This window comes from Barbatula barbatula (assembly GCF_947034865.1).
Source record: "Barbatula barbatula genome assembly, chromosome: 9".
Classification (NCBI taxonomy): domain Eukaryota; kingdom Metazoa; phylum Chordata; class Actinopteri; order Cypriniformes; family Nemacheilidae; genus Barbatula; species Barbatula barbatula.
This window is the reverse complement of record NC_136772.1, coordinates 6042458-6114546: the sequence shown is the minus strand read 5'-3', so window position 1 is coordinate 6114546 and position 72089 is coordinate 6042458. Positions and strand designations below refer to the sequence as shown.

Sequence of the window (72089 nt, the reverse complement as noted above, 5' to 3'; positions counted from 1 at the left end):
TCAGCAGCTGATTATTGAGCCACTCTACGGGGTCACCTGTGATCTCACTCATTACCCCGTATTGCTCTCAAGTGCCCACTTCCACACTGATCTCATGTTAGGGCTTTCATTCGGTCTGAGAGGAAACTAGAATGTCTACAAAAAAGCAGGATATCCAGTTTTGCGATTGATTTATCAGTTTTCGTTGAATCAATGAAACGCTGAGCCTAACATTTACCACATGTTTTTCCAACACTCTATGCTTAATGTAAGTGGAATACAATATAAGAAATCCTAGCCCTGGCGATAGCAAATGGCAGTTCATTCATTTATCCTGGTTATGAGGTCTAATTCATGCCCACACCTCTGTGGCAGAACTTATTTTCCTGTGCTATTAAAGGCCAAATGGAGAGAGACCGGGCTGGGGTGGATGTGAAGGTAGACACACTTTATCATGCTGAAGTTTAAGGCCATTGGTGGGGCTATTCCTGTAGTCATATACCATTTCACATTAGAAATCAGGTCAGACAGTTTCATAAACCACTCATGCTTGCCATAGACATGACTATAAATAAAGATCATTTTTATTTCCATTTGAGAGTCACGCCTAATGTAATAATAACATATTGCGATATTACAGCCTGTATAAATAGAGCCTAATATCATGAATACAGATGCAGAGGTTCGAAACACTTTACACCTGTTTAACAAGATACAAAATCTTGGCAAAAGCACTGATGATCAAAGGCTATCACTCATTGAATACAACAGGAACTTATGTTGATGGCTGACATGCTACTACTGTATGTGTTTGTATTTGCTCAGCTGATACTCAACACTTCTGTGAACACATTAGACCCCTGTGGAAGATTTGAGCCATAAAAATGGTTAAATACAGATGAATTTTAATTCTAAAAAGTCTACTTTGTCTAAACTAGAAATTAACAAAGAAATTAAATGTGCATTCCCGTTTATTGCAACTTATCAAAACCAATAAAATGACCGCACTTTATTTAAGCGCATCTCTTTAAAATAGCTCGGGCACTTTCCACCTGAGGTCATTTTTTCAGCTTTTTATGATGCGAATCTAGACAGCAAGATCGTACAATCCAGTTAAATACGACCGGTTGGCTCTACTGTTAAGTTCTACTATCTTCTTAGAAGACTGTTTGGCCTTTGAAATTCTTTATTGGTTTTCCCAGGTACCTTTTAGATGCTGAGACTAACATCTGCTGTGTGTGCATATCGCTGCAATGTAGTCATAAAGTGCAACCTTAGCCCCGGCGCATAATAACCACTGAGCCACAAGTCTTGCCCCTGGTGAACCGTGCCTTCACGTTGCCAGACATATCAATGAAAAATCTGCGAGAAGCAAGCAGCCCCAGCGCACCCCAGGAGATGGACCTCAAACTGCGAGGCATTTCGTTCTTAATCATTTATTACACTCTCATTTAAAACCCTGAGCAGTGCAAACAGGCATTTTTCTACACTATGCGTTTCCTTGGTTTGCTTTCTGTGTCAATCATGTTACAATACAAAAAATGAGAAAAGTAACAGTTCGCCCAGCTCTGTCATGGTTTATTCATCCTCTTGTCATTCTAATCTCTATGACTGCCTTTCCTCTATCCAAGACTACCGAAGACTGAAATGTAACAACATTTCCGAAGCACTTTAACAAAGCCAAAACATCTTCATATTATCTGAGTGGCAAAGTATTTGACTATCGCCTTTTCCGTTGACAAGTTGTTTTGAAACAGATGGCACCGCGATCGGGGGGTAGCACTACAAACAAATCCCTTTCCGCCTGGAAATAAGTTGAAAACGGTGTAGGATTGCCAGGACATGGCACACCAGCTCAATAAAGCTTGCAGAGGGAGATCAGATTGTGTCTGACACATTGGCATAAGATCTCTCAGGTTTCCCATTTCAAACTGTAACAACTGTTCCTGTTATCAAACTAGCGAGCCATGAAGTTGAGAATTGTCCAGACGAGTCACACTCATCAAGATTTGTCATGCTGTAGGAGCAAACATGCCGTCCCTCCTCTGCAAATGCACGGAGGAAACAAATATGTTCCCCTTGCTAAGATAATACAAAACGCACTAAACCAAATCTCCTGGGTCACCTCACTACGCCAGCAGGGAGGAAAAACATATGTTGATTAATTTCTCCAGTAAATCTGAGCTTCATAAGATTTTGTGTGCTTGTTAGACAATTCTTAAAGCTCTTAATGTGCAGGGCCGAACTGTCAAATGATGAAAATCATCGTTTGACAGTAAATCACGTAATTTAGCAATGAAGGTGTTATATAGGTTTTTGCATTTTATGTTGTATGAATTAACATTAGTAAATTGGTGAATATACACAAAAAGTACAATAAACAATTCTGGATTTATAAATTAACAGTAAGATAGATTTAATGCAGATGATTCGTTGAAAAAAATCGTTTTTTTAAATCTTTATGCAACGTTACCAAAAGCTAAACACACCAAGGAGGAATTTACATGACACAGGTGCAAATATTTACACAAAAAATGTGTTTAGAAAACAATATTGTTACGTCCGTGTAAACCAGTACAATAAACCAACCACCAACGTAATCTCATGCCCACAATCCTTTTTTGCGAAAATCCGTGTGAACAACACAATCTTGCATCAATTCGTTTTCATGTCACAAGGTGGCGATTTTTATATTGAATCTCATTTGAATATGATTTTCTTTCTTACTTAATTACATATCACAACAATCGACTCAAAGTTTGTCTCACGACTCTCTCTTTCTGTACAGAGCTTAGAAACACTGATAATACCATGTACGCTCATGGATCTGATGTAATTCATTGTGGCTTACAGTATGCTACATGGCGGGCAAAGTTCTCACTCTGACGGTGAACCCCCACTCGCTGTGGGACAGCCTGGCGCACAACTGAGAGATGGGTTAATCCGCTCTCCTAATTCTGTGCTTACAGCATCAGATGAGGTCGAAATTGTTTGTCTTTGATCACTGAGGGGCTCCTCTCTCTCACTGGTAACCCGAGCATCTGTGCACACGGATCAGCGATCAAAGAGACGAAGTCGCTCAATGAAGATGACAGGTCCAGTCAACAAACAAATGGCTGAATCCTGCCGTGGTTACTGAAAATAACAAACGCATCCAACATAATTCCAGGCAATATGCTTTCATTGCTATCATCATTCTATTTCTAAGGCCATCTGTGCTTTCAGAGCTGCAGTAAAAATGTTCAGTAATAACATACACCGCATTTGGAATCCAAGGCGGAAGGCGAGGAGCGGTTTTCAAAAAATATAACAAAACACTCAGAATCTTTTGAATGCACGCCAGTGATTAAAAGCATCAGGATATCGGCATGATGTCACAGTTAAGTGCTGCATGCATATTTAAGACATCGTTGTCTAATTACACATGATTACTGTAATTAAGAAGTTCAGGACAAAGGGTCGAGCAGTTACTACATTTCCTAAATGGTAGCTGTCAGTTCGGCAGTAAAGCTCTCAAAAATTCTTCTTTCCTTTCCGCCTTCAACCGGCATATTGATTTTTTTAAGGCTGGCCAATTTTGCAATTGAGGTGCACAGTGAGGTTAATGAGGCAGATGGCACGGAAGGAGACTTGTAAAGAGTCTTGGTTTTGATTAATACTGTATCTATTGTGTCACAAACATCTGTATTGTTTTAAAAATGCTGTGCCCTCTGGAAGTCCATATGCATTTCCTAAATGTCTTAAACAGGGAATTGTTAGTCTTCTTGACCTTTCAAATGTTTAAAAAACGCAATTCTCAATTAGAAGCACGCGTCTACCAATTTGACTGGATCATTACAGAAAACTTAGAAATTAGGCTTAGAAATCTTTAAATAACAAAACATCTTTTCGAGTTTCCTGTTCTTGGAGTTATTCAATTGATATTTTATAGATCAATATTTTGTGTTGTTTTGTTTTAATCACATACACCGTTATACACAGATTAACAATAATAACAAAAATAGGTACAATAAAAAATATCAATAGGAATCAAAATAGAATACTGTAAATATACATATATAAAAAGGAAAAGAATTAAACAATTTAGCTAAAATTCCTTTCAGCTGATACTTCCCAAAGTGTTGTTATCTATAAAGGTGTTAACTTGTTGTTGGGTTGTTTGTGTCTACACCAACCATGACTGTGAGCTCAACTTTAGTCTCATCAGAACTTGTTCTTATTCCAGAAGGTTTCGGGTTTTGAAAATAGCTCCTGGCAAGCTCCAGACATGACTTAATGTTATTCTTTCCAAGCCACAATCCTAGTGAATGTGTGAAACACTGAAGAGATTGTTGGAAAGATTCCATTACATTGTTGTAGCTAACAGATCAGCCTCCATGTTTAGTTGTTCAGTTAGGCAGCACCTCTTCTTTGTAGTGTATAAGCTGTGCATTTTGTTGCAATGGACCTCACTTTGCATGCTGACGGGTTCAAAGATTTGACTGTCTTTGTGTAACATTGCCTTGTTTTCCCTTTTTTAAACATCTTCATCTCGACTGCTTAACAGACAGCTCCTTGGCATTCATGACAGCAGAATTGATCTGAGCTGCTATCTTAGATTAGAAACATCACAAAGTCTGTGATATTTGTTGGAGAATTTAAAATGAACACGAAGCTTTACCATAACGGAAAATTGTATACCCCACTAATAATTCGTTTACTTATAATGTAAATGAGATTTGTTACTATGAAAGCAAAAATATGGCTATAATCAGTCAGATTGTCAGAAGCTTAGTTTTTGCACAAACTTATGAGTAAGGAAGACTTGTACTATGAGATAATGCATTATATTCTGGTTTTGTTGCTTGTTTTGCAAACCTCAGCACTTGTCAGAAACTATATCCATCACTTACAGGCTCATAAACAGACCACAGTTAACACATGTTTGGGTCTAACTTCTGTTATGTTGCCAAGCTCCTACAGGTATTCACCACAAAAAGTCCAGGGAGTCAGAAAATAATTTTTGCTCCCCTTTTTTCATGTTAAACATTTAAAATCATTTACATACATTTATGAAATCCTAATAAATGTGTAAGTCTAGGACAGCGGTTCTCAGCCTTTTCATGGTCGCGCCCTCCTGTCAACCCATTTAAAGTCTAGGAACATGTCATTGTTGCTTACAAGATGTTTGTAGAAATTCCTATACTTTGTGGTAAACGTCTGTATTCTCCCGACAGTCTATTGTAATTTCCAAGTAAAGATATAAGAAGTTTGAACTGTCTGAAAGGATGTTGGTGATGCTAGTAATAAGTTGTTCACCTTTGATGTGCATGGAGGCTAATCTTTAAATCAATGTACAGTAGTGGCCAAAAGTGACGTCCAGTGACGTAGTTAGATAGCATGCTTTATTTGAGTATATTCAATTCAATTTTAGTTTATTTATATAGCCCATCAGCATATATACAGTATTTTGCAGCATTTCTTAATATCATCGCTGTCATACTGAAGCAGTGTATGTCCAAATTTGCTGTTTTTCAGGAATGCTGTTTAAATGATTAAATACTGTGTTGACAAGCACTTTCTAATACTTTTTATTGGTTAGATCCCAGTGATAAACATAAAGAGTGACTAATAATAATAATTTATAAAGAGAAAAAACATGAAATATAGAGATACAATGTTTCAGAACGACAGCAGCCATATGATAGTTTTGATGATTTCATCTAACCTGGGGGGCATTTAAAGCAAATATTGCACACATGACACAACTGTGAAAATGTAAATAGCAGGGTCTGAGCATAAGTCGTTTTTAAATTTTAGTTAGAGGAAAGTCCATTTTAATAAAAGTGTCTGCAAATTCTTAAATGCAACAAACCCTTACGAACGAGCCCAGAGGCAAGACTCTTTGCACAACGGCAAGTGACAGCCAGTGAACTATAATCGACAAACTCTCTTTGCTCCATTATATTCTGCCCTTCATTCACCTCCTCCGAGGTCACGAGACCACTTCCCTTTACCCAAGTGAGATTCAAACATGACCTTTTAGAACAAGAACAAACACGGTTCTGCCCTTAGCAGAGTAGTAAAGAGAGTTTCTCGAGAACATTTAACCATCGCAACAGCAACTTTCCTTTCATAAGAAATTATATATGTATGCTTCATATTTTAAATGGAAATTTAAGGAGATCCCTATGAATGATGTTACTGAAGCTTATAAACGTGCTTTCTTCCACCAAAGCCTGTCCTTGCTCCTTGAGACTGTATTGCTAAATCTCTATATACCGGCCAGTCGCCGTCACAAAAGAGACTCATTCCATAGAATGGTTGGCTGGCTCAAGCTTCATGCTTTGATAAGCCGTCATGACCTGGCAATGGTTTCAGTCTGACGGATCGTGTGCCGAGCCCACATCAGGACCCTCTTCAGCATGTATTGTCTGCTTTAGTGTCCATTCCGTAAATCTGGCTCCTCTTATCCCTGAACATAAATTCTAGAGAGGAAACCAAATCTCCCGAAATTCAATTTACAAGATAACAAGTCTCGATCTGCTCAAATATCTGCACTCATTTTAGGGGATAGGCAACAATTTATATTACTGTGTCTGTTGTCGCATTCTTTGACAAATGTAATATATTAGAAAAACAATACCTTAGTGAGAACTTAGAGGCTGTTTCAGAAAAGAAGTGCTTTTTATCACATTTACTCATGTAATTACACCATAAACGCTGCAACGTTATAATGTTAAAACGAATATGATCATTAATTCATTAGTAAGCAATTTCAAATGATTTATTATTAGTTAGAGGAGAAATTACTTTAAATTAGTTGTTTAATTTGAAATGACAAGATTTTTAACAAGTATTTTAACATGGGACATCATCCCTTTTATAACAATTTTAACAGATATGCCCGATTTGCTGTTTTCAGACATGTGAAAGGCCAATTAATTCATCATTGGTCTTACAATTCACTGGACTTCAAATCTCTGAATATTTCATAATACTGTCATTGACTTTATATTCAATGAACACTCACTTTCACATTTATTTATGCCATTACAGTGATTAAGGGGTTCTCAGAAGGGGCGATCCATAAACTGGAGGTTTACTGTTCTCTTTTGACGCCATTGTTCCCTTGAGTAAAGCCACTTAACCCTCAGGTTGTTCTTATGGGAATGTTTCTTTACTAAGCAAATGGAAAACCACTTTGCATGAAAAACATCCTCTAAAAAACGACCTTGCTAACATAATTACTTTTAATTTGAGCATAGGTCACCAACAGCCTTTATGAAAAGAAAAATGTGCTTTATGAAGATGATGCTGAAGTGGTTTTTAAACACCAGCCAGCAAGAACTGGAATCCAGCATTTCTAGATTTCTAGATCTAACCTCAGGAGTGACATATAGTCATCAAACAGCAATGTTAAAGATTGACAGCATGACTGTCATGATACTGCCTCATCTTGTCTTGCTTTTCTAGTCTTGTGGAAGGGTCATGAAAGCCCCACGTGTTTTGTGTGGAAGCGTGTGTTCATTGTTTGATTATGATGGCCATGCGTTCTCCTGTCTCGTCTCTTGACCCCGCCTTCTGGTTTCCTCGTTTAGCTTCCCACCAGTGATGAATTCCCCACACCTGCCTAGTGTCCCTTGTTAGTTTCCCTATTTAATGCCCTTGTGTTTACGGTCCTGTGCTGTTTTGTTTTGCTTCGTATTATCACGTGTTTTTTTTTACAAACCGACTGTTTACCTTGCTTTGTTCCTGTTTAGATTATCCTGTTTCGCTTTTTGCCCCCCCTCGAGGGAAGTTTTTTTGGTTGAATCTGTTTTTGTAGTTTGATTATTCTGTTTTGGTTTCCCCATCGTGGGTCTTTGTTGGCCTCCTGGCGCCATCCTGACGATGACTAAATGTGATGAACATAAAAAATATTTTCGAACGTTTCTTAAATACATGTAGAAATAATACTGTTTTATTGCTTAAAAATAAATACGAACTTATTTTCTTCGCAGATTTAAAGGTCTGAAAAGATACAGAGCATCTTTTCGCTCATTTTAACCTGTTTCTCTGGGGGGGGGGTTTCGGCAAATATGTAAATGCAAATAAATTTGGTAGAAATATTCTTAGTAGCTCTCAGAATGAAACCATTCCATTGTACTTAAACACCTATAAATAGTAAATCCAGAAAAACTGAAACAAATTTTGAAATGGTATCTTAATTTTGTCCATGGCATATACAGTTTCATCTGTATATTCAGTTCATCAATTTAAATATATAAAGTACAATAGGATATTTCCATCTGGTCATTGATTTTTGTTTTACTCGTTTTTATTGTTTCACAAGAGGGGCAGAGAGACATGGCAATAACACAGAAAATAGTCATTTTGAAACCCTTTCAATACCTTACAAAGTTTATATCTGTATTAAAAATACAGTGTTGTGAATGCAGTTGTCAAATGATTGTCATTCTGACATAGAGTCAAGATTAAGAGATCAAATGAGCATTATACTTTAAATAAACCTGCCTGAGCAATTGAAGTGTATTAGAACAGTGACTATAGAATCATATGAGTTCAGGGGAACATTTATTTCCTGTCAATCAACAGCCCAGTAAAACTCAATCAGATGAATCTTCTCTGGGATGAATCAATGACATTGATTCGGATGGATTCGGGTCTTTATGGGAAATGTCTCCGTACCAGGGTGAATCAGCATCACTTCAGTAATAGAAAGTTGGCAGCTAACACAAGCTGGTGTTTTATGGTGATAGGTTGCAGGTTTCCAACTAAATCTTGCAGTAGACTTTAATAGGAATACAGTAGCCCGCTGCAATAAACGATGTGCTGATGACTCAGTTTTAGTTATTTTATAGCATCTGGCATGAAGCCCGGATTTTCTTTTAATCAGAGAAGCATTGTTTCTTCATATTGTACTTGGCACAGTTGTACAGTATTTGCATACTATCAATCATGCGGATGACTTCAGCCATATTGATTATTAAGCAGATTACACACATTATCAGAGAGTCACAATGATGAAAAATTTCATGTTTGAAAACATGACATTCTCATTTCGTTTTAAAGTAATATGGTAGGAAATGCTTAGTAAAGCATTATAGATCCATATACTTCTATACAGTACATACGCAACAAAAGTAGTGGACTGACTATCATTGTGGTCCATGTCATTCAATTTGGTTAGACATGTCATTTAATTTTTGAGCGCGGTGGACCGCAAGAGAGTATCCATCAATCTGAAGGACACAGTCCAGCCCGCTGGTCCACAATGTGTAATGAAAGAGTTTGGTTGTGGCTAATGGCAAATAAAGAGGTCCTACTAGATACAGATACATTAATGTTTAAACTATTTTTTTCTGAATGAAGAATATGTCTCAATCAGATGCCTTATGATTAGGTCGCATGTTAGGCCGCATGTATGCAATCACAATGCACTTCCTCCTGGAACCACAGCGATTGCACAAAATTGAACAGTGAATAGACCTCAATTTGCCATAATTGTAATAGTGACAATGTTTTCGATGTTTTCACAGCTATTTAAAGCATTTAGCAGATACTCTTATATCGTATATGAATAACCTTATAGAAACCATTCCCTAAGTATCTCCCTATCGATCTTTTTCTATACTATTGTTGGGTCACATTATTCAGTTGTTTCTATAAGTGTAAAAGCTATCTTTTGTCCTTTTCTGGCACAGCTTTCCCCTCATGGAATCCAATTTAACTGACTAGCAAATAAAACAAGACTGATGTTGAGAACTGAAAACAAGGGACATTTAGCTAATGGACGATTAGCAGAATGACATTTATATTTTCCGTGCGCCTAAACCACAAAAACTACAGGGCAAGAATACTATTAGACAGAAAACTTCAGAGATATGAAATATGCTTATGTTTGTACCCATTAAATATATCATCATGCTTTGCAAATGGAATTAAGTAGGCTACTGTTCAGTGTTGGTCCACTGAGCCATAACTGTCCGAGGCTCTTTGATACATTTCCAGGTAATGTGGTGTATTTCTGTGTCTATACATGTGCCAGACAATGCGCAGATCTTTGCAGATGGGTCTGCGCTCTAGGCTATATCATTCTGGTTTGCACCAACACTTGGCTAGTGTACAATAAAAAGGAGGAACATGAATTTGCTAAGAAGCAGCCTGTGAAAAGCCCTGCGGTCCAATGTGGCACAAAGAACTGTCCAAGTCCATTAAAAAAGACATGCTTTCAAGCACATTTCTTAAAGTGCTTCCGCTATGGGGCCACTGAAGACGCCTTAAGAGTTTGGATACATGGCGAGCTGCATAAATCCTGCATAAAACATGGGAACGATTACAAATCGTGACAAATGTGCACTAAAAACATCCACCCGTGACCACAGCATATATTTCTCAAAGCCGATATATTTCTCAAAGTTTATTTGATTGCTCATAGAGATTTTCTCGAATGATGTCAGGTTGTAGAACAGGCCTTCCTTCCCAACAGACCGTAGCCTTCCTTTGGGACTTTCTAATGGGGTTATAAAATAGCAGGTTCAATTTATGAGTAAATAAGGTTTGTTGCTAGCATTGTTTTGGGAGACTTTTGGTCAGACCACTTACATGAATTTTGAAACCAATATCTAATTTTACATATTCGACAAATCTGATATGCACTTTAGTCTGTAGTAACTACATTTTTAAAGCACAAAACTATTTCAAACATAACATTTGAGGTATGAAACTCAAAATCCTTTCTGAAAAAACATTAGAAACCAAAAAGAACCCATTGCAGAAATAATAATGGTTTTCATTAAAATGTCAATATGAACCATTTTCTATTACAAAATTCGTTTTTGTAGTTTGTTTTGGACATTATTCCAATAGGAACCAATACAATATCATCAATCACCAGTAGACACCATTATAGTTTCTTTTAAAACCAGTACAATTCCCATTTTATTTTCTGTTGTGTTTTGAGCAATGTCTATAGTTTCTTGACAAACTTACACTTTTATGAAATCATATCCAACAGCTGAAACTATAAATCAGTTTTATAAGTATATCATAGTGAATTGAGGCAAGAAGACCGATTGTTAATGTACTTGCTCATTAAGCAATTTTTGTCTATTTTTAACCATGAAGTTACGAATCGTAGCTTTAACGCAGAAACTGTTATTTATAAGATCAGGAATCCTAAAAAAATTACTTTGTAAACTTGGCAACCTATGGACAAAAATGACCACAAACTCAAAATACCAAGACCACACTCGCCCAATTTAAATCTAGATTAAAAACGCATCTTTTCAGCCAAGCATTCACTTAATGCAAAATATGCTAAATAAACCACCAGGAGAAGCTGACATTAGATATTATTTACTAGAATAATTGGATTTATTATATAAAACACCATGTAGTGTGTTTTACCCTTTCTTGGGTTTTTCGTTTTTCCCCTGTAAAGCTGCTTTGGAACAATGCAAATTGTGAAAAGCGCTATATAAATAAAATTTTATTGAATTGAATTATAAGTGAGGAGAGCAAAATAAAGCAAACTGTGACATATTATAGCCAAAAACTCTTCATACAGTGTCTCGAAATTATTTTGACACTGACCATATTTGGCTGAAGTGTCTTTTTTCTTTAATTACTTATGCACTTTTACACCAGACTGGAGAAATAAAAGCATTGCTTGGTAATTGGTTAACCTAAATTGGTATCATCTATATAGATGACAGCTATTCAACCTTAATGTGCGAGACAGTACAACAGAAGGATGGCCAAAACCATTGAAATATCAACTGATTTGAGAGGAAATGTGCTTAACTTCCGTAAGGAAGGCACTTCAATCAGTATTCCATAGAGGGACAGTCTTTTGTCTGAATCATTTTTACATTTGACTGTATACACCTTTCATTTGTATGCGTTTTATTAATGTACACATACACGTTGAACCAAACAAAAAGACCTATGAAATGACAGCTTTCTTGCCGCTACTCGCAACAGAAGAGGTCTACACTGACCCTGAATGCTATAAATCATATATAAACATTTCACCTTTTCTACCATGACAGATATATTGTTTCATTGGATAAAAGGTCTCTGCTATACCACAACTAGTACATTCACTGACGACTGACATTGCTCATAACATTTTTCAAAATCAGTAAATATCACTTTATCACGTTTATGAGTTGTCTTATAGTTAAGAATCCCATTTAGTTCGAACGGTTGGGTTTATTAAACGGCAGCGACAGCTGTTCTTTACACTAAGTTTAGATAGCAGAGGAAGTAGTAGTTAACGAAGTTTAGTTATAAATAGTGTCAGATAACGTTTCTATTTGCACCTCAGTATTGTTGTGCATTAAACATTATGCAATAATAAATCATTATATTTCAAAAAATTATTAAAATGATGGCAACTTACCCCTAAACCTAAACTTTATGAATTAAGATGAAGTGTTAGTCTTAAATCAATTTGATTGAAACAAATGCCTTTATGATCTGTAAGGTAAAAGAACATTTTCAGCAAAAGCAGGTTTAGAAGCCCAATCTCCCATGGCAAGCTATACAGACTTTACACCACTGAAGTCACCGTCTGAAATGCTGTCGTTCTGACACTCTTTCTATTCCAATCACATATCGGTGTGCAAAGGTGGGCTATTTGTACTCAGTGTAAACAGACGCTCCGTTATTAAAAACATGAACAACATTTTAGTTACCGTTACTACACAACTAATTATGTTATACGTCATATGTTTATATTGCGTATTTATAGCGCAAAAAGGTTTTTCATTTAGTGAGTTTGGAGATATTTGCATAACAGCTATGCCGGATCATAACAAGAACATCACAACCAGGATAGGGAATATTGTTAAAGCCGTCTATGTAAATATCCAGGCTTATGAAACATCCCGGGGTTCAGCGTAATTGTTCACCAAGCACCCAGTTGACATCAATTTGTGTGACAAACTGTTTGCTCCCCTCTCACCAGAAACCTGCCGATTCTTTGATTCACTGATAAGTGGAGGCACCTACTGAATAGCTTCACATGCTATTCATGTTTCAGATTTAATTACACACGTTTGACTTAGAATGGATAACAAGTTAACAACACTTGTAAAGTCTATGTTTATTAATTTATTAAAGTTTCATGGTGTTTTTGGACATATACCATGGCGTTGCTAAAGTTTGTTTGGATGTGTACATGGTATACTTTTTCAAAACCCTGCTTAAAAGCTTTATGGGAAGACCATTAAATTAGTGTAGTGTAATTTTTTATTTAACCCTCCTATTATGTTACATTTTTAAGGAAACACTTTGTGTGTGGGGTCATTTTGACCCCAAACACTTCAATATATGCAAAATTGCTCAAAAAGAAAGTTTTATGTTTTGTTATTTATTTTCTCATAAATACTTTTACTGTATCTACAGTATACATTGTTTTATAAGATGAACATAAGTAACATAAGATGAAAATGTCTATGAATTATTTTAATGAAATGAGAAAAAGTCAGAAAGAATCAAGTTTAAAAAATATATTTAGCATATTTACTAAAAATGTCAAAGTAGCTTTGGGGTCGATTTGACCCTGAACATAACAGGAGGGATAAGTTTTATTTTAGGGGCTTTTGCTTTTATTGAGATAAAGCAGTGGAGAGCGAACAGAAAAGTGTTGGGCAAAGTGCCATAAAGACAGGAATCGAACTTGCGTCGCCAAAAGCGCATAAGTCCGCACGCTAACCACAGGGCTATCGGCACCAACCTTATGATATATAAAAAAAAGAGTTCACCTGATAACAAAAACACTTAAAAAACGCATTCCAAACCTGAATGACATAACACAGAACAGAACACAAAAGAAGATATTTTGAAAAACGCTGTTAACCAAACATCATTGGCCCCATTGATTTTCATAATAATGACACAAAACCACAGAGACATTTCTTAAAATATCTTCTTTGGGGTTCCGTAGAAGAACAGGTCGTATACAGGTTTTAAATGACAACAGGGTGAAAAAAATATGACATTTTTTGTCCCTATGGCATTAACATGTACCAGCGGTGGCGCTTCTTGACTCTCTTCACTGAAGCACAAGACCCAGTAAATTCTGCCCAAGAAAAATTTCACTGATAAATCTGACGAGGGAGATAATCACATACCAACCTGAGAAACAGTCCATTCCATTAATTGGATTTGATAATCTCCCTCATTTAAATAATTGAATGCCCTCGAAACCCCATCAAAAAGCGAGCACATTTTTTACTTAATGTCTCTGATGATGAAAAGCTAGAAATGCCCTTGGATAACACACAGTAGTTTTTTGTCAGGTCTAGATTGAAGACACACAACGATTATAGCAGGCCTGAATGTATATGTCATTATATACTAGGACTATAGGCCATTAATTATGACTTACAGCGAGATATGACGGTGAGACTAGAGACATCAATCAGGAAAGCTTGAATTCTCTGTAAGATAAGGCACATCAACTCTCGTCACAGATCATTATACAACATCTAACCGGGGCCATAACCACCACCGACATTGAAGGAGATACGCCCTCCTTTAACATTCAGATAGCATTAGATATTTTTCAATGGCTGCTTCTTACATTTAAAAAAGTGGCTTCATTTTGATATCTACCTGCCAAAAATGGCCTGGTACAAGATGCATCCTTTAGCTAATATTGCAGAAATTTGCCTTGCTTAAAATGTGTCATTATTCGCTGGCTACACACAAATGGTTTTCATCAATTAGTTAATTTGTTTCTTTATTTTTCCAACTCTCCCCCATCACTCCGACACACACACACATGCACAAACCTTCATACATTCGCACACATAATGAAAACCATTTGTGAAGGTTTCCCAGTGTTGTCATGGCAACTGTGTAATTTTTTCACACAGTTTAAATGACAGACCTTAGGACTTGAAGATGCAGACCCTCACAAAGCGCAACCTCACGAATGATGCCATTGCTTACAGTGTGTACCGCACACCACTCTTTCCCACAGGAAGGAGATATATGCGGATGTTTCTGATCAGCATTCAATATAATAGTTCACCCTGTTATAAAGCCCAGGAAGGTGGCCCTGAATTCTTTCCCAGGGTCTGTGGATCTCTAACTTGCTGACAGGCAGATGTCAGATTGGGGTGGGATGTTGTTGTCATTGTGCCGCATCAACCTTGGGCACCCATCATAGTTCTCAGAGTGTTATTTTAAATCAGAAAAATAGCCAAATCTTTCTAGAATTTTCCCTATTTTCACAATATGACTATTGTAACCATCATTTCTTTTGGTCCCGCTATATACACTTCCCAGATTATGTCGATGGTCCATAGCTCTAGCATTGTCCACAACACACCGATGTATTGGGTAACGTTTGGAATGCCGCCACATCATAAAACTATGTTGTCATACAGAATTTCATCGGAACACAACCTTGCGAAGTGATATGGTTGGTTTTGTGCATTTCCCAGCCAGAAGGACATCTACACAGTACGGACTAGGACCAAATTAAAAACTAGGAGAATTATAAAAGATCTCAGAAACCCGGACAATGGTGTCTCCAGTTCTGTTGTAAGCACAACCGCAGCTTGAAGGCCGGTCTGGAGAGGCTAAGGAGGAATTACTACCCGAAGCCATCTGGATCTTCAGTGAAAATACTGCCAGGGGTCTATATACTGCTTACAGACCTACACCCTACACTCTATTACTTTATCTACATGCTACCAGTTCTGTCATTCTGTATAACCGTAATGAATTAAAGTGATAGTTCACCCAAAAATGTAAATTGTGTCATTATTTATTCACCCTCTTGTAATTCTAAGCTTGACTTACTTTCTTCAGCAGAACACAAAAGAAGATATTTTGAAGAATGTTGGTAAAGTAACCGAAAACCTCGGTACCCATTCACTTCTATTGTATGGAAAGTCCTACAATCTTAGAGGGTGAATTAATGATGACAGAATTGTCATTTTTGTGTGAACTATCCCTTTAAAGCTACATTTGAACACCCTCACAATAATAAACCACACAAACACATTTTGAAGCACTGGTTAAGACAGTCAGAAGCGCACAAAAGCATGTGCAAAAGCATGACAAAACTTGGATTAGTAAAACAGAAGAAAGCAATACACAACTCTAGCTGGTACATAATAGGTTAACAACCATTACTTCAAAATGTTTTTTAGCATTTAAAATCTCCTAAGCTATTGTAAAACTATCATATTGTGATTACTTTCATATTAAAATTGTTTGGTTCGGCGCTTTAAAGCCTTAGCATAAGGGGAAAATGTTTTATAACAAATTACATGGCCGATTTATTTTGCTGCGAGTCTTAAGCTAAAAATAAAAAAGAAAAACACTATTAATTGGCTATTACTACGGACATGAGTAATGAAAGATATTTCATAGTGTTTCAACGGTATTAACATTTGGAATTACATCTGTTGTTTAAAGAACATGTGCGCCCCCTATTGGACATCTAGAAAAACCAGAGAGAATGTGTGGCATGGGAGCAAATAAAAAGTCCATAAAAAGCAGCGATACCCCATGCAAAAACTTCCATCACATATACGAAGACATCTAAATGTGTCCGTAAAACCCGTTTCGGAATCTGAATCAATAAGAGCTTTGTGTGCTCATGCACACACCGATTCTTTGGCTTGGTGAAAGAAATGCGTGACAGTGTGACAGAAATACAAAAACAAATCAAATCACAGATATAACTAAAAATACACTGTCTGACAGTAGATATTTTCAACAGGGTCAAATTCTAATATGTATTCACTCAGGCTTTGCAAATATGCAAATAGCTCCGCATTCTGTGAAATTGTGAAGGGCATTACGACACGAGAGAGATGCCAGAGAACTGGGTCCCTCATGATTAAGATCTGTATCCTTCCCCATGTGACTTAGTCTCCAGGGACATTAAATCTTACTGATGCTTTCCTGGATCCTCGTCGGCAGCCAATGACAAAAAGCGTCCCGAAAGTGGTTCTATGAACAGAAAGCATTTATTTGTTTCAGGGATGTGTTTATCACCACAGACGCTGCAGGTGTTTAAATTTCCTCCCTGTCCTCTAATGGATGTCTTCTCAATGATTTACTGTCAAACCAGTCTCACCAATGCACATATAGGAGTCACAGAATGAGGAAAAAGAACAGACAATTTCTTGCATGTTTTGAAATGGGCATTTCTAAGCAATGGTGAGTTGTTCGCCAATTCATTTGTTAATTCAGAGCGAACGCAAAAAGCACTCACACCATGAACTGAGATAATGAATGGCTCCCTCTCTTAAGTATAATTGTTTCCTAGCACCCCAGCGATTTCTTTATTCCAACACAGCGTGACCTTTGCGCAAATGCATGTCATGTGCGAAACAAGGGCTAGCTGAAAGCCCTGCATTAAAGCAACTCACAAATCTTTTGTGTGAGCTCATCTAGCAAAACAGAAAAGCCAGTGGATTTTACCTCTGCTTATATCTCGCCAACAGAAGAGACGTGTCAGTGTCAGCCGTGGTGAGCTGTCTGGGATCACAACGGCAGGAATGTCTAATTAGTACCAAAGAGAATAATTCAGGCAGTGCGCATGACAACTGATGGGTCTATTATACAATTCTTTTATTCAGAAATATGAAAAATGTCCTAGTGAGGGTCTGAAGAAAAGATGATCGTGCACCGGTTCCCTACACAGAAAAGTCAGAGTCCATACATACAGAGTCAGGGGCGTGCCGAGGTTCGGCCAATATCAAGGTCTGAGACTGTGGTCTGTTTTAAACACCACAGATGTTCTCCGATCCGATTATCCCTGATAATTATAATCTGGCACTGAAAAAGCTGTCAAATTTTCCCAAATAGGCAGGTACATTTGTGTAAGCTAATTGAAAAATAAAACGCAATATTTTCCAATTATCCACCACTTTGCGTGACACATTTTTATTCAAAATCTAATTTGTCCTGCTTCAATGACTGGTATTTTTAGAGCCAGAACATTTCATTTAAAAACTAAGAGGTCTTTATATTTCACATCACACAAAAATGGGAAAATCAGTATTTTCAATAGGGTTACATTTGTTAACATTAGCATTAGTTTATATGAACTAACAATGAACAATCTACAACATTTATTCAAGTTCATGATAATTTCAAAAGAAAATGATTCATCTGTTAGTTAAGGGTCCAGTGTGTGAAATTTAGTGGCATCTAGTGGCGAGGTAGCAAATCGCAACCAATTGCTTACTCCACCGTTCCCCTTTGAAGCACTAAGGTGGCTGACACAGAACTAAGATTTCATCACGTTTTTGCTTCTTTGCAGAAAGAAATAACATTTTTACAAAACGAGCTCTGTAGAGCAGTTTGTCCGTTAAGGGCTACTGTAGGAACAACATGGTGAATTCCATATAAGGTGTGTGTAAATAGAAATAGCCCGTTCTAAAGTAATAAAAATATATTACATTGTTTCAATAGATCCTCCAAAAAACTACGCACAGCACCTTTAATGCACCATGAACTAACATGAATAAATGCATTGACATTAACATTAAAGTTAAGTATATAAGTATGTTAAATAACTAAATTGCTCTTCTAAAACATTTAGCATAAAACAGGGTTCTGTAGTCCAGCATCAATAGTCTCAAAATGAGTGCCTCAATAGCTTCTATGAAATCATGCAAACTGTTTATTTCATCTAATGCGCATGCATATTCTATTATAATGCCTCAAATAACATAGAATATTGAAGGGCAACGCAGGCTGTGCAACCCTACTAGCATACAAACAAGTCATGGTTCACTTACAGATTGACTGCTCAATAGTGTTTGAATTATTGTCAATATACACTAAATTACCTCAACGCTAGCCTTTCCGATTAAGTCAAAGCTGAAATATCAATCACTACAAACAAACACTATTAGTAAGCAACATAATGGAAAGTAAACACAGCGATGAGTTGAGGGGGCTCTATCTGTCTGCCTGTGTTATTACTGGTCATCATTTCTGTGTGTGATAACTTCTCACACTGACAATGAGAATTTGAGATTGCGTCCCATCATTTGCTCAACTCAGGTGATCTGCTTTTAAATTGATTCAGTTTGCCACATGAACAAACGCCGTGATTTTTCCAAGATGTAATAAAACATACAAAGCCTTCTTTCTAGAAATAAAACAAGCAAGGAAATATAGAAATAGAGATAAAACAGTCAAATTCTAAAAAGGTTGACTTAAAAAAAGGAACAGTTATTAATCGAAAACAACCTAATACTGGACACATGGGGAGATAAATTAATATTTATTTACAGCCGCAGAAAATAATAAGAGCAGATTTAAAAATGAGTTTCAGTTTTTTGCCATTTATAGGTTTATCTTTAGGTGGAAATATTTTTCCTTTTTATTTCATTCTGTGAACTACTAGCCGTATGTCTCCCACATTTCAAATAAAAGTATTGTTTCTATTTGCAGAAAAAGACAACTGGATAAACATGTAAAAAAACTGAAAAGATGCTCTGTATTTATTGTGTAAAAATAAAAGCGTGTCTTTAAAAAAGTGAGATTTTTACCTCTGAAGCCACTGGGCAAAATGGAGCATAAGCAATATACATCAGTTAATGTGCATGTGTGTTTGGTAACTTTGGTTGAAACACATTTTAATAGGTTAAGGGGATCAAAGCAGACATACAGGCTTTTACATTAATAATCATGACTCCCTAGAGCATTCATTACATGTTTACATGTGTGCAGTATTGATTTTAATCCTAAATCAATTACGGTTTCAGTGACTGACATCTAATGTGCCTCTGTGCAGTTGGTGGTGATGAAGTCCTCTTTATGGCAGGTCTGTAGATTGAGAGAACTGAACAAAAACTATAAAAATCTAACAATGACACTTTTTTATTTGATTTTGTGTGACATGGGTAGAGTCCAGGCTATCTCTCGCCAGCACCTCTATTACCCTGTGCCATTGGGGTCAGCAGCCGAAGACGAAAGTTCATTCTTTGGTGCACCGTAGCCCCCTATTATGTGTTGCTTGGACCCAGTTTCAGTAAAGGCAATCTGTCACGTCCAGCAAATAACCCACAATCATTAAAGTCAAAAGCTGCATTGTGTATGGTTGGTTAGCAGGGACCATCAATGGATCTGTCTGGAAAGGTGCCCGGGAGTACATCGAGGTCTTCATTTCATTTCTATTCTCCTGAGAAACGAACGTCTCACTGTGCATTAATGCATTTTATCAATGCATACTGTAGGCATGGCTCCAAGTAATTCAGACGTTGGGTGCATTATTGAATTTTCCATGTAAACATGCAATAAAAGTGTAGTCTTTCAATAATACCTTTAAAATAAATTAGATTTTCTGTTTACTCGTAGTATTAATGAGAGGAGAATCTGATGATAAGATAGCTATGTCAATCATAAAGGCTGAAGTATTCTGTCAGTCAATAACGTTACGAAATATAAACATGCCTGATACTAAACACAATAATACTCTTACCGATGTCTTGACCGCTCCTATTTTAATCACTATTAAATTCTAGTGCGACAGCCATACGGAAGTTCATTTCTTTTGCAAAACGGAAGTTATGATACACTGCTTTGCGAATGACGTTGAATGACGTCATTGTGAAAAGGGCCTATTGCAATATGTCGCAATGCGCACGCGTCAATACCCGTGTGTACGCCTATGAGTCGAAACTCGAAAGTAATTTGTTTGCGAGGTACACTCGCGTGCACGTAAAAAAAGAAATATGACACAGGCTTAAGTCGATAAGACACCCCAGCCTGCCAGAAAACAAAGGCCAAGAATTCAGGTCCCAGACTTACAAGACCAACAGAAAATCATGTGTAGCGCACTTAAAAATAATTGGAGCCTGTACCATCATTTCCAACTAAAATCCCAACTACCTCAAGAATCCAAACATTTACATCCACCAAACCACAGGTGAGTCGGACCATATGCTCTGAAATTACATTAACACAGAGGCGTTGCAATTTAAATAAACCTTTGAAAGTGGGTGCACGCAAGACGAGAGCAAGATTAAGATGCTGGAGACATCAAAGTCTACACGAAGCACTGCCTAATTTTATATCATCATGTTAGAGCGCAGGGGAAGACAGATGTGCACAGAGCGGCTCTATCAGTCAGGTAATTACCACTCCCTGTGGAATATACCATTGTCATAGACATCTCTTACAAGCCGTGAGTTACAGGAAGATGCAATTAAGACCACCGCAGACTGTCACTGGAAAACCCATCACATGTGTATTCACCTTCACCTCTACTGTGAACATGCACAACCAGCTGAGATACAGGAACAAACCTGGTTGATTTAAGATAATTACAATATAAAACAACACTTGTAACAAAAATTTACTCAATGGAAGCAATATTTGATTTATTATATTTGTTTCATCAAATACAAGAAAACGGGAAAAGTGATGAAATGGCAAAATCAATGTATATCAATTTCAACGGCAACTCTGTAGAGGTTTGCGACTATGTTTAGTTTAAAAACAGAACATATACTGCAAAAAAGGCTGTCAGATTTCACATTTTTAAAGGACTGTGGCAGTCAGTGGCTGCAAAGACAAGGCAGCATTTGTATTCAGCCAAAGTTTAAGCGACATAATTGGTTGGCTCAGTAGTGAACTTGTGCATCCCACGAGACATGAAATCTCTCCAAGATTTACAAACTATCACTTTACCGCAGTGAACAGGGAGGAATACAAAAAGTATTTTTTGTTTGCTTACAAAATGTAAAGGCTGCTTGAAATGAGCATATCGTTGCTGTCCTTCCAAAACCTTGAACCTCCATATTTGTGATTTTTTGTCACAAATCATTATTATTAGTCATCTCTTACATTTTAACAGTTTTGGAAAAATCTGACCGATAAATACCGTAAGTATTAATTTTTTGGAAATACAGTGTTTTTCCATTTCCTTCAAGACGGCATAAAATCAAAATTGAAAAATATATTGTTTAATGGGATATTTATATATGGGATTTGTTAGCAACGGCCAACTTCTAATATCCGAACAGCTCTCAATGGACAAAATCAAATCCCACCCTACGTTGTTTCAGAAGCTGTTTCACTCGGATATACGTTACGATACAGAAAAGAAGATTCTCCAGCTTCCGTTTCATGGTGACTTTAAAAACTTGGACAGGGAGACGTTTTCGAAAGGACAGCGACATTATTCTTGAATCTTTTATCTTTCATATTGAAAATCATTTAAATCGGCAAGCTTTCCAGACATTCACTTTCAAGTCTTTCTGATTGTAATTTAACAGTTTAATTAAATTCCGATATCTGGCATTGGTTATAGCCGTTCTGCTTGGCTCGACTGGGCTAAACCACTGAATTGTACCACCCCTTCAACCACATGCCCCTCTCCAAAAACTCTACTCCCCAAATGTCAGCCAAACTCAACACATAAAAAAGAGATTGGTTCAAGTGTGGGCTTCTCTCTCTCTCTCTTTTTTTTGCTATTTACAGAGCCTGGGGTTCTGTCATAGAGCCATAGAGACAGTCTTGATTTATCGGCCATTTCAGTAATATCTGCTGAGTGTCATATCAGAACGTACGTGGCATTATACAACACATCATTTTGCATAAGCCCTAATCCATTACATAACCCATTCACACAACGCGTCACCTTTTCCAACAATAGCAGATTCAACTTCAATTCTAAGATGTTATGTGCAAGCCACAGTCATTGAAATGTTCAAGAAGGTGATGTGCTCAGACTGGGAAAGAGGTGAATTATGCTTCAGGTCTTTTCAAGTCTCCCAATATTCAACAGGGGTCTGTCAAATTTCACCATTAGTTGCCGTCACGTTACAATGCCTAAAGGTCTGGGCTGTTCTGTCTCCTTTATTTATCGCATTTCAAACCCGTCCAGATATATCATCCGACAACCCTCCAGGAAATTTTACATCATCATAATCCATTATTTCTGTGCTCGATCTACATCACTCCAGTTTCTCCTCACCCATTCGGCAAGAGTCGAACGGCAAACTTCCCCCGCGCTGTAAGTCTAGCTCAGCCGCCGCGTAATGACCTCCTCGGGGACCGGGGCACCTGTCCGCAATGCCAGGCTGTTTGCCCTAATAGGAGTTTGTTATTCTGTGTGTTAACACTAACAGCACAGACACCCTATCATGTGCTATCCACCTTTTTAAACCTTATGACTGGGAAACACGGTATACAGAATTCAGATGAAGAGATATTATTACATGTAATCTTGCTCCATCAAAGGTACTCTTTCAGCATGCCGATAAGAGGGCCATATTACCAAATTGGAAGGTGGACACGCATTTAAACAGCGTAAAAACATATACAAGCACGTCTCTGTTTTGTTGTTATTCATGGAGAAACATGACAAGATGCAGTGTTTTAATTCAAATGTGAACATTTCCTCTGTTCAAAGCTTTCCTCCTTCAATGCAAGAGTGCCAATTAATTTAATCCACTGTTTGAGAAATCATTCATTGCAAAGACTAATGACTAAAACTCTAACACCACGGTCAAGTGCATCTCAGCTGATTAAAGGCAAATCCAACAAAGCAAAAAGCATCATTAGTCTCGGGCATCTTTTAGAAGTTGCAGACACATTTCCTTTCAAAGTTTCTGTCTATTTGGGTATATTAAAATGAACGAAGGTCCATTATGAGCAACTGATGAGTTTACGTGACCCCTGATAGATTATCAACAACGCATTCGAATGATTCGTTTTCTCATCGAAATGTAAACTTTGCGTTAATAGTTTGTGCCATAATTATCGAATGACAATTTGAACCTGCTAACCAGCTCTTGACCCGATTCGGAGCATTATTAGCAGCATCTCTAAGCACGGTTTATGAGGCTGTTCAACAGAGCCATACTCCCAGTTTTCGACGCTGTAGCTCATCTCTTAAATCCCCATAACAATGGAGAACTGCATTATAAATATGCAAAGGAGCGAGTCCCCTCCAGGCCTAATAAAAGGAAACAGTGAGCTCCTATGATTAGATTTCCTTCTCCCTAATGTGGAGGAGTCGTTGCGGGCATGATGTGCGTCTTAAGAACAACAATTAAATGAATAGATGAAATAGCCAATTTGAACTGAAGGACAATATTCTTACCATTTTAATCTCGAGAAAATGTTCAGGGGGAATTATCTAGAGACGCTGGAAATTGTGCTGGGCATATTTGTTGGGAGCATCATTGTTTTAGGCAAGCCATTCTGTATTTGCCTGACCTGCACTTTAAAGGAAAAATGAAATGCTTTCTCATCCTATTTATTTAAGTGCTGGCATATTAAAAGGGACTTCAAAGTCGTCTGTTTCCGAAGATGAAGTGAGCTTGAGAAGGTACTTTAACTTATAGCAATAATGAAAATCACACTGTGCCATTAGCTAGCCCCGCATCTGACCTCATACCAGAAATCTTATCTGGTAGAAAGTGTTGAAGTTCTGTGAAACTTTAAACTGTCAGACTCCGCTTCACTGTCCTATTTCTGTATTTCATGCTCTAGAGAAAATCCTCTGTCCATGATCACGCAGACCTTCATTTCCAACGTCGGCACGACCAGAGCTCCCGTGTTACAGAATAATGTCAAAGCACTGATTCACTTCTTCCCTACTGGTATTTCCACATCGACCGCTATCAGTTAATGAGACTCAAGCTGAGGTTTTGCACCTACGCAGAATCAATGTGGAGGACTGGTGGACTACAAAGAGATTTCAACATCACCGGCTGGGATTCAAACATGAGACTAAAGTCTCCTCTGTAGTGTCCGAATCGAAGAAGCATTATGCTGAATAACTGACTCACCTCAACATATTTAAATGCCATTTCATACAAACAACACAATAACCAGTATAGTGGACAATAAAAAAACATGTTAAACAGGCACAAACACTACACAAATTGCAGCATTTATACATTTTTGTTATTTGTTAGTTACTGCCAATATAATTGTTTATGTTCACTCCTTGTGCATTAACTCATTTTAACAAACTTTTGATTTTAAAAATATATTAGTAAATGCTGAAATGAACATTAACTATACGATGAATAAATGCTACAGAAGTATTGTTTATTTTGCAAAAGTGTACAGAGGTATGTATTTCCTATGAGAACAGGTTGGTTTATCGTTAATGCATTAACTAATGTTAACAAATGAAAACCTTATTGTGAAACTAGGGATGCACGATACATTATTGTAAAATGTATAATCCCATATTCACATTGGTTGATGGTGCCTAAACTAATGTTAACAGACACAGCATTTGCTTTTAAAATTAACATCAACTAAGATTAATAAATGCTGTAGTAGTATTGTTTACTGTTTGTTTATGATGGCAAATGCATGTTAACAAATACAACTTTATTGTAAAGTGTTACCAAGCAATGAAAGCGATCTACAAACAATATAAAGACTATGAGATAAATGATTTTCAAGCATGTGAAGCATCTATTTAACCTTGCATTTAAAGTAGTGTTCGAGAAACAAAACCATAGATAAAACATAAAAAGTTCATTTGCAAGAATAGATTACCAGATTAGTTTTTTGCATTCCAATTATCAATTGCAGATGGGTTGTTTTGATTAAGTAATAATAACTCTAACAAAAACAGCTAACTAACACAAGTAAACCCAATAAAACATGTCAACATAATAAAAAACATGATTTTTGAAAAATTTTGTTTTTGCAAAGACACAATTCATATTCAGACTAGAAATGATGAGATGATAGGATATTGCTTTCTTTTGCACAAAAAAGGGTGCAATTAAATAAACAGGTGACGTTCTTCAATATGTACCTAATACACTATTTACAAGCGGAGAGAATATTAAAAGCAGGGCTAGAGAGACACGGTGATAGCATCAAGAAAATGTCACAAGCCTTATTAGTGTGTCTCTGCAGATTACATGAAAATCTCCGGCTGACCCCTTTGGTTTCCTCACACCTCAGATTTAGTCAGAAAGCATTCATCAAACGCAGCATGATCAATTATTGAAACACATTTCTTAAGACAAAAGCAACAGATAAACCCAGGATACTTTCCAAGAAAGACTGAATTTAGCGTCGCGGGAAGGATAAAATATCCTTTAATTGCCAAATTTGTCAAAGTTCAGGTTTGGTTTTAGAATGGAGATTTTGGGTGCTTCAACTCACATTGAACAAATAAAATATGTCTTGAGAGAGATGTCAGGAGACATCTTGTGAGGGAAACGGTAGAAACAATGTGCTTACGCTATTGAACGGCAACCACATCACAAATATCCTCCTAGATTGTTTTTAAATCATACTAATATAGGGTTTTATCACGTAGCGAATCTCTTATGCTTTTTGAATCCAGAAATAAGTTATAAAAAGCTCTCACAAACATTAAGACATCTCATGACTAAGGAAAGAACGAATACACGCAGGGTTTATGAACATCCATTTCGCAAAGGGTAAATGCAAATGACATTTGTCTAAGGAGGCGGCAGATTTAACGATTCAATATGGAATATTAAACAAGGTGTTATTTCGAACTCACAGATATAACTCAACAGATATAAGATCTTCATGCCCTTTTCATTCAGACACTCAAAAATAACCCATGCTAAGGTTCTGTCAGAACTCAAGATCTCAACTTTGGTGCTCTATACGACGTTGTCTAACTAATTAGCTTAGTCTAAGTAGCACAACTGCAGATTTGTTCCAATATATACATGTATATATATATATATATATATATATATATATATATAGATATAGATAGACGGTTTCATTGGATGCTTCATTTAATCGAAGTTTACTTTTAGTCCGTGTTTGGTTATAAAATAAAACTATTTATTTTGTATATTTATCCTAATTTATAGATGGCCAATTTATATGGTTATTTTATTGTTTAATTATTGTATGGAACTAAATTAAAACTACAAATACTAGAAAATACATTTAATTATAATATAATAATACTACATAAACAGTGTTAATGTGAGTTCGAGCATTCAAGTATTTGAACCTCAAAATTAATAATAAATGTGGGGGGAAACGACAAAATACGTTTCGAGAAAAAGAACCACCCCTTCCACAAGGCTGGCTTCGTAACGTATCCGAAGCTAATCATTTACTCCTATTCATAAAAAAATCCTTTATTGCATTTGCTTGGCCAGTGCTGCCAAATGAAAATATCCAAACAAAAACTAGCACTATAACTCTCCATGAGAACCACTGATCAATATATTATTTTTAAATGAGCATATGTGGAAAAATACATGAGTGCCATCCAGTGGTAGACTGCAGTTTCTTTACGGAGTCTGATGTAGAAGATTCAGGCTTCAATGATGAAAATGCACTTAAACATGATTCACCATCTTTAATTTAAGAAATGATTTAAGAATGCAGATGACAGACTTCCCATTTCAAAACGTACGATTTAATCTTCTGAACCAATATATGTTTTTAGAAATGAACGCTCTAAATACCTCATATCTCAAAAAACCCTTTACATGTGCACATAAATATGATCTTCGATCATGAATTCTCCAGGCCTGGTAAGAGAGAATCTTTCTATTAAATCTTACCCCAAGAAAACCCCTAAAAAGGATAGTTCACCAAAACATAAAAATACTGATTTCATGTACTAACCCTCTTTTCATTTCAAACCTGACTTTCTTTTGCAGAACACAAAAGAAGATATTTTGATTATTGTTGTCATCAACAATCTTCTTTTGTGTCATGTAGAAGCGTCACTTTCGTTTGTCTGTTTTATCACTGTTTTTAACATGTATGGCACAGGTTTTAATTCTACATTCTTAAAATCCCAAATATTAAGAAGTACAGATCCAAAGGAGAAAATGTTTATTTGGCAACATATATTTTGAATTAATTCGACTGAAAGCCAGTGGAAAACTACAATAAAAATTGCAGTGAAGGTCAGGTGACATTCGTATAAAAGAGCACTTTTCAAGTACTGCTGAAATCCTCATCAATCCAGAGCGCTGAACAAACAGGAAATAAAACATGCCTTACTTCTCAAAATCCAGACGGAGGATGCTATAAAGTCATCAGTTTTCTTCTTATGATGCTTTGTTGGCACATTTTGGAAATTGAATACATTCTTTTCATAAGACAGTGATGGAAACGTAACGTTCTACAAAAATATTTCAATATTACATAAAACCATGATGACAAAGCAGTCAGAGGTTAGTAACTTGCAAGCGTTTAAAAACTCATCCTGCTATGGTGTATTTTTTAATCCAGCAGGGGGCTCTGTTAGTCTGTGTTTACAGCTCTCTCTCAGTGTGTGCTTTTCAACAGCGTGATTTGTACATTAAAATGTCACAGAATTGTTACAGAACATACATACTGTTCAAAAAATTTTTTACTTTACGCCTATGCCCTAATGATGTTACTTGTTCAGACTGAATTAAAATAATTCCCAGAAAAAAAACTGGCTGTGCAATAAACAAAATAACGGTTTACTGTAGACGTTTTCTACACAACTCTCTGTAAGGACAGATCAATTTTGAAATAATAAAGTTAGTGTTGGGAGCATGGTGACCACAGTTTTATGAAAGTCCTAAAGTGCCAGTCGTCTTAACAAGTAGCCAAACATAGTGGTCATCGTCCAAAGGAAGTATGATTACCTCTCGATCTAGGTATTAAAATGAATGAGGGAAACGAACAACTAGGATTGCAATAATGGCATTCCCTCGACCAGTACAAAACTTTTCACGTTTGTACTTGAATAAAGAAAAGGCTCTGACTCAAGAGTTGTAAGTCATTTTGGCGTGGAAAAGTCCAAGTGCAGTTCAAAGTAAACAGCATCGCTCTTTCAAACTCTTCTTGTTCTTCTTGTTCTTTCCCTTTGCATTTTTGTCCTTATTTTCTGACATCTTTTTAGACCGAACCTCCCTCATTAGATCAAAAAACACCTTCGAGAAACACAAAACCTTCATTATTCCTCAATATAAGAAAGTTGTTTTTGTTAATGATGCAAATCAAAACTACAATTCAAACTAAAACTAGCCATAAACATACATAAAACATAACTAAACATTAAAGTATAAGTAATGGAAATATGAATCAATGTAAAGTGTGCTCTATATAGAACAGCTCTTCATTTGACCAAATTGTGATGCTGTATTGATGGCATGCTTGAATCAAAATACATTAGACATAATAATAACCTCCATGATGCTATATTAACTAAATACGAACCATTATTAATCTGCTGAATCCTGCATATTTATCATTCAGCAATGCTGCCTGGATGCATTTAATAAGAGCAAATCTAACTGTATCCCTAGGTGGGATCTTTTCACATCCCTTATTTATTTTCATTATATTATAAAAAGCATCTGCATTCATAGAACACACAACATACCTTGTCCACATTGGCTCGTGTTTTAGCCGAAGTCTCTACATACTGCATGCCCCACTCCTCAGCTTTTCCTCTGGCCTCATCCACCGAAACCTGTCTCCGATCCTCAAGGTCCGACTTATTTCCAACCACAAGCAGTGGAATCTTATCTTCCTCCGCTTTAACCCGCAAAATCTGTTCCCTGTAAACACACACACGCTGACAGTTCTGATTGTATGTCAGGTGATATCATTTTTCTTCTATACTAGGTCAGATTAGAAGTGGAATTTTACTGACCTGAATTCCACAGTGGCCGCGAAAGACTCGTGCTCTGTTATGGAGAACACCAACAGGAAACCCTCGCCACTACGGAAATAATTGTCTCGGATAGCCGCGTAGTCTTCCTGCCCGGCCGTGTCCAAAATGTCGATCTGCACCTCCTCTCCATCCAACACCACTTTCTTCCTGTAGCTGTCAGCCTTTGTGGGCTCATAATCTTCAACAAACTGAGGGCCAAAGAATAAGCTCAATATTTTCTTGGAACATGGGGCAGGAGAAGAAAATTGTGAGATCAAGACTCACAATATCCTCAAAATTGTACTGCTAACATTTTATTGCAATTGATTTAGGCACATTTTGTAAAGCATTTGGTCTGTTGGCTTACCTCATCATACATGAACTGGAGTGTGAGTGCAGACTTTCCTACACCTCCACTGCCCACCATTATGACCTTGTGCAGGGCCAGTGAGCTCTGATTCTTACTCTTATTGGCTGCCATATCTAAACGTCTTCCTCAGGTACGCCACAAGATGCCCGCACACACAAACTGGCACCACCTGCAGAACATTTTAATATATTGCAATTATTATGTCTACATTAACATTTTCACCAAGGAAATACCAGTACTTGCAAGGCACCAAAAGAAGTTAAATATATGAAGTGTTTTATAAAATGATTCATAAAACCATCCCATGATCATATAGACTACAGAGGAAGGTTACGTTACTAGACTGCTTCTCCAGAGGAAAGGAGAACATGACCCACTGCTTCCAGCTATTGTTCCTGCAAGCTGTCGTTTTGGGGATCACAATAGGAAACTGGGGCACAGGAAGACATCAGAATCTGCTAACCAAGGGTTTTTGTCCCTTAAACGGTCACGTCAGTAGATATGGACGGAATAATCAATTCATCCAATAACATTCCTTACACATTTTTATCAATTTGACCAGAATCTTAATGTATGTAAATGAAAAGATAACATTATTATGAGTAAATGAATGAGAAGTCTAGCATTGGTCTACACAAAATATATAGATGAAGGGCACATTTACTGTGGCTAAACAAATTCACAATAATGATATGACTGTTGTACTGAAAGGTTTTTTAATAAATAAAGCTATCTGTCAAATTAATCTTTCATTTTGTGTTGTCTCTTTATTTGTCCAATGATACACATATAAAATTTGACTCTAGGGAGGTGAAGAGAGTTTGTAACCATTGTTGCTCTAAAGGCAAAATTATAAACTGCATTATTCGAGATATTATCATGCGTTTCAGTGTAGTATTGAAAATAAAAGCAAAGATTGATTGCGGTGTGTTTATTGTCAATATCAGTATATTGTGACATCCCTATATAGATTACAAACCAATGAATTCTTTAATATTCTATAATAAGGGGGGAATTTGTGATGGTGCTAAATATTCATGAACTACAAAAAAAACTTGCATTGTGCCCATCAAACATGTCTAGATATTTGGCTTTTAACATTCCTCAATTCTGTTACGAACCCAATTGGCAACTGACAGTCAAGTGAATATATGAACCACTGTATTAAAGGTATGGCAAAACCTCCACCAGTCAACATATTACAATATAAAAAGCAACCTTGGCAAAACATCAAAATCAAATGGCAAGAGACACGGACACAGGGGTAAACAGTGGCTGGATATTCCACAATAACAGCATATTTGACCTTCATATGCATGCTGCTTAAGTATGGCGACAAGCTTCTGAAATATCAATGATTCCTCCCTCGGCTGGAGGAATTTATTAGGATTCCCTGAACGCAGTATACAATCCAGTGCACTCATACATCACCGAGCCCCTCTGAAACTGACCCGTCGAGCTGCCATGGCACTGAAAGCTGCGGGCGCACTCAAGTCGTGTCACTTGATGCGCCTCACTGCGACTGATGGAGAAGAGTGCAGAGAGATCGATGGAGAGATCTATGCGGATTGAATTCCCACACAACACAGATTCATTCATTTACAGAAATTTCAATGAGGGCCATGCCGGTTCAGCAGAATGGGGGGGGGGGCGATTTCACGCATGAGAGAGGGCAATGCCCGCTGCTTGAGTGAAGTGGCACGCTGACCTATTCAATCTCACCCTCCCTGATCACAGGGCTGCTGGAGACAATCATGGCACACGTCAGGAGCTCGAGCAAGGACAAGAGAGAGGGCAGAGCAAAGCATAGCAGGTGACATTGACTGGAACGGGGCCAGCGTTGGGCAGTTTGTCCAGCACACTTTTATTCACTGACAAAGCATTCAGAGGGTATGACTTAAAATCTAACAGTTATTAGTGACTGCACAAGCACAATGTTCCCCATTATAATGCCTTTACATTTAATTGTATAGTTTCTTTTTTTCAGGCAGTATAGCAATAGTAGCTACTTCTTATATCTTAGACGATTTTTGAATACATAGATTTCTTTGTACAATGAAAGTGATTTTTCGCTTTATGAGAGAAATCCTTGATAATTGTGTTTGCAAGAGTAAAAATGTACTCAACCTTATGTCATTTCAAACCTGTATGACTTTCTTACGCAGAACACAAAAGAAGGTATTCTGAAGAATGTTGTTATCTGGCACCCATTCACTTGTATTGGTTTTGTGTCCATACAATTGCGTCGCACGCTTACCAACTTTCTTCAAAATATCTTCTTTTTTTGTTCTGCTGAAGAAAGTCATACAGGTTTGAAATAACAAAAGTGAGTAAGTTATGTCATTTAATACATTGAATATACCATGAAATATTAATAAAAACATTATGTAAATTTTACATACATATTTTTATTTTAATACAGAACACAGCACGTGTGTCTGATGAAACCGTTTAACTAAATCTGTCTAAATGTAAAATGTTCATGTGCCATGAACTTTAATCCTTATGTTTTGGTCACAACACGTCATTTTCATACATGGAAATGTGTAGTGCTCTGTTCTTATCAGCTTAACCTTTTTTTCCCCCAAACTCTTGATTTTGTTCCTCTGTGGAACAAGATGGGAACGCTGAGTACACAGCATCTCAGTGTTGTCTTCAGCTCTCAAAGGTTTGTATATGCATAGTAGATAAAGGGAGAGTTCACAAAAAAACTCTGTTAAACTTCGTAGTTGGATTCTACCAAAAAGGTCTGTACAGGCCATCTGACGTGCTGTGCTAGAGGAAATATGTAACCTACAGGAAACCAGATGACTTTTCTTCACTAAGCTGGCCTGTATGGAACTTCCTGCCCAGATTGATGGGAAAAACAGGGGAATAGCCAGGCCAAGTCTTGACAGAGCTCACAATATCACCTCCCTGCTTTCACATTATACGCTTACTATCTGAATACTTTCCCTGTACACTCTCATCTCTTCCAGGCCAATGTCAGCAGGGAACAAAAGCCAAGATAAGCTCTCTTCTACAAAAGCTAGACCCACCCAACTCTAGCGCACTGCAAAATGAATTTTTACCGGAGGAAAAACTTTGCAGGCAAGTAAAGAGCAAATTGGTAGCAACATGCCTTCATCTCAAAGATCTGCACCAATGGAGATGATGACCTATTTTTGTTCCCTCGATAGAAAGCCTATTCGTTCTTCCCATAGACTTTTGGAAGATCGCAAAAAATAAGCTCTGTGATGAACAAAAGTTTATGATGTTTACACGTTTTGTCTATAAAGATAATTTTTACAAATTAACATATTTTTATTTTATTTTGAAGCCGAAATTTAATCGGCAGAAGTAAAAAGCTAACACGATGCTAACAGACTACACTCAAAGGCGGGGTGTCTGATTTCTGAATTACGCTTGTTTAGACAAATTCGGGCCGAGTACCAAAACAACCTTGTAGCCAATTAGCAGTAAGGTGTACAGTGGAATACACATTAGTGGAGCAAAGCGCTAAACGAAAGCGAAAGATGGAGGTAGGGGTGTGTCTGTTTTGGTGATTTGAACATCTAAAACGGCCAAGAGAAATCGGACAACCCCTTTAAGGTTACTCGATATCAAGATCATCACCACCAAGCCTCCGACAACTCTTTCAAACTTTATTAAAAATGTGTTACCTGACAAGTAATTACTCTGGGAATGAATCCGCATCTTCGTTTTAAGCGATTTGTGCCCATGTTGCCTTATTTGTGAGCTTTGTAAGCGTGATGACGTATAACGTAACCGCCAAAGGAAGTAGGCGCTTTTCGCAACTTGTTAGCAACCGCAGTTTTTAAAACACAATGAGGCTTTAAAAAAAATCTGAACATTAAATGAAGTGTTAAAAGCAAAGCAAGCTCAATTATTGTTTTCATTACTGTTAATTCATATTGACAACCAACGGTCTCACATATGGCTAACAATGCATGTTTTGTCAATTATTGGTACACGACCTCCATGCACACACTTCTAACTGTTTGCCAGATTGATTGCACACATTATCAAGACTTTCTACTTGGGCAATCACATCTATTGCTTCAGATCACGTCTTCATTCATCCCACTGGTAACTTTTACATTTTCATTTAGTCATTTAGCAGACGCTTTTATCCAAAGCGACTTACAAAGAGTTCGGGGAGCAATAAGCCATTTGTCATACAAAGTGCAACAGTACAATAGGTGCTAATACAAAGTTACTTTTGACATTTCACATCATTAGAAAAATGCATTATTAATACATTATTTATTCCTCAATACATATTATTTTTTTGTTCAGACATTAATATCAGACAGACTATCATTGTTGAAAGCTTAAAGGGGTAGTCCACCCAAAGATCAACCTTAAACTGTTCCAAGCCTGTACAAATGTCTTTGTTCGGTTAAAGACAAAGAAAGATATTTAGAAAAATGTAAGCAACAGTGTTTTCTGAGGCACCATTGACTGCCATACTAGAATTTTTTTGATGGTAGCCAAAGGTGCCACAGAAATGATTGTTTCCCTAAATTCTCCAAAATATCTTCTTTTGCATTCAACAGAACAGAACAAAACAATATACAGTATCCGTTCTACTATGGTAGCCAATGGTGCCTCAAAAATATAAGTTGTTAACATTCTTCTAAATGTCTTTCTTTGTGTCTAAAGAAATCTATAGAGGTTTGGAACAACTTGAGCAATTCATGACAGAATTTATATTTTTGGGTGAACGTTCCCTTTAATGGCAAAGAAATTACAGTTTTTTGTAAATAGACACAAATTCTGTTTAACATTTCTTAATACACAACTCTTTCAAAATAGTTGATTTTGACCAAGAATACGTATATATATTTTATTTTCTAATTCTTAAAACCAAAGATAATCTCAAACACGCCTAAGTCTTCAGTCTGTGCCCGCAAATGTAAAAGATCCTCTATCCTTTAAAGAGCTCACTTCCTCCTGAAACTCAAGGTGACCATCTCTGATGAATACTAACCATCTAAAGCTTGGACACAGAGGCCTCATTGAGATATTTAAAAAGGCCATGTTGGTGAACTGGGACCCTATAGTCGTTTTGTCTGGCAGAAAGAGACATTAAGCTGTCCTCCAGTATGCAGCCTCTTTACACAGTGATTGTGGCAAATCTTTTCATATAAACCCTGAAATATCAAGAACTGATGTCCAGCAAACTATCAAGCAGGAACCTCCATGATATCATATTCATAAAATACGAGGAATGTTTCAAAACGTTTACTTTCCTACTTTTGCCCATATCAGATGATTTCCAATTTACTGCTACTCACTGCTGTGTGGGAAAGGTGCACTTTATTTCAACAGCACAGCTTAGTAAAAACAATCTCTCCAGTGCAACTGAAATAAACTGTCTCCAGTTTCTCAGCATTTCATAAGCAGGCAGGGAAATTAAGCTGACATAAACCTCTCAGTCAAATTAATTGCCATGGAAATTGAATTCCATTGAAAATAAGATTTGCCTATTGGTAACTATACGGTGGAATAGTAACATTTTCAAAGTGCCAATCCCCCCCAAAAAATGGGGTATATACATACAGGGCGATGACATACTTCTGCTAAAATCTCAGCCACCTAGGCCACTTCCGCTCTCATTGGGCTGAGGTAATCTTTCATCAAGTGACAACTGAAAGAAAGAACCTTCAACTATCAGCAAACCGACAACACTACGGTTGAACGTTGCTATATGCCTTTGTGATCATGTCTCAAGTAAGTACTTAGCATTTTTCATATTTGTGAATTTAGCTCAACGGGTAGCCTGAAGCGCTTCTTTTTGGTTGTCGATGTGTGGCGTAGTCTTTGGATAATAAGACTTCAAGACCGTAATCCGAAGTGCATTTTGAAGCGACCGAGTGAAAAACACCATTGTTTCCTATGGACGCTACGTACGCAGGATGTCACAGAGCTGGCTGAGATTTTAGCGGACATACGTCATCGCTCCGTGTGCACCCCATACACCCTATTGTCTTATGTTAAAAATAAGGGCTGCACGATAAATCGCGATTCCCATTCAAATCACGATTTAATCGATATGGCTAAATTGTGAAATCATAAAGGCTGAGATTATGTATTATGCGCAACTTGTTTGTAAATTACGTCTCTGTGATATGTGGGAAATACTGCTCCATCTTTACAGGGATGCTTTACAGCCAAAATCATATTAAACTACAATTCAACAATCTCCAAAATCACTGCATGGGTTTTCTCATATTTCCAAAATAAATAAATGTTTGTTTTACATTTGTACGGAATGTATATATTCCTGGACATTTCACCCACTCCTGAATCCACATTAGGGATGGGCGATATGGCCTTAAAAATGTATCCCGATAATTTCAGGTATTTAGTTTGCTCCGCATCTGATTTTCTATAACCAAACCAGTTCCAAATTGTAGAGGTAGCTCTTCGCTTAACAACAAGCTCCTCCTCAACCTCACGTCCGCCTTCCGCTATGCTTGTTTTCACTCCGCACGTGACTACGTCATCAACTAGACTTATCGTGATTATCGCGATGAGACAACGTTTCCTGCGATGAGACTAATTCAACGTGATAATTTATCGCCCATCCCTACTTCACATCCCTTAAAAACATGCACTTAACCCCACAGCAGAGCCTCTTTGTTTATCTCAAAGCATTTTATCGCATATCCAGGCACAAACTCCACTTTACACTTGAGTGGTCTGCCGGACGGGAAGAATCCCATACCAGAACATTTACGAGCAACACTCGTAAAAACCAAAAAACAACTTAACATGTGACCAGTTCATGACTCTCTGCAATCCAGATTATGTAACAGCAAAAAAGACAATATTACTATTGGGCTAGAATAAAAGTGTATTGCTTTTATGAAAATGTGCTGACCTCATAACACCACATTTGCATTAAAGTTAACTGAACAAAGAAAAGAATGCTACCATGTAGGGGCATGTGGGAAAGCCCTTGTCTGGTCGAGGAAGTAAATCGTATGCTCTATAAAGCTGGCATGAGGCAGTCTGTAATAAAAAGCAGAACTTGCCCTTTATTCAATTGTTTATTTTCAGTCAGCAGGTTACAAGGCCTGACTAAACAAATAGAAATCTGTGAAGTCAAGCACACTTACATATTATGGTTTTATCAGCATGGAGGTTGCCTCCCATTCATGGTACCTGCCATGTTGAGAACCCATGACCATCTTAACAGTACTTGCTAAAGTTTGTACTTTTGGAAAATAACTTATATTTGACTTTAGATTATTGATAAATAGCCTATGTCTATATATTTTACAACAGAAATCAGAAATCCTTTTCTCAAATAAATAATAATTGTAAATTAACAGTAAAGATTTCCCAAACATTGGACGTGTGTTAAACTGAAAAGATAATGGGTTTGTAATGAGATTGTAATGTAGTGTGCAAATAATGCCAAAATCATTGACTTTACAGAACTCTTGCATTTATAGAATATTTTGAGGCCAACTACGGCTTACTGAAATAGTTCAAACTAACAAATACGTTGTTCAGGTACATAATACAATAAGTATGCATTCAATATTTCGGTGGGAAACTTTGAGGTAACTATGCCAGGACTTAACCCCTCCCATACTTGTTGTGATAAGAGGAATGAGCCACTACTGGTAGTGAGGTTACACCCAAACACATTTTCAGAGAGAATTAAGATGCTAAATGACAGTAATATTTATACATACTAAACACGACCATTAAAACAAGCACCCAAAGACAAACCAAGCTGACATGACAGATTCTGCTCAAGACACGAGAGGGCCTGTTTCAAGGTTAATGTGCATGATAGAAAGATATCTACATTTCCCAATAATTGGGTTTTAAAGAGACAGTCATGCAATATTGATGGCTAAAAGGAGATCCTCTTATGATTTAATGACGTGAAAGGGTTGCAAAAGGCAAACCCTTTCAAAACAGGATTGAGTGAACATAAATAAGGAAGGTGTAGAGAAAGAAGATGTCACACTTATGGTACACAACTGATGCCATGTCTCTCTTTATGGCTATTTTCCTTGAATATGGAAACTAACACACAACACACATGCTAAACAGTTACTTAAGCAGCACATCCGAGGCGATCAAATCAGGCGTTATATCAATAAACCGAGACAGCTTCTCGTGACCGTACTGACATCAGAGGATGTGACATGACATCCTTCACTTGCGTTTTATACAAGTGATGACATTTTCCTTACGGACCACATATGCCCCGTGGGGAATGTAATAACTGTCGACCCGTAACAAAAGCTGGAGCTTAAGTAGATGATTTGTAAATCCAAAACGGAGCATAAAACACATCATTGGACATTTAGTAAATAAAAGCAGATTACCACTCGGCAACTTTGTCCTCCACAGTGTCTTGACGCTATCTTGAGGAACGCATTAAACGCCTGTTCCGTGTCAAACACACTCGAGTTTCTCAGGCACTGTCGGTTTGGCACAAACCCCACCCTCGCGATAAGCAAATTTACCGGATGTTGTGTCATCGGTACACCACGCCCCATGACGCGCTGTAGTAAGGGAGAAATGTGGGATATGATTTCATGAACAGACGGTGTTTTGTTTTGCGATCTTTAAGTTTTATAAATTTTTTATTTTGTCGTTTTGGGCTGAAGGTTTTAAAAATTAAAATGATTATGAATTTTATCATTTAGAAAATAAAAATATGAGACAAATTAAAAACAATCATAAGGAAACAAAGTCACGTGGACTGTCAATTAAACAGAATATTTCCCCAAATTGGTGCATGGTGAGGTGTTTATTTATTAGGTATTTGTTAGTTTTAATTTCTGCATAAATTAATACAATCCTGCAAAATAATGGATTGTGAAGTTGTTAAGCTCACTGAATACATTCCTGGCTAAATAGTTGGTGGAAGGGATTCCTGTCTGGTTCTCTTTGTGGAGGAGGGGATCCCCTCTAGGCTAAGCATTCTTTGTTTTTCAATGCTTTTTCTTATTGGTCATTCTGTGAATCCCTGGACATATTATACCTTCCAGATGTCTTTTTGGTACCATATATAAATTCTTGTAGCTCCTAAAATAAATGAGTTCAAACGTGTCTTGTTTTTGTGCTCCCAGATCTGCAGCAGAATTATATTACAACATCCAATCTATTTATTTTAATGGTGATCCAAAACACAGAAAGTGTTAATGAAATTTAGTGTTCGAAAGGAACCTGAAAATTAACAATATTACATTTTTAATGATCCTAATCATTTTACCCTAATCCGTGCTTCAAATCAAAATTAATATCAATATTGGTCCTGTAGCTTCATCCTCTACAACATTAGGAAAATTAGACCTTTCCTATCAGAGCACTCTACCCAAATCCTAGTCCAGGCTCTTGTCTTGTCCAAACTGGATTATTGCAATGCGCTTCTGGCTGGACTTCTTGCTTGCACAATCAAACCTCTCCAGATGATCCAGAATGCGGCGGCAAGAGTGGTCTTCAATGAACCGAGGGTCTGCACCATCGTATCTCCACTCGATAATGCAGACCTAGTTCTTGGGAACATAGGTCTGCATTATCGAGTGGACAACGACTAGTGGTACCATCCCAAAAAGGAAAAAAGTCACTCTCCCGTACCTTCTCTGGATCTGTTTCACATTAGTGGAATGATCTACCTGCTGCTCCAAGATCAGCAGACTCGGTTGCCATCTTTAAAAAACGCCTGAAAACGCATCTCTTCTGTCAACAGGTCTCTGATTAATTTATCCCAATTCTTTCCCCTTTCCTTATTATAAAAAAATGACTAACCTCACTATTCTTAGCTTTGTATACTGTGCTAGGCTTTAATGGACTAGTTTTGATGAATTATGTATTATGTTGTTATAACTGCTTCCAATGTTTCCTTATCTGTAAGTCGCTTTGGATAAAAGCGTCTGCTAAATGACTAAATGTATTAAATACCCTTCATAAAATCAAAGCATGGCAGTGAATAACCCACGGAAATTACCCTTACAATTTCCCTGAGAGGTGACTCTTGAATTCCAGGAATTTTGGTGGTGACTAAAGTCAATTGTAAGTTAGACCTATTGAGAATTGTGTTTGCTGTCATGTTCTGTGCATTGAATGTATGACACGTGGTGGCGCCATCACAGTTCAGCATTGCGTAATTCCACTTCTTGTATTGTTTTTCCTTCAGTTTAAGTATATTCTCATCTGTAAATCATTCACGTAACAGTTTAAAAGAAACTGTCTTCTCTTTAAAAGCGTATATACACTGCCAGATCTTAGCTCAACCACTGAACAATAGATTGTGGTTGCATCTGAGACTTGGAAAACTGGAAAGAATGCCTCGATGCATTGGCAATGCTTCGTGCAGAGCGACTTAAAGCGCGTTTAAACGGAGCGTTTCCTCAAGGCCACTGGTGCGCTTACTCAAACCCCTAACTTCTTGCACTACCGTCTCAATACTCAACCAACTGAGCTCAAAAATGTATCGACGCATTAATCAAATCAAAATATAAGATATTTGAAGCAGCATCAATGGTGTGAAACGTAAACGTGTTAGCGCTTGCAGAAATGAAGATGGTGTGTCGTGTTGCGTTCAGTTACTGTTAGAGAAGCATTTCGCCCCTCCCTCTCAGGCACTGGGAGAAATACTTCGATATCATCGGTTATCGTTTCAAGAAGGAAATCAATATTTTGACGAATCCACGCGGTAAGGGGTCCAACTCTACTTATCCGAGTATCTCAAATAAAGACACGAGCACCTTTATTCGCGACGTGCTGCTTTCACGACGTGTTACTGTTGCATGTTTCTTCTCGGCGGTCATGTGACGCGGTCACGACTTTCTTAAAGAAGTCGAGTACATGCAAACTTCTTACTACTGTCTGAAGTGCTTTACGTAAAGAATCGATGTTAAGTGATCGCAAAACGTTGTTTACTTGCACATTTGTACGCTTATCGGACGAGTAGGCTATAATGAGACCGTATAGCGATGTGGTGCACCGTATAACGGGGCTTAGATCGCATTGAACTGGAATGTCAAGAATGAACAGCTGATATGAAAAACATTTAGACATTAAAACAGACATGTGTACGTTTCCTGTACTCCAGAACAGGCTGACTTTTTAGTATTCACAATGTTGTTTATAGCAAGGCTCAACGTGATGCAAAACTTGTGGTGAAACCTTAAAAACAGTATCGAACTTAACCCAGTAAACGTTGTACTGCAACATTACCTAATTGTAACCAAAATGCAACGTTGTTAAAACGTTTTATTTTAGTTGCATATTTTTTAAATATAGGCTGTGGCTTGTAAAACGTTGTACTGCAACATTACCCAATTGTGACCAAAATGCAACGTTGTTAAAACGTTTTATTTTAGTTGCATATTTTTTTAATTATACGCTGTGGTTTTTCAAATGTTTTTAAAACGTTGTACTGCAACATTACCTTATTGTGACCAAAATGCAACGTTGTTAAAAGTTGTAAAAACGTTTTGAGACTGGTCACAAATAGTACAGTGCGGAGTACAGTAACTTATATATAGTGTTAAGGTCCGTTTGTGTTAACTTGCTGTTTATCATTGAACTATTCATTAATGTATCATTGTGTTCTGTATATTGTACAAGTTCCCATATTGTATCTGATACAAACTCAAATTCACAATGTTACTTCAGGCGATATGCTTCGGGTGATTTCTGCTTTCACGGATATTTGCTCCACGGTAACCTAATGTATTACCTAACACTACGATAAAAACACCTGTTCTACATACAAATGTTCCAATAAAAATTCTTGTCCGGCTGTTTCTGTGCTATTCTAGGAAGTATCGTTAACCTGACTTCATTTGCAGCCCTTGATGTATTTCGTGCTTTTGTTCACAGGTTAAACCCATGAGACTCTCAGAGCCCAAGAATGAACCAAGGGAGCATTGCTTGTTTGTGGACCGCGTTGCCTCAGCACTGCCCTGCACCATGTGACCGTTACAAGCATGCTTTATGTGCCAACAGAGGCCATGTCTACTTACTGGGAGGCAGAGAAAATTGCTCACTGAGAGATTTCTGGAAATATAATGTGGGTAAGTCGTTGTTGTCCGCTCGTCGTGACACCTGCTTGTTATTGCGGTATGTGGTGGTTTATTTCTTATTCAGACGGCACTGTGCATTCTGCGACACTGACTGATATGTGATGGTTTGGCATGAATTGTCATGAATTGTCATGAGTGGTACTTTGGATATTTTTAGCATGTAACAAGTGGGCTGAGCTTCCCTGTAATTGCGAGGAGGCACCTGAAGAACTGGAGGAGCATACCATGGTAGGACATCAGGTAAATAAAACAATTTCAAAGCAGATTTTACAGAATGACTTAATATACAGTATGATACAAGACACCCTGCCTAGGTTTGTTGTGCATTAACAACCGGCTTAATACATATTGTACAACTTTGCTATATACAATAAATAAATGACCAAGAAATGCATGCCTTGCATATACTGTATATTGTATACCGCACAAGAGGGCTTAAATCCACAGCAAGCAGTCACTGTACAAAAATCATTTGATCAGAGAATGACCAATCAGAACTGAGTAGTCCAGAGAGCTTTGCAATGAAGGTTAACAATTTTATATTTTATCAGGGATTTCTTTACGTCTTTGGGGGAATGCAAGATTCAGCATATAGCAACTCAAAAATACCTCTTTGGGTCTTCGATACAGGTACATTTTTATGTATTACTATTTATTATATTTATGTAGTGTGACGCTTAGACAGTCACAGCACACCATTCAGTTAAGTTCCATGTTACACTTCGCTGGTCACCTCTTTAGTTTTGTATCCTTTGCAGTTAGCGAATGCTGGATAAACTGGAAAACTGGGATTGAAACTGTACAGGTAAAAAAAACTCATGTAAAAGATACTTACTGTTATGATACTAACAGTATTAGGCTTTCATGACTATGGTCCGTTTTGTAGGGAACGGCACCAGCAAACAGGAAAGGGCATAGTGCAGTCACCTTTGGGTCATGTATGTATGTCTATGGTGGATACATTGATATAAGAGGGTCAACAAAGGAATTCTGGAAATTTAATTTTGGTGAGTACTATGACATGTCATGACATTTAGGATCTTTGAGAAGTATCTACTGAAAACATAATTGTTATGAGTTATCTCTTCTTACAGCACCTTATTAAAGTTAAAGATGCACTATAAAGTTGTATAAATTGGAAGTTAATTCCTGTGAAAAAAATTGTTTGAGGGTACTTTTACTTAAAATGTAATGTATAAAGAAGAGTGCATGACTAATACATACAGTAGCTTAACTTTATTCGAAGAGTCTCCTCCAACCAAATATTTTATAAGCCTTGGCCAAGATTATTGCGTGTCAGACCCCAACAAGATTATACTTTAAGCGGTATTTCAGAAGCAAAACAAAATGTCCCCTTGTTTTACTCGTCCCTCAAGGCATCCTGATTGAATATGACTTTCTTCTTGAAGAATAATGCAGTCGGAGTTATAATACCACAAAAAATCTTTCTTCCAAGCGGTAGAAGAGAGGGCAATTTTTTGAAGCTCCAAAAAATGCATCCATCGATCAAAAAAACGGCTCATTAGTCTTAACAAAGGTCTTCTGAAGCGAAGCGATGCGTTTGTTTAAGAGAAATATCCAATTTGACAGCACTATTAACATTAACGTCTAGCTTCCGTTATTCCTCGGCACCCCCATTCTACCGCTTGGAAGAAAAATTATACGTGGTTTTATAACTCGCACTGCATTATTCTTCAAGAAGAAAGTCATATTCAGTCAGGATGCCTTGAGGGTGAGTAAAATATGGGGAATTTTTTTTTGCCTCTGAAATACCCCTTTCACAGATGAAGAATATTTTTAGTTATAAAGAGAATGTTTTTACTGTTGACTAAAATCTACCTGCCATTTGTTCTTTTCAAATTGTAAATTTTGCCATTTTTTAAAATAATTATATTTACTAGACTCCAAGGTGTGGTCGCAACTTAGCAATGTACATGGTGGTCCTGGTCCCAGACATGGTCATTCAGCTATTACACACCAGGATTGTATGTACATCTATGGTGGCCTTCAGGGTCTGAGAGAACAGAAAGACCTGTGGAAATGGAGTTCTACCAGTCAAACCTGGAACATCATCAAATGCCAGTGAGTGTCTTTCTTATCTGTCAAGTTATTCTTGTCTTTCAAATCCACATATTATCACTTTAAATAAGTGAACAAAAGGAAAATAGAATGCAACTGTACACTCACTGTATTCATTTCCCTTACTCTTGACTAAGGAAAACAGCAAACAGAAAGCTATCACAACCCTAATAACAATGACTTGCCTGCCATGTTTTACTTGTTTTGCATTTATCAGATATGCACATAAACAATAATTCCACTTGTTGCTATATTTATTATTGTATTATCTGATGCAGGCTAATAATTTATATTATAATGTGCAGTTCAGGTCCCTCCAGGATAGTTGGCCACACTGCTGTGTTGTTTAAAGAAAGCATGCTTGTCTATGGTGGAGGAGAAACCCAGAGTTCACCTCAGAATAGTTTGTGGAGTTTAAACCTCACTACAATGACCTGGAAGAAGCTTCCACTCCTAACTGGATCTACCTCTCCATGTCGGATCCATCACTGCAGTGTGGGTCTAGGTCTCGCTTTCCAGCCCACTGCACCACACAGTGTCCATTCCAGAGACATACCCAACTCCCACAACATCAATAACAAGCGAAGACCCTTTAAGAACAAGTGCTTACCCACATTGCAAGAAAACTGCATTGAACTCCAAACTCTCAAAACGGAATATGGGAAGTGTTTACCCGATTTTAGTATTGCACTGCAAGAAGCTAAGATAAAAGGCAGCTGTCTCACATTTGAGAACCAGGAGGCTGTTAGTGAGAAACGGAATAGTGGTCACCTGGCAGAAGAAACAGAGGAGGACATGCTTCTCCATATGCCAGACTTGCTTTTAGTCCTGGGAGGTAAACCTTTACAAGGACAGCATGGGATTTCGGTGTGGCATATGACAATGGCATAAATGTTAAAGTCAGAGATTTCAGTTATATACAGTCTCTGTTACTTTCTCTGTGAGAAATTAGGCTTTTGTAACAATACCCACATCCTGTGGTACAACGGTTGCATTAAAATGGAATTCAGTCTTGTACAACTCTAAATAGCGTATGTCATTATTACATTAGTTTTACACAGTTTTCATATACAAACGCTGTAAAATATTAAAGGGGTCATATGGCGCACTACGTGTTTTTCTGTATCTTTGGTATGCATGTAGATGCATTCTATCTAAAAGCGAATGCTCAACCAGACCTGCCTGAAATGCCGCGTGAAACCACACCCCCACAAATCTACATCAGTTAGTGGTATGATTTGAATAAGACCGCCCAAATGTATACGCAAGTAAGGTGGGCGTACCTGTCAGTACAATTGTTTTAGAACCTGATGTTCCAAATATGGTAAGAAGCGTTATATTTCCATCACACGCTTGCAGTATTCGATCAGTCACTACGTACTGGTTAACTGGCCAATCATAGCACACCTCGCTTTTCAGAACAATGAGCTTTGTAAATCGTGTATACACATTGCATTACATCCAAAACAAACGCTAATATTTGTTTTAGCCATATGACCCCTTTAACTTATACAGGGGGTTGAAAGTCTCACTGAAAGGGAATATGAGGTATTTCTATCTTCTATAGAATTTGTACATTATATTTTATTTTCAACAATCACAGAAGAATTGGCTCTTTAAGCAGCAACGTTAGAGCCAGTATGATCTGTTTAAAAAAATTAACAGAATAGATATATTTGTAATCCTTGTGTTTTTATTAAAAGGTAGAGATTGTTCAAATAATTTAACAGTCAAATGTTACAGACCTACACGCACTTGTCTGCACCACAACAAACTTCACCATTTCACTCAGCCGTATGCATAGATTAGTGTTTTGCAATTTGTGTTGCAACATCTCGCATTGCATTTGAGCAAAGAGTAACAAAAACATGGAAGAAATTTCAATGAGTCCAAGGCCCAGTTGCATAAACTGCTTAGACTAGTCTTAGAAGTTAGTCATCTAATTTTTTTCTTCAAGACTGGTCATGAGTTAACTTCTTTAAATCAGTTACATAAAGAGGTAGATTGTGCTAACTGAAATATGAAAAGCAATACTGAATAATCCTAACTAATTCCTAGTCTGCGAGTATAGCTGTGATGAAGCAGTCTGGGCCCAATATGAGCATGATGTATTTTTAGACATATTAAGACAGAATGCACATTCTTCTTAATTTGTATGACTGCAATAGACAGGTAAGGTAAAAAAGAGTGTTGAAGCGCTAGATGGCGCCATAACATCACACAAAAAGACTGGCATTGTCAGTGCATCTATTTTTATCCAAAACTCATACATACAATATAGACGAGTGTATTAGTCCTACAAAGTAATCGTGTTCTTATGAAACAGCATTACGTCTGAAATAAAGATTTCGGATATTACAGTAAAGAAACAGATCGATAATAACCATCAATATGTCTATATATATTAAGACAGAATGCACAAATCCTCTTCATTTGTATGGCTGCAAATAGACAGGCCCGTAAGATAAATGCAGCGTTGAAGCGCTAGATGGCGCAATAACATCACATAAAAAGACTGGCATTGTCAGTGCATCTATTTTTTTCACAAACTCATGCAATAAAGACGAGTGTACTAGTCGTACAAAGAAACCGTGGGCTTATGAAACAGCATTACGTCTGAAATAAAGATTTCAGATATTACAGTAAAGAAACAGATCGATAAAAACCATCAATATGTGCAGATATATTAAGACAGAATGCACAAATCCTCTTCATGTGTATGGCTGCAAATAGACAGGCCGGTAATAATGTAACCAATGAATGTGCATAACTGCTGATAATCCATATGAAGCAACTATGTGCCTAGAAACTAGAGAATGAAAGAAAGCGTTAAAGACACATGGTAGAAAGAGCGTTGAAGCGCTAGATGGCGCTGTAACATCACATAAAAAGACTGGCATTGTCAGTACGTCTGTTTTTTCCAAATCTCACACAAAACAGACGAGTGTATTAGTCCTACAAAGAAATCGTGTGCTAAGGAAACAGCATTATGTCTGAAATAAAGATTTCAGATATTACAGTAAAGAAACAGATCGATAAAAACCATCTAAATCTTCCAGACTGCGTTTATAGGTAGTTACGTTCGCAGCTTCCCAGTGTATAAACAAATAGTAATGATGTATTATAGACAGATTATACTGTTACGAAACCACATTTAACAGAAACACCCTTTTTAAAATACATTACTTTATCATTTTAGAAAAAAAGACTAAGTCTGAACACAGCCGAACGTTTAAAAGCAACAGTACATGACTGAACTACTTTGAATGTTTAGTGGAAAATTAACTAATCGTTTTTTGATGATTGATCCACGCCTAAAGAATAACTACAGATATAATAGTTACTATCACAAACGGGTCTGATGTTCGTGTGGGACCGATGCGCGATCCGGACCTGTTAAAACGCATAATCTCTCGGCTCCAGTTGGCTGGACGTCCCACGTGGTCTGAAGTATAAAAAAAGTTTCAGCGCGAGGTGCTTGTGGTGTCGCGATTACACGAGAGAACAAGAACAACATCTCTCCTGAGGCTGAAGAACATCGGAATTTCACACACTATCTCTGAAGAAACATCACGTTTAACGCGATATTCGGTGGAAAGCTACGTTAGGAACGAAAACGTTGAACTTTAACGGAATTACCGGCGTTTTTCTTTTTTCGTGGGAGGTTTCCGAGCACCGGTAACTGCTTTATATCGTCTTGTTGTGATTCTTCACATAGCCACGCGCCACCAATAACTTGTCACATATCGTGGAAAGGAGATGATATTTGCGCGCATTTTACCCACGGACTGAAGTTTCCCCGTGTTCCGTTGAACTCCTCACAAAATGACCGAAAGCGTTATGAATGGACATCTGTCAAAGGAGGTTGCTGGAAGTGTACATCTGTCCCGCTTGTAGGTCAAACTGACAAAAGACGGTAGGAATTCATGAACTGATTCGTTTGATTGTTGCACGGACGCTTATTTAAGAAAATGAGTTTTTACGTTTTCCACGTGAGCTGTTTGCTGGCTTGCGTGCTCTCGGTTCAATTTACTGTGGGAACCGAGGATTCCCAGTGCGTCTCGTGTGGACTCGGGCATCGGGACGATTCGGGCCGAATGGACACGGACTTTCTGGAGGCGGTTAAAAGGCACATATTAAACCGACTGCAGATGAGAGAGAGACCTAATATCACTCATCCCATTCCCAAAGCTGCCATGGTTACGGCGCTGCGCAAACTTCACGCCGGCAAAGTTAGGGAGGACGGGAGGGTTGAGATTCCCAACTTAGATGGACACGCCGCCTACAACGACGCGCAGGAGGAAACGTCGGAAATAATCAGTTTCGCCGAGTCAGGTGTGTAAAGCAGCCCGCATGCCAACTGTGTTAATAGTTTTTCCATTTTTGGGGTTCCACGAGGCGTGCGTCTTTGATCTTACGTTCACGTGTAATTGGAGCAATTAGAATACGTGACTCTTTCTTAAACTATAATTAGACATGCCGCCAAAAATTAATGACTAAGCTGTCAGATCCTTAGGTGGGTGTCGAGTCAATTATGATCCAGGCTGGAACATCTCGGGAACGCCAAGTGAGCATCAAAAACATGGTCATTAAATTATTACGGATAATTCGGTAATAAGAGGGCAAGAACCTCATCACACCTCTTTCTCTTTATTACCCGATAAAAATTGTTTTTCTAAGGATCTCTTCATAAGGGATGTTTGTTTCCTTACAGTAATTACCTGCACATTAGGTGCTGGAGAAGACCACCCTAAATCTCATTTTATAAGCCGCAACGGAGGCATGATAAAGTTGGTGTAGGCCTACTTACAACAGTTTATAAGGGTGTGCTGTACTCTTAGGGAAATTAACCAACGTTAAAAATGGTAGGTTTATTCTCACCAGACCATAGTTCTACTACCAATATCATGGTAAAATGTAGTAACATTTGTATTACTATGGTATGGATGGTTAACTGTTGTAAGTGTATGCAGCTTGTTGTAGAAAACAACAAGAAAATAATCATGCATATTTAAGGCATATATATATATATATATATATATATATATAATATCATGCCTTTTTAGTTGATTTTATCACTAAGTACAAACCTACACATCAGGGATTAAGCCTAAAAATTGCAGACTTGGCTGCTTTATCTTCCAGTCCAGCACACTGTGCGGCACTATTACCCCGGACATTATCCGAACTTCTTGCTCCAATAAGAACGATCTGAACCCAGTCATGACAGCGTGACAAAAGGAAGGCAATTATTGTGGGAGTACTGTGCGTTCTTGCTTAACCCAATATGTCAACATTGGGAACAAAAACAACAAAAGAAAACAAAAGATATCACTCAGAATAATGCATGAGACATTTGAGTCGTGGGTGACAGAGGCTGGTGTGGGGGTTGGTCGTCTTATATCCTACTCTGAACATGCATTTAAAATATCAAAGCTTCATCAGGCCTCCCCTATTATTCATGACACCTTTGAACCGCTGAGCAGCAATGCATCATGAAACTGGCTCTCCAAACCCCCCTCTGCCTCGAGGCCAGCTGGCGCTAACCCCTTGAGCAGAGCCTGGCAGCCAGGCTGTGGCATTAGAAGAACCCCAGATGCATTCTGCTTAGAGGTACGTGATGAGAAAAAAGTTGAATTTGTGAAAGTCAGGTGCAATGCGAAAATCACTGCAGCTGCAGGCGACTGAGCCTCCGGTGCTGTATGCTCTTCTCTGCTCACAATGAAATGTGGTGAGATCGTAAACTGGAAGGTGGGTCCTATCTCGCTCCATGCTTCAGGACAGCAGTAAGGAGAGGGCTGCCAAAGTACAGGAGAGGCCAGCTGCCAATTTCAGGTCTCTATTGACACTGTCCTACGGGCCATTTCAGAAGTATTTGGTGTCCCGTAGCCACAGGAGCGGAGCGGTAGATGTTCGCTTCTCATTTGTCAGCGTAGCCATTCGGACTCGCTGAACTCTACAGGACCAGTTCAGCGCAGGGTATTAAGACTTCATTATTAGACGTTATTCAGCGTGCCACGGTGTCCGCGAGGTCAAAGAGCCAAACTGATCTCTTTAGAAAATCTTTTTGACATTTGATCTAAGGAAAGAAATTAGAGCCCGTAGTGTTAATTGATTGGCAGGCGGACAAAATCTAATCGGATGGCTTGCCATGCACTTGATCTTATTGATCTTCGACAAGCAGTTCATATTAAGCATTCAAAGCACGAGAGCGGTTTTCAGTGAAGCACAAAGTAATTCTCTATTTGAAAGTCTGTATCTATAAATCGACGTATATTGTTAAGGTACAAAAAGGAGCCATATCTAATCAAAGTAAAATCATGTTTAACCGCCAATGATCTTAGTGTCTTAACACGTTCATGACATGGATGCCATATTTAGTATACATATATTTCTCACACACTCTCTTCTCACTATTTATGTATGGGAGTGAAGTTAGATGAAGGTGAGGGATAACTGTAAGGTCATTTATTTGTAGTATCAATACATCTTTATCAGCATCCAGCTGTGGATCCTATAAAGAGAATATGGAGAACCAATAAAGAGTGCAAAGTGGACAATCCTTTCTGTAAATAAATTCACGTCAAGCTATGGCTATGAAACGTTTGTACACATCCGTATGCAAGAAGATTTCTATGCAGGGGGCATACAGTAGGTAAAAAAGTGGAGGAATCATCTCAGCCAACATGTTCCCTATTATACATACTTCTTCACACATGATGTATCTCCAGGGCTTGACTTTATGTCATAGATGAACCCTGTGTCTGCACTGTGGGATATGAAAGGTGTCCTGTAATAAAGTTCAGCATTGCGTGGTCACCATTGGTTGTGATTTGGATGCAGGTCTCTCCTTAGTATAATCCAGGTTGGTTTCACCAGCTAGGCACTGTCCACCAGATTTACCAGAACATGTGAAAGTGATTTAGCCCACTTCACATTCACACTCGGAAAAACAATACTGAATAAAAAGGAAAACGTAATGATTTTTCATCCATTTATTCGTCATCATTGTTTGCTTCTATAATTGCTGTGGCAATATAAACACCACCATTTTAAATGAATCTGCCAGTGTTAAACAGCTCTGGCATTTGAATTAAATATGATGCATTTTTTCGAATTATCTAGGTGGTCAAAATGACTTTCAAAATTAAACGAAAAACAAAAAAAAGAGACTTCACAAATCACTATACTGTTGTATTTAGAAAGTGTCCAGTGTCATGTAAATAGCCTTTATGTTGCCTCATCATGCCTTTCGTTTGAAGGCCACACGCTCAATGCTAGGCTGTGACATTGCAGTCCCCTAATACCTCTCACACGGCATTGTGTTGTCAGTCTCAGAGGCTCCAGGAGCTCTGGGTTTTCACAGCGCTTCTTATGAACTCAATGAACCCCCTGGGGAAAGGCCCACGTCCGACCCCTCCCACCCTCTTCGCCCAGCATCTTCGGCATAATTCACCAGGCCAACTGGACGCGGGCCCAGAGCTCCACTGTGACACCTAATCTATCTGGACAATCTGGGTGGTTTATGTTAGTCAATGTTGTTAAAGAGATGTCAGGATGTCTTCTGATAGCGAGAGAAAACATGCTTTTTGTCTTAAACACAATTTATTAAATCCTTTACAGATGATGTGGGTCCATCCAAGTCCAGCCTCTACTTCCTGATCTCCAATGAGGGCAATCAGAACCTCTACGTGTTGCAGGCCAACCTGTGGCTCTACTTCAAGCTGTTGCCTGGTTCTCAGGAGAAAGGATTGCGGAGGAAGGTCACGGTGAGGGTGCGTTACTTTGAGCCCGGCGGGCAGAGTTTGCACTGGCCTGTGATGCAGAAACGTGTGGAGTTGAAGCGCAGCGGCTGGCACACCTTTCCTCTGTCCGAGCCCGTGAGAGAATTGCTGGGCAAAGGGGGTCGACGTCAAGACCTGGACATCCAATGTGATGGTTGCGAGGCCACTAAAGTGCTACCCATCATGGTGGACCCGAATGACCCATCGCACCGACCCTTCCTGGTGGTCCGTGCTCAGCAGGCAGATAGCAAGCACCGCATCCGGAAGAGAGGCCTAGAGTGTGACGGTACCAATGGCGGTTTGTGCTGCAGACAGCAGTTTTATATTGACTTCCGACTGATTGGATGGAACGACTGGATCATCGCACCAGCAGGGTATTATGGGAACTACTGTGAGGGCAGCTGTCCAGCGTATATGGCAGGGGTTCCAGGCTCCGCCTCCTCTTTCCACACCGCAGTGGTGAACCAGTACCGCATGAGAGGCATGAGTCCTGGATCGGTCAGTTCTTGTTGCATACCCACCAAACTCAGCACCATGTCAATGCTTTACTTCGACGACGAATACAACATTGTCAAGCGTGATGTGCCTAACATGATCGTGGAGGAGTGCGGCTGCGCCTGAGACGCCTTCTTCAATCTGAATACGAGAGCAGAGAAAGTCATATTTATGATGTTTTTGTACCACGTGCATATAGATTGTGTTATTATTTGTGCGCTCACCAAGTACAATCACACACATGTTTGTGTGTGTGCATCAAGCAGTCGATCATCAGATATATGACAGGTTGGTACTCTCTAATGAAAATGAAAGCTTTGGGATGATAAGGGAATGATAACACCAAATGGTTTCTCTCTAGTTTGCCATTTCTAGACTTAAAAAAAGTGGCTCAACACAATTCCCTCCCAACAGCAAAAAAGGAGAGGGACATTTCCGAACCATCGTCACCCACTGACATAAGTACTTAGAAACCATCCCAGCGGTCGTACAAGCACTGACATCTCAACTTCAGAACACCAGCACTTCGACAGCTTCCTTAATTCAACACGACAAATCATTCCAGCTGAGGTGGAGACTTCAAAATCAGTGCATTCATTTTCCCAATCATCCCCAGAGACAATCCCAGAATAATGATTCCAGGTGTCTGCGGCATTGATACATATCAGTCAGTTGCGAGGGTTTTACTTGAACTGCTAGTCCTCTGGACAACATCGTCCTCTTCTTCCATTTACGTCTCTGTGGCAGACTGCATAACCGGTCCGACACAAACCTTACGTCTTCAGCGGCTAACCCGCGGAGCGACTGAAATTCTGTCCAGCTGGTTTACAGTGAGTAAAGCACTTGCGAAAACTCTCAAAATGCACAATTTTAAGCACTTGCATATTGCAAAGCCTTCAAAGGGGTACACAGAGGTGGACCAACCCTTACTCATAGTCCTTTTAATATAAAGTGCCGCATGAACTATGCAATGTACAGTAATCCTGAAACATGTCAAACAAACTGATTTCTTTTTTTTGTACTGCTTGTCTTTAACTTTTTATCAATACTTGAAATGTGATCTTTCGCTTGCTTTCCAAAGCGGATGATTGATACGACGTTTGCACTGAAAAGTTGCGGGATTAGTTAAAAGACAAAAAACTGCCATTTGAAAATTTTATTTTTGTAGTAATAAACTGAGTTTTGTGAAAATGTATTGTACCTAATAAATGTACCAAAGAGGCCATTATTTTAGCAGTTTGAAAAAGGTGGCAAGGCCATTCCAATGTGTGCATAAAATAAATATTGATCCTTCTCAAGAGGCCTAATAATCAGGGTACAACATTATGGATTCTGTTTGTAGCTCTGTCTCATTTTTCTACTATGTACAGCAAACCAATGGAACTCAATCTCTTTTCATTGTTTTTAATTTGTTTGTTCTTCTATTTAATAAGAGTTATTTCGTAGCTGTTGTTACAAAGTCATTTAGATAAACAGATGATAAACAGATCTCTGTACAGATTATGTCAAATAAAAATATTCTTTCCTAAATATTTTGTAACTTGAAAATAAATGCATTAAATCCTTGTACTCTGAAATGTGAAGCAGTTGCTTTTAACAGCATCAGAATGGCAACACCGATGTTGCATTGCAAATCAGAGCATGTATGACTTTGCATAAGCAAACCTAAACTTTTGCATGCATTTCAAATTACACAAAAAAGTAGCATTTCTCTGCTGCGTACTACAAGGTAAAGAGCTTGCTGTGAGACAACAGGAATACGCCTATTGATATATGTACTGTATATATATATATATATATATATATATATATATATATATATACAGCATATTAATACATATATCCACCTGGTTACAGTTTAGACACTTCAAGTGTATTTCGTGTACTCCATGGTTTCAATATTTGTCATTTTTAGTACATTCTTAGCTCAAGGGCAAGAGGTCTCTTAAACCATAACATGTAGAGACGGATTACATCAGTGTGGGTCCCCTGGAGGCTCTGAACATGTACTACCTTTTCTGAACCATACTGACATAAATGCAAACACACTGCACTAAAATACCAAAAGCAAACAAAGCGAGCCAGCACACCTACCAACGGTCGGGGCGGTTCTGCTGAATCCCAGTACAACACTGCAAAACAACACGTGCATTCCAAAACATACCACGCAGCCAAGCGACATCAGTCACATAATTACCTGACGTGTAACTCTTGCGCATCTGTCAAAAGAGACAGACAAAGTGGCGGGAAAGATTACGTGTTTATAAAAGTCACTTGAAAATGACAGCGCAAGAGTGATGTGGTACCAGTCAGTATCAACACCCACATGGAGAGGAAAATATTTTGATGCGAGTGTTGTAGTTATGCAGGCACACACACATTTCAAATATATGCGTGTGTGTTTATATACTGTATATCAATGCATTTATGTATGCCACAATATCTGTACGTGTGTGTATTTATATACCGTTATATAAGAAATCCTGCAAATACCTGTATATACATAAAGAACACAGTTAGAAAAAAACTCCCATTAGCTCAGGATGCAAACAACAGACGTCAATGAAAACTCTTTGTCATGATAGTAACACCAGCACGAGCGCTTTTGAGAGTGTTTATGTGTGAGAAAAGCAAGAGGTGAAGACGGCGAGAGAGAAAGTGCAACAGGTAGAGCTGTAAAGGCAGAGCTGTCTCGTCATGTAGCAGAGTGTTAACGGTGCCGCCACGACTGCTGGAATGTTAATGATACCATAGTTGCGCTGCAGGCAAACTCGTGAAGCCACACACACACACACACACACACGCACAAAAACACCTTAACCATCCCACATGACCCAACAATCTGTAAACACCATCTGAGGTCAAAAGAGTTACGGTTACTAAATCCAATGCGAAATGACATGAGGCTGAACATGTTTAGAGCTAGTTTTTAATCTGGTTTTTCATGTGAGAATCTGATTTTTTAGGCCAATAAAGAAATATGAAAAATATGTGCATGTGCACTTTATATGAAATTTTTTTACATGTGCACTTTGTATGGAAATACATTTACATTTATGCATTTAGCAGATGCTTACATCCAAAGCGACTATGCCGTATGTGTGTTCCCTGGGAATAAATGGCCAGGATACAGGATACAACTAGTTACTAATAGAACTTCGTATTTTTATTGCATCTAACATGCAATCATAGTTTTAGTTTTGAGTAAACTTCCTAAATGTGAATTTTAACCCTGAATTGGCTTGCACAATGCATTCTCGTAAGGGATTATAGACTGAAGTGAAAAGGCTTAAAAAGATGAAAGCGCACTTGAGAGAACCAATGACAATATAGCTCTTTAATCCAACGAGACTTAATTTGTGCTGCTGCAGGTGTTCAGACAAATAAACTAACAACTGCGGGTGTAAAGCACAGACAATCCAACAGCAAATAAAAAACAAAAATTGTAGCGATCCTGTGGCTCAGATCATTGCTTTAAAGGTCCAGTGCATGTAATTTCGTGGCATCCAGCGGTGAGGTTGCGAATTGCGACCAACGGCTCACTCCCCTCCCTTTCTAAGCACTGCGGCGGCTGACACAGGACTCAGATGTCATCACGTTTTTGCTTCTTTGCCATAGGAGATAACGTATTTAAGAGATGCGATCTGTAGAGCAGTTTGTCCATTTAGTGTAAAAACAACATGCAAGGGGACCAGCGGTGTATGTAGATAGAAATAGCTCATTCTAAGGTGATAAAAACATAAGGGTTCATGATGTAAGGTCTTTATACACCTTTGAAGGCCTAGTTATGTATATTAGATTGCATTTCTGTCAATAGGTCCTCCAAAAAAATGCACACTGGACGTTGTGGGTTCAATTCTGAGAAAGCACACACACACACTGATCAAATGTGTACCTTAAATGCATCTCAATGCGCTTTGTAGCTGTCAAATACATCAAATTACATGACATTTATGTGTGCTTATTTTCAAAAGTCCTTGTTTTCGGTTTTCTTTATAATAGATAGATTTACACAGAATTATCTAGAGCTGCTTTGCACTAAACCCCAAGTATGGATTTACAAGCTTCTTTAACCCCACGGAAAAACAGCCCAAGGTTTGTCACACTCCTCTCCACCTCAGCCCCTCCGCCCTCCTCCACGTTGACCTCCTGACTCCTTGAGCACTAGAGTACATTCAAGGCCACAAAGCTTCCATTTGTGTTGTGGTTTTACCTCGTACAGGCTGGGGGATCAGAGATCAACAAGGGTCAGCTCCACAGGGAACTTTAGCAGAGAGTCGCCACAGTGCAGGGGTTGATAGTAAATTCAACAAACTTACAGAAACTAAAAGCCAAACTGTAAAACCGTAAACCCAAAAGGCAGACCTGTGGAAAAACATTGATATCAGAGCAGCTGATGTGAGAGCAGCTTATGGGTAGTTCACCTAAAAAATTATTAAAATGTACAATAACATCCTTCGAAATCTGTATTGGCTCTTTCTTCTGGAAGTCAATGGGGACCAAGCTAGTTTGGTTACCAACTCTCTACAAAATATCTTCTTCTGTGTTCTGCAGTCGTTTGGAATAACATGAGGGAGAATAAATGATAAAAAATGCATATAAACTATTTCCATTTAAGGTCAAATGGCCAAAAGTTTTTATCTGCATGAACACAAATTGGAAAGAACATTGCTTAGCTTTACTGTAATGAATTAAGTTAACGCTGACCTGGGTCTGCCAGGCCTTGGTTACGTCAATCGGGCTGCTTTGTGGCAATATTCTGGAGGATGAGATTTTTTTAACCTTTGGAGAACTGAAAAAATATAAAAAGAAGACTTGTGCTGGTGAGTAAAGCTCCACACACGTCGCAGCAGAGCCAAAAGCAAACAGCTGGCCTTTTGTTCAGCCGGGCAGAGTTTCTGCTCACATTCATGTGACGTGGTGCATGGCATGCAAGGGTTGAAACCGCTGACGGTGATTGTCACAATGACGCTTACAAGTGAAACTGCAACACGGTTCTGCTCTCAAGTTCACAGACAAAGCCCTGCAACTCTCTGATCTCACAACACAAGGAACATATGGGGAAATAAGGGCATATTTGGAAGGGCAAGAGCTGTGAATTTGTGAGCGCGCAGTGTTTACGAGGAGGGAAATTCCATTGGAGGGGATTTCAGGTGTGGTTGTACACATTAAAGCGAGCCATCATTCCTGTGTGCCTCATCACAGGGTTGTAGGTTTGAAGTTTGCATTGTTCTGCTTTTAGTTTTTTTTTATGATCATACCAAAACAGAGATGCTGAGATGCCGCGTCTGAAGATGCGGTCTTCATCACGTTTGGAAGAAAGGAGACCTTTGTGAGCAGAAACTGATGTCGGAAGAGATGTGTAAGAGAAAACGACAGGGGAAAGAGTAACGGAATGTCGCTCTTGGGTGACACGCCTCTCGGTTAAAAGGAAGCCTGAAACAATGACACAAAGAGAAAGGCAACCTGATCAGATGAAAGACGACAGAGACTTGACATGCTTCCACTTGATGTGGATCAATTCAATATAAGATCTATAGAAAGGAAGTTCTCTATAAGGGTGAATATCTGCAGAATGAGTTTTTGAGTAATGATCAATTCAATAGGAATAGGTATACGAACAGGTCAATCTGGTGAAAACTCTTTAAAAGTGATGGTATATTAATTATCGATCCAAGACTGCTAGTTTTCAGTGTTATGAAACACTGTATTCTTAAGGTTTTTATTGGTTAAATATTTGCAAAACCCACAGGCAATTATGAAGGATGACCAATAGTAATGATTTATGAAAAAAGATCAAATATATAAATAAAAAATCAATAAAAATCATAATGATCCGTTATTACGTTTCCGTTTTGGGTTCCTCGCCACCGTTTGCATACTGTTTGCCTGGCTGTTTAAAAAGCATTATATAATAAAGCTGACTTGACTTTCTTCTGCAGAACACAAAAGAAAATTTGTTGAAGAATGTTGTTAACCGGCACCCATTTACTTGCATTGGTTTTGTGTCCATACAATCGAAGTGAATGGGTGCCGGTGCTGTTCTGTTACCAACTTTCTTCAAAATATATTCTTTTGTGTTCTGTGGAAAAAAGAAAGTCACACAGTTTTAAAATGACAAGAGGGCAAGTATTTTTTGGGTGAACTATCCCTTTCGGCAAACAGAACAAATATCATTACTAGTAAAACGTATAAAGCAGGAAAAACAGTTGCTGCGTGTTGGAGATATGAACAATGTCAGATGAATGTTTCTGGCATTATCTAATACAGGATATGCTGATAAACCATCTGGGGATGTTTATCAGACAACAGCTAGCGCCCATGGCCAGCACGCCATCAAAGGGCAAAAAGCTGGACTACTGCAAGGCTAGATATCTGTCAGACTTTGGGCTTTCCCTCTGGGATTGTACATGACTCAAAGGCTGGGGTTATCATCCGCCTCAAATGTATTTCACAGAGCGCTTAGTCAAAGTGAGGACGAGAGCCACACACAGCGCACGGTTCTCTGATGATCATCCCCTGGCTCTAGATACCATCTTAAGTTTTTCCACTTTCAAAGGCTGTACTATGTGATATTGGAAGCCTGCCCGTAATCTACCACCAGACAGGCAACACACAACAAAAGCCTCTGTTTTAATGTGGATCCCATTGTGTGATTTAATGTAAATTAATTGATTGATGACATGTTCAGGTGCGCAGGAAACATTTCAGAGAGCCATGCCACCACACCGCAGGTAACTGTTTAAGGGAACGCAAACAGGAAAGCGGGGCACATCACATCGAACACACAAAACAGCGAACACAAGCAGATCAGATTAAACAGATGCTATGGTTTTAGCTGGTTGTCTTATATGAGATTCAGAAAAAGTCTCAAACATCATTGTTTTAAAGTCTGCCGAGTTATCAGAATGAACTGTATTGTCAATTAATGTGGCTTTTTTTCACGGAATTTGCCTTGTAGCTCCTGGTGCATAAAAGTAATAGATAAATAAACAGTAAAATACTGTTCAATACGTTTATTTTCATATTTTCATAAGAAAAAGAATCAAGAATATTAATAAATATACTTAAGCTTAATACAATAATAATAATGAAACTAATAATAATAATGCAACATAATAATAATAATAATGTTGTTATGATTATTCTTGTTATATTATTATTATAACTATCATTATTAATATTACTACTAATCATAATCATAATATTTCTATTCTGTTTTCTGATTTGCTGTCACACCAGAGGACACATGTACAGTGTATTTGTCAACTACCCACACATAAAAAAATGTTACACAAAAAATCTTGGTATCTTACGAAATCAAATGATCTAATATCTACATTAACTACCGTCTAAATAATTGTGAATATTGCATTACATTTTCACTTCTCTTAAGTAATAATGCAAAACATTCTATACAAAATTGATCCTTAATTAAATCTTCTGAGTTATGGAAGAGCAACCTCTAAGCAATATCCTTTTCTCATGGGCATGAACACTCAGTTACGGTCCTTAACATGTTCCTGTGTTCAGCCTGCGTTCATTAATAAGGTGATACAATAAAAACCTGTGAATCATGTTGTTTTCTTGCCACTCCACAGTAACCAAAGCCCAACAACTGCCATGGCTTAATCCCCCTTCACATTTACAAAGCACACATCAATGTGCAATGCTGTTTTTTTCCAATTCCACAATGATGACATGAGGCATTTGCCCAAATAAGGTGGCATTGGGTGTGCGCTGCTCGAGCGGGTCTGAGGTAATGACTGTGAATTCCACACATGTTACCTAATGCCCCTCAGCACTATATAATCCTCCGGTTATCTCAGACACTTCCCGATGTTGACCACAAGTGTATCAGCTGATGTGAGGGCCGAGAGCCGGGCCAGAGCAAAGATTAGATTGGGGAAACTGGGCAGCTGTGTTCTACTTGCACGCTGAGAATCAATGAGAAAGACATCCGGCCCTCTCTCCGGTCTGTGTCCGAGAGCCGTGTTATCGGCGATGACACGTAGACCCTCGCAGGAAGATGTGTCGATGCCTCCAAACAGAAAGTTCAAGCGTGAGAGACATGGTTGGCTTCTGATGAAATATTATGTTTAGGGTGGAGCAAGCCTTTGGGATATGTGGATTGAGAGTAAGCTAACTTAGAACGGTAGAGGCATGTCTGTTTTAAAAATAGCATCACAGCGTACACTTATTGCCTTTGGGTGCTGCTTTTAGTAACAAACAACGCTTACATACTGTATGAAGTATTTGAGCATTTTGGATGGCTGCTTGTCATATATGATGTGACCTTGGGTAAAAGCCAGGAGAGATTGTGTGACATCAATGTTTTATTTAAGGTTGTATAATATACATCTTACCTAAGACTGGGTAATTAAATGCATCACGTTCCCACATTGTTGCTGACACGTGAAACCGAAACGGCACGACACAAACCCAAGAAAGCACTAATGTTTGGGAACGTTTCGCCTGGAGAAGAAATCAGGGTGGAGGACAGATGTTCAGCTGTCCAGTGGTAAACATGAAGAATTGGCAACAACAATGGAGATAAGGAAAGAAACGGAGCTTTCTGCAGAGTCCCATGACTCACCCGAAAGATTTACTCATCCCTGTGCCAGCACAGAAAGAGCCTGTGAGGAGCTCTGACCACAGCGAGAGTCGCTCCCATTCTGGATGTACGCCGTCGTGATTTCTTATATGAAAGGTTATATCACAGCTGACCTGAAAACAGAAAAAAATTTATGCTGTTCACACATTACAAATGAAAGTCACAAAGTACAACAAACGACAAGCTGTAGAGAAGAAATGAAGAAGACTTCAGGAGGTATTGTTAGGTTACAGCGGGGGTAAATCAAGTTAATGAGTACTGACATTTAAAAGGGAGGAACATAAGACGCGTGTAAACACGACCATTTCGTTCAACACAATCTTGTAGATGTTCATTCAAGTTGAAGTAATTTTCTTTATCAGTAGATTAAAAAAAGCTTAACTTTTCAGGCTTGTCACATTCCCAGAGGAAAATGTTATTGCTATTGTTATCAGAGACAGAGGTTGCTCTTTCATGGCACAATGGATTAAATGTTTTTTCATTTACCCTAAAATTGCTTAGAAGAAAAAAAATATATATATTTTATAATATATTCGAAAAATAAAAGTATATGACAGATCAGGGGTGACGCTAGGGGTGGGCTACGGGGAGTGAAGACCCGATTGTTTTCACGTTTATTAGCGCGCATGTTTGTTCAGTGCTTTGGATCATGTTCTTGGTGAAATGGAAGCACGTTTCAGCGAACGTAATTCAAAGTTGGCAGCAGAAAGTAAGAGCTCCCTTGTGAAATAATGCGATCGTTTTGCAAGACATGTAATGCACTACTGGGGAACAAACCCGCATTATCATACTTTTTGTGTCGCTTTTTCTTCTAAGCCTGCTTTTGACGTATCCGTCTTTAATGGTTATTTGTTAACTTCCATTGAATTTTATGCATGATTGTGTATTTCCAGTTCTTTTCGACAAAACGTCATACAACATTTGCTCTCCTCCAAGTTGATATTAAACATTTAAGGATCTCATAAAAGTTGATCATGAAAAAGGTGATTTCACTCATTTCAGAAATTGAAACCCATATATTATAAAGATTCGTCACACACAGTTAATTTCTTGAAACTTTTATGATTATGGCATAAAGATAATGAAAACCCAAAATTCAGTGTCTCAGAAAAGGAGAATATTACATAAGATCAATAAAAAGGGATATTTTAAACAGAAATGTCAGGTTTCTGAAAAGTATGTTCACTTCTATGCACTCAATACTCGGTTGGGCCTCCTTTTGCATGAATTACTGCATCAATGCGGTGTGGCATGGAGGCAATGAGCCAGTGGCACTGCTCAGGTGTAACAGAAGCCCTATTGCTTTGATAGCAGCGTTCAGGTCATCTGCATTGTTGGGTCTGGTGTCTCTCATCTTCCTCTTGACAATACCCCATAGATTCTCTGTGGGGTTCAGGTCAGGCGGGTTTGCTGGCCGATCAAGCACAGTAACACCATGGTCATTGAACCAGCTTTTGGTACCTTTGGCCCTGGCACCGACTCTGGCCGTAACCTTCATGGCGAGTGCGACTCATGATTGCTTAGCAATGGCAGATGCCACAATAGCGCAAACAGCGAGCACGACTTGTGTTTTTCAAACATTTTTAGACACGTATGTGTATCTGGGCTGGGATATGCACTCCCCCAAGAACCGCCCCGTGACAGATTAATGGCGATTGTTAAAGTAAAATAACCTGGATTTGGGTCAATTTAATGAGAAATTAGTTCATATTGTGATCTTCAATAACATGGAATTCAATTGAATTTAACTTGGCAAATCTGATCTTAGTCTGTTCAAAACTCTACACTGTAAAAAACTGTGATATTCCCGCATTTGGGGTGTCAGATAATCTTTTAGAATTTTTTTGTAAAGTAAATATACATTGCATAAAATTCTTGTCATTTCTGTCAATAAATTTTTTACAGCATTTTAAAATTATGTGAAAACTACATGTGGTTAAATAAATAAAGCATATCGTTCTGTAAAATATTAGTTTTACAGTGTAATGGAGCCATTCGTGAGAATTCTTGGTCTTTATCTATAAATATGAGATGCAAAAGACTTAAGTTTCCATTTGCTCTCTATTTAATATCATGTCACTGTTAAAAATTTTTTGGTTTCACGTTTGACTTTTTATTGTATTCAAAAACTGTAAAAAAAGGAAAATTCTGTAAATTACAGCTTTCTTTACCAAGCTGGAGAAATGCAGCAATTGAGATATTGAAGAAATCTCATGTGATTCTTTTTCTAATCGGTTGGCAACTCTGAAAATGTGCGATTTAAGACCATAAGTCTTGATTACTAATATTTTTGCATCGAAACAAAATACTAATATCAAATTGGTATATAATTCATATGTTTACAGTTTTAATGTCCTGTCAAAGCAGACAAGCATGTTAAACCTGATCTCACTGGAATTTCAGACTATTTTATGAGCTGGATAATTCATTCATATCCGTACAATGTGAATCATACAAAACCATTTTTTATTAGAAAAAAGCAATACTAAAACTTACAAATAAGCAACCCCATTAAACAATTTTGAATTCCAATCAGATGGCACGTTACAATTCTAACCATCTTGGTACAGTGCACATGGCAACTGTGTTCATCTCGAGATAAGAGAAACACTGCTTACACAAACTTCTGGCTTGTTTACTTGGACAACTATGGTCTGCTAGGCAGTAAGAAAGAAGTAAGAGTGAAGGCTGGAATTTGCTCCAGCACTTGAAGATTAGCTCAGCATTCCTGACCGGGGCTGATGCCGGAACGAAGCAGCCATCCTGCCCTGATCCGCAGAAGGCCCAGATAGAACCCTGTACCTGCTGTTGCATGTTTGCTTCAGGTATGGTGCAGTGCGAAGCGTACAGAACTTTGCAGGTCAAGGCCTCTGTCTGCATTCGACTAATCTTTAGGTATGAGTGATTCTATCAGTCAAGAAGGCAGTCACCCGAGCCCACAGCACATTTTGTTAAGGGGCTTACACAAGCTCGTGGTGAGATCGCTGAATACCTTTACCCTCTTACGCAGATTTGCCTAGCTACTTTAAATATGTTTGTTTGATTTCGAGTTCACATACCTCTGAAATTCTCCACTAAGACTGTTTAGTAGTTAAGAATGCGGGCTGTGAAACGGTGCCATTTTCTGGCTTTAAACAACGTCAATAATGAGAGGAATATAATTAAACCAAAAGCTGGAGATATTCTGTCGATTTCAATTGAAATGTAAAAATAATGTGGTATAAAAACTATTTAAGCCACAAAGTAATTGAAACTTCAATTTTGTACTTTACTATTCAATCTTAATCCAAAAGGGCAAACCATGAAGTCCTCATGATTGTGGCTACATTATGAGAAAAACAGGGTTTCAATTGTATCTGGGGACTCTCACACTATTTTACTTACAATTTCCATCAAATCTAATTCTAAATGTCTATCTAAACACAGACAGATGCTCTTTAGGGGGCATTATGTAAATTGTTACTTACAATCTGGCTGCCTTCAACACTTTCAAGATGAATAAGCATCAGTTGCTGTATGTGTTAAAACTAACCAGTGGGAAGGTCTAGACCAGTGGTTCCCAAAATGGGTGGCAAGGCACCCAGGGGTAGGGGGCAACTGGCTAGGGGTGCCGCCGAATCTCAGGCTTTTCCCAGTACCATTTAATAATCTTTTACATCATATATTAAAAAATATATCTAACATTGGACCATGTCCATACGAAAATGAGAACGCAAATAAACAAACACAGAGCGGACCCTCCACAGCTGATGGTGGACAGAGAACTTCCACTTTAAAAGCGTCTGCATCCTATTTCTGCTCACCACTGTCTTAACTACAGTATCCAAAACAATTAGTGTATATTAAAGATGAGACAATCTTTCATCATTTACTCATCATCTTGTCATTTCATCCTATATGACTTTCTTCTGAAGAACAAAACCACAGTGTTGATGTTGACAAAATAACTGAAATTTCACAGAGATCAGATCATGTAGATAAAATATAAGGATCACAATGTAATTTATTTTTCAAAATACTTTTCACATTTTTTCATCTATAAAACTCTACACAAAGCTACCTTGGGTTGCACATTACGTAAAAAATATGCCGGTTTGCTGTAGCCAGAAAGGAATTGCATTCGATTATCCAGAATCAAAATCATTTTAAGCAGACCAGTTTCCTTGAAGGATAAATGGCTGTGGGGAAAATATTTGCATTCTTTGTCAGTACACAGGCATGAAAAAAGGAATTGTAAACATATATATTTGTGTGTGTATGTTACTGTGCGTAAAGCTGTGATGGAGCAGCAGGAGTACTTTTATTCAACTGCTATTTGAAACATATTTTACTTCCAAATCACAGACATTTTTTAATAATACTCACGGATCAATCATTCACAAAAAGGAGAGAGAAGTGGATTTACAATAGGGTCAACTTTTAATTTGTGTTTTAAAAAGACAGGAGGAAGTGTTTCTTATCGTCTCATTAGAAATAACACAGATAAGATCTCGGTAATATCTCAGTTGTTTCTTCTAGATTGCAAAGAGGTTAAGTTGTAAGCAAATGAATCTTTGCTTCAAACGGCCGTTTATCAGATGTTTCAGAAAACATGACTTCAGGGTTTTTAATTCAAGAGATATTTTAATAGAAACTACTAGAGATATGCTATTCACATTCATTTAGCATCTACTTCATGTCAACTGTCATCTTTGTGTCTATGTTTATTTCTCTGCCAAGCGAAGCATCTGAGCCAAAGGTAATACTCAAAAGAAGCATAACTTACAGACTTCTGAGCTACAAATGAGCAACTGAGCAGTACAACTATTCTCTGGGCTTCAAAAAGACGAGCATTGGGTGCACCGGGTACATCTCAATGTCGTGTGAGCGAAATCATTTACGAAGAGGTTAATTTGTGTTTGTGTATAAAGTAAACGTTGAGTTAAGAGCAAGCCTTCGGGGTTAGAAAAGGGCTGGGTAAAGTGAGTTTGAGGAAAAAGGAGAACTTGAATTGAAGAGGTCCTAAAAGGCCATCCTTCACAGGCTGAAGCGTGCTGCGAGGGGAATACCAAGCTCCGTGAACAATGTCTTCAGGCCAGGGTCAGCTCGGGCAGGCTTTCAGAGTGGCCCACAGTGGCGCAAAGGGGAACTGAGTCCGCCAACATGAATTGTTTTGCAATTTTGAAATGAATGACATCTATCACGATATATCGTTGCAGGGAGTCAAGAACAATCCAGTTTGTAAGACTACTGCATGTGTTGCAACCTGTGTAAAAACCTTTGAGGGAAAATTAAAAAGGGTAAGGATGAAGTTTTATTTTAATAACTGTTTTGCTCTAAGAATCGAACCAAGCCAAACTTCTATGCAAAGTGTAAAAATCTCTACAATGTAGAAAGTTATTCTGAGGGGACAGAACGTGTGATAGCTTTAAATTAAACCCATAAACTGGGGCGTGAAACTATGCTCATAAATGAGTAAAGCATGGATACAGGACATAACAAAAAAGAGAACATTTAGAAAAACAAATACTTCTTTTCAAGTATTGTTCCCTGAGGACTGGAAAGTTGTAAACCATTATGCTGTTTAGTCTCTGTTACTTTCTTTTATTTACAAGGAAATTACACAGAATTAGTGGTTTTGTATGTTTTTTAATATGCTAGTTTAAGGGTAGTTGACAAACCAACGTACATGTGAAAATAAAAGACAAATGAACATCTCTCTTATGCTATTATAAATATAAATAATATGAAATAATATATTATTAGCAGTTTCTTTTCTAAATTTTGGGTGTCACACCACAGGACACATGTACGGTTTATTTGTCAACTCTTAAATACTTTTAAACAGTTTTTGTCTATCAAACAGACTACAATTAGACAATATTTTTATTGTATGGAATAGCAGATTGCGTTCTTACAACTTTCCCCAGTGATAGGCCAAGTTGTCACAATGCATAAAATCGAACTTTTATCCTGGGAAAACTTACAAAATCAACACTTAAGACTTGGCATCACATTGTCTCTCTGGGATCTTTGACACACTGGAAACTTCATAGAAAGTTTCCCCCCAAACCCTCTCCAGCTCTCCCTTCTCTTTATATCCATTTTTGCAGTCTCTCACTGTAAACACATGCTTGAGCGACGCTCCCTTTAATTTGTTCAGCTCTAAACTCTTTGAACGGATGAGAGACCCTTGAGCCCAGCTTTATATTTGCTCTTCCGCAAAAAGAACTTCGTATTTATATGCAGCCCCTTTATTGTCAATGTTTTTTCTTCCCTTTATAATGGCTGCGGTTTACTCCTCAAAGCCTCTCCCGAGATCCAAGAGTTGTAAGGCTTGTACTTAATTACAGTAATTGCTTTGCAACATTAAAAGCTTATGGCATCTTTAGCAATAAGAAAAGCATGTATTGGAAGAAGTGCCTTTTGATCTTGACACTTTTAAAAACCAGAACCCCTCTAATGTTGACAATAGAGTTACTTTAGGGCCTCTCTTATTTGAAATGACAGCTAAACCAGAGTTAGTCTTTGTAGATATCACTTTAGGTTATTGGTGTTGGTTTCCTTTCCTGTTTGGTTTAGATGGCAGATGCCCAAATAATAAGGCTCTAAGGAAACAAACAAATCTACTTTTGATCCTTGTTTAAACTTATATGGTCAATACTGTCTTAAATAATATAGAAACTTCACACAAGCAGAATGAATACAACACAAGTTACATTAACAGTGTTAAAAAAAGAAAAGATACGGAACCTGATGCATGATGATCTACAGGGGTCTTAGCATATCCAATGCAATTCCTTAATCTGAATATTAAAATAAAAAATGTAAGTGAATTTTTGATTTTTACTGAAGACAAATTTACCCCATCATTGAAAAAGGACAATAATGCTTTGTGTTATACAATCAAAAAATTAAATTGAATTGTCAATTACACAACAACCACACAAATTATTTGAGGAATTCCCCTGTAACCTCTCTATTCCACTCTCCTCTAATGGTAACTGCCGATTCATTTCCCCTTCCCAAGTGCCCACTGGAGACCAATCTACAACGTCTGGCCCAGCCAAGTAGATATCATTGGCTAAAAATAATTCATGCAGAATTCTGTCCTACTCTTTCTCCCCTCGAGTAATTTTTCAACAATAAGCTCTCCTGTGAATAACAGAACCTCTTTTGTGGTGTGGCTCCTGGGAGGGCCCAATTTCTGCCAAGTTAAACAACGGCTCAGTGCTCAAGGCGGGTAAAAAGGTAAGGAGGCCTCGTAAGATACTGGCGTTGCATAGCACACCGCAAGCACCTGGATACATGCTGCCAGATCGTTCATCACGACATCAATCAGTGTCCTAAAAAAGACAAAAAGGGGAACGTTGGTTTAGATTCAAATGACAAAAAATGCATAACGTAATGTTTGATGACTTTAAGCATGTATGAAATCTGATATTTTTCACATCCGTGATATTTATTTTTAAACGAATTTTAATTTTTGAGTGAACCATGCCTTTAACATTCATGATCTGTAACAAAACAAAAAAAACTGTTTGAATTTTCTTAATTGATTTATTGGTAGCAACGAGGCTACAAAGCTTTGAATGACACAGTTGAAAAACTCAAGAACAAAGTTCTCTAAACTAATGATTTTCTGTGCGGTTATTTTTGGATTAGTTTGGAAAGAGTCAACACTACTCCACCGCTTTAATGTGGTGTGCTTTACAAGCTAATTTCATGCCATTTTGCACCATTTGGCTTAATAGCAAAGTCTCAGCTGGAAACAACAGCGAAATCCTTTAAATTATTCTCAACATGGTGGCACAGGCCCACAGTCAAAATCTTTTTTATTATAACCTTCAGCAGCGAGGCACATTCCTCCGGTCAGAGTGAGCCAAGCGCCCTCTGACACAGCCTTGACCATTCCAGGGGTCACATCTCTGGATGTGATTGCATTCACACAGCTTAATGACACGCACAAAGGAGGGCCATTGAGTTTGCACTGGGGGCTGTCCCTCGCCATGTGTAAAAGGGGAACTATAATACAGCCTTCAGCGTTCGTTATCGGCATTAGTTCCAGGAGTAACTGACAGACTCGATAAGTCTTTGAGAAGCTGTAAATGAACATAATCTCAACAAACAAGGATGCATTGATCATTGTGAAGTGCAGACATGTCGTACTCGCTCTAAGCGAAAACTTACTTGATATCCATCAAATCTGATGTGTTTTATTCCTGAGCTTAAACATTTCAGAAATACATTCACCTATTTATTAAATAATCTGAAACACCTGTTCTAGGACTGGCACTGTTCGCCGGGGTCAAAATTAGTGACAGTGATCAGTGAAACTTTTTGGGAACAAAGCTGATATGGTCAAAGCCGCAAATTTGTTAGCTTTTTTGCTTGCGGGATCAAGAAATGTCGAGCAAATTATGTGAAAAAGAATCAGAATTACAATATGGCCCTATGGTTTATCTCTTTAAACTGTTTTACTGCCCCCGAATTTAGAAAATATTACTGTGCATACTTAAAAAGAAAGTTTAAACTTGTCCTTTAGTCATAGTTTTATCAAGACATACTTAAAGGCGCAATGGCTGATTTGGTCAGGTGCTAACTTTAGCCTGCTAGCACTGAAATCATGATCCCACCTTCCAAGCGAATCAAAGTCCAACGCCACTCCTCCTCCAAAACACAGGAACGCGCACAAACCAGAAGCTCTTGGATCAATTCCATTAAAATCTTGTCTCATTCACCAGTGAGAACACGTTACAGAATAACGTTTCTATAATAGCGAAAACAGCTATTGTAAACAACAGCTTTAAAACAGGATTAGATGCAGCATAGTTCCCATGAGACACTGGGTAACAATGTCGTTGAGTGAATATATAAAGGTCTACAAACTAAGCAACCTGTAACGATACCGACCTGTCCAGAAGTTACTATGGCATCATCTTTGAAACCCTTGACTTCCGTAGCTGCTCCCAAGCAACATCGATTACAATCATACCAGTAAAAATAATCCCGGAAAACAGCCGCGAACCAACCAACAGAGAACCGAATACGTTTGGGAACAGAATAGGTTGTGTGCACACACATGGTTTTCCGCCATAGGAATTCAAGATTAAAAAGTCAAGTACCTACGTTTAACGACCTGAACAACAACCAGATAAACCCAAATTTGTGTCAAACCTTACTTGTAATAAATACTAGCTTCCATTAAAAGAACGAGACATTACTAAACGGAGAAGCTGAAAAATCTTGCATTAAGCGTTTCTTACCCATAGAAGTCCGTTATAAGGAAACCGCTTCACGTAACAAAACCAAAATAACAGAAAAGTTTTATGTTCTCAGTTTGTCGCTGCCTTGAGCCACGTTATGTGGTTTCTTTATAATGAACTTTAATGAGTAACAAGCTTTACGTGAGACAATTTTTATTCCTGGAACAAGTGCTTGTTTTATTAACAGACACTAGTGTTTATTACAATTAAGGTTTAAAAGAAATTAGTTTTGAAGTGGTCGTTGTTTGCTGCACGTTAGGCTGTTTCATTATAATGGATTTATATGGGCGAGATTTCTCACTTTATCCATTTAATCAAGACTCGATCTTTGCAGCGCCCTGACAAGGTTCTTGATCAGTAAATCTGAGCTCACCTGGTCGTTGTTTTGGTACATTAAACCATGTTAAGTGTTTTTTTGAAAGTCATCCGGCTCTGCTCATCCCGATCCCATTTAGATTTACAAGCTACTTTTATCTCCGTTTCTCAGTCAATTACCGAGTTTTCCCCCTTAATGAACATCAACGTTTGCTACACAATAAAAAATACCTTTCATGGTTTGAGTAAAAAATTACACAGAACACTTGTATCTTTAGTTTTTTTATAGTGAATTCCTATGAAGAAAATCACTTCCTGCCCATCATCAGCACTTTGTGCAGTGCCGTGACATCTTGTGAGAACATCCTATACTGCTTTCACCTCAGTCACCCTTTAGTTGTGGTCATTTTAAGGTGGTTCTTTCTTTTTGTAAGTGCCACTTGCAAACTTACACACACTTAACGAGTGGAAAGTTAGGTTCCAGCGGTTTACCTGCCATTTTCCTGCTGTGACGCCATGATGACGTGTGGTGTCTGCTTGAACAGGATGCGCAGTGGGATGCAAAATACATTGACTGAAAGTGTGCACACAACCTTTTATTGCGTTCACACCGAATGCAATGATTGGGCGAAAATATTTTTTGTCCCATGCCTTTCACAGACGATCTATAATTATAAAAATATCATTGGACCACTTTTCTTTTTGACAACTATCAGGATGTAAAGAGACTTCCAACAAGCATGACAAACAATCACAGGATCACCTATTCTGCCTTTAAATGTAGAGATTTGAGCGGCATCTAGAAGTGAAGTTCCACCGCTCCCCTTACCTTTCTAAGCACTACGGTTTTCGCTTTTCTGCCCAAGAAAATAACGTATTTACGAAACGCAGATTGTCCATTTATATATAACGGATACAGATAGAAATAGCTCATTCTAAAGAAATAAAAACATAACGCTTCATTGTTGTTGTCTTAACACACTGGACCTTTAATAAGACACATCTCTATAAGGATCTGTTTAGTTGCAAGATATTTTATTCTGACACAAGTAGCTAAGACACAATAATAACAGGCTCAGTTATGATGCCCTTTTATTAGCGCGTGACAATCTTATAAATAGGATTAAAATAGGCCACCATCTGCTGCTTGCGTTCTGTCTTATGTAAGGCCTGCTGTATCATGGTTAACCACATGTGATACAATGGCCAAACCACATGTGAGGGAGCATGTCAATAAAAGACTCGTTAATCAAAAGCTACTGCTCTGTGTTGTGTTTGCTGAGGTTTTCAGCTTCCAAATGAGGGAATATAAGAAATATAGGTGAGGTTAGGCTGAAAGAAACAGACAGCGTGCAGGACTCCATAAGACATACATCAGTCTGGCTTTTCATGGCAAAGACAGCGAGGAAATGTTTCATTGTTGGCTAAAGCGAAAATTAGGTTCTTGTTAACATTCCATTTCTGTATGACTGAGGATGACATTTTCTCCAGATTTTTTGTATAGAAGATACTCTATGGCACATGTTGTCTTGACCATT

General features: G+C 38.1%; 3 protein-coding genes across 3 annotated transcripts; 2 read left to right on the top strand and 1 right to left on the bottom strand.

The window, feature by feature from the left end:
• Window positions 1-27763: 27763 nt before the first annotated feature.
• ralba (v-ral simian leukemia viral oncogene homolog Ba (ras related)) lies at window positions 27764-38465 on the bottom strand. The gene is made up of 5 exons (XM_079464016.1): window positions 38309-38465; window positions 29949-30120; window positions 29582-29790; window positions 29309-29486; window positions 27764-28856 (listed from the first exon to the last, which is right to left on the bottom strand). The coding sequence occupies exons 2-5, from the start codon at window positions 30060-30062 to the stop codon at window positions 28734-28736; spliced, it is 624 nt and encodes a 207-aa protein (XP_079320142.1). The 5' UTR covers window positions 30063-30120; window positions 38309-38465; the 3' UTR covers window positions 27764-28733.
• Window positions 38466-40343: 1878 nt separating this feature from the next.
• klhdc3l (kelch domain containing 3-like) lies at window positions 40344-45205 on the top strand. Its single transcript, XM_079464839.1, has 8 exons — window positions 40344-40644; window positions 41817-42010; window positions 42177-42259; window positions 42571-42649; window positions 42778-42824; window positions 42906-43026; window positions 43921-44101; window positions 44404-45205. Exons 2-8 carry the CDS (start codon window positions 41848-41850, stop codon window positions 44987-44989), a joined length of 1260 nt encoding a protein of 419 aa, XP_079320965.1. The 5' UTR covers window positions 40344-40644; window positions 41817-41847; the 3' UTR covers window positions 44990-45205.
• A 2375-nt stretch (window positions 45206-47580) lies between these two features.
• On the top strand, window positions 47581-53951 carry inhbb (inhibin subunit beta B). Its single transcript, XM_079463667.1, has 2 exons — window positions 47581-48433; window positions 51722-53951. The coding sequence occupies exons 1-2, from the start codon at window positions 48070-48072 to the stop codon at window positions 52501-52503; spliced, it is 1146 nt and encodes a 381-aa protein (XP_079319793.1). The 5' UTR covers window positions 47581-48069; the 3' UTR covers window positions 52504-53951.
• The last annotated feature ends 18138 nt before the right edge of the window (window positions 53952-72089 follow it).

Excerpts from the sequence above, each read along its gene's own strand:
- ralba (XM_079464016.1), bottom strand. The coding sequence starts at position 30,062 with ATGGCAGCCAATAAGAGTAAGAATCAGAGCTCACTGGCCCTGCACAAG. Across the intron at positions 29,791-29,948 it reads TCCAGTTCATGTATGATGAG|TTTGTTGAAGATTATGAGCC; the intron begins GTAAGCCAACAG and ends TTTGGCCCTCAG. Across the intron at positions 29,487-29,581 it reads GCGGCCACTGTGGAATTCAG|GGAACAGATTTTGCGGGTTA; the intron begins GTCAGTAAAATT and ends GTGTGTTTACAG.
- klhdc3l (XM_079464839.1), top strand. The coding sequence starts at position 41,848 with ATGAACCAAGGGAGCATTGCTTGTTTGTGGACCGCGTTGCCTCAGCAC. Across the intron at positions 42,260-42,570 it reads ATACCATGGTAGGACATCAG|GGATTTCTTTACGTCTTTGG; the intron begins GTAAATAAAACA and ends ATATTTTATCAG. Across the intron at positions 43,027-43,920 it reads ATTCTGGAAATTTAATTTTG|ACTCCAAGGTGTGGTCGCAA; the intron begins GTGAGTACTATG and ends TATATTTACTAG.
- inhbb (XM_079463667.1), top strand. The coding sequence starts at position 48,070 with ATGAGTTTTTACGTTTTCCACGTGAGCTGTTTGCTGGCTTGCGTGCTC. Across the intron at positions 48,434-51,721 it reads AATCAGTTTCGCCGAGTCAG|ATGATGTGGGTCCATCCAAG; the intron begins GTGTGTAAAGCA and ends AATCCTTTACAG.